The sequence below is a fragment of the Salvelinus namaycush genome, unplaced genomic scaffold, assembly GCF_016432855.1.
Source record: "Salvelinus namaycush isolate Seneca unplaced genomic scaffold, SaNama_1.0 Scaffold949, whole genome shotgun sequence".
In the NCBI taxonomy this organism is placed as follows: domain Eukaryota; kingdom Metazoa; phylum Chordata; class Actinopteri; order Salmoniformes; family Salmonidae; genus Salvelinus; species Salvelinus namaycush.
Genome location: NW_024061696.1, coordinates 1 through 71,139, shown reverse-complemented (window position 1 = coordinate 71,139; position 71,139 = coordinate 1). Strand labels below are relative to the sequence as shown.

Sequence of the window (71,139 nt, the reverse complement as noted above, 5' to 3'; positions counted from 1 at the left end):
ATGTATTTGTCAGAAGTCATTGTATTTGTCCGTTTTTTCCCACAAGGCTGAAATATGTGCCCTCGCTTAGAAATGTTTGCAAGGTTTGTTTGTATTTCATCCAACTATCTGTGCTAAAAAGTGATGGCTACAGTATATGTAATTTCTTCCACTTTTTGAGTGAGCCAAAGTTCAAGCTGCTTATCTAATTGGTGAGAATGCAATGTCTGTTTATCAGACTCACTTTGACTTTATATGGTGTACCAAGAGATGTACCTTCGCTTACGGCCATACCAGCCTGAATATGCCCGATCTCGTCTGATCTCGGAAGCTAAGCAGGGTCGGGCCTGGTTAGTACTTGGATGGGAGACCGCCTGGGAATACCAGGTGCTGTAAGCCTTTTGTCCACTAGGGGGTGTGGCATTATTTCATCAGCAACACTGCCTTGTAGTAAGCATTTGATGCTGAATTGACTAAATGCAGCTTCTATGGGCTAGTCTCCCCTGCCCTTTTAATACGATCAAAGTTCCTTGTGTTGTCAGGGAGCAACTGCCTTTTATGCATAAGACAAATAAGAATATTGTTACTGAATGCAGCTTGTGTGTGCTCTGTGCTCCCTCGCCCTGTTCAAATGATCAAAGGAAATAATGCTGGTGAGGAGTGGAACTGGACTGGTGTCTGATGGCCCTGTGTTTTCCATGTTGGAATTACAACCCTTCTTTTATGGAGTAAATCAAAAGCACAAGAGAATCTGAGATGTTATCGATAATAAATCAATTGGTTTCATGCATTTGTCTGTGTGTGTGTGTGTGTGTCTGAATGTGATTGTATTTCGTCATATCGCAAACATTTGTGATATCAGATAGGTTAAGATATTAAAAAGTAATTGGTGATTTTTTCGACAGTGTTGCATGATGGGAATCTAGTGGTTCACTGATATAATCTAGTAAACAAAATAAACTACTTTTTCACCACTCTGTGTGCAAGTGCATTCCTAAACGGCATTTAACGCAGGTCGATGTGATATGATATTATCACAACAAAAAGTGGTTCCCGTTAGCGGAAAATGTTGGCACTGGAGAGACTTGCCCTCCACTAAGCAGAAGAGATTACTGTGATCAAGAAGTTGGTTGACCCAGTGTGGGGCTCAGCCATTCCACTCTGGCTGGGCTGACCCCTTTTGAATTTTCCAAATGTGGGAATCTCGAATGCAAAATTTATGGTAGTGGTCGTTTGCAAAATTTATGGTAGTGGTCGTTTGCGCTGTACCCTGATATCTTTGTAAGGGAAGTCCCCCCTCAATTGTACAAAATAACATGGCAACTTATTGGCACCGAGCGGACCATATACACGATGGGATTGTGTGGGATTTCACATTACATCCGGCGCTGTTTCGTCCAAAGTTGATGACAAATGCCATATTGTAAATGAGCTGTGTAACACCCCAAAAATCCTATAGTGGGCGAGTGTGTTCCATCTTAATTTTTCATAGGCTTACTGTAACGCAAGTCAAGACCCAAGAGTCATATTTTGAAATTTTGAAATTTTGAAAGTTTTGGCAAAAACTTATCACCCCCTTAAAAAAGTGCTTTCTGGACCGTTTTTCGAAATTCTTTCGATTTTTATGTCAATTACACATGTGTAAGAACTGTATGAAAATACTTTTGTCAAATTTTATTAACATAATTTTTTTTACATTTTTATTTGGACTTAAGGAATATGTTTTGTGCATTTGGAATGTGATTTCTTAGGAAGTCAAAAGTCAAAAGTCAAAAATGTCAAAAATTTGGAAAAAAACGTATCACCCCCTTTAAAAAAGTGCTTTCTGGACCGTTTTTCGAAATTCTTTCGATTTTTATGTCAATTACACATGTGTAAGAACTGTATGAAAATACTTTTGTCAAATTTTATTAACATAATTTTTTGGACATTTTTATTTGGACTTAAGGAATATGTTTTGTGCATTTGGAATGTGATTTCATAGGAAGTCAAAAGTCAAAAGTCAAAAATGTCAAATATTTGGAAAAAATTTATCACCCCCTTTAAAAAAGTGCTTTCTGGATCGTTTTTTGAAATTCTTTCGATTTTTATGTCAATTACACATGTATAAGAACTGTATGAAAATACTTTAGTCACATTTTACTGTCATAATTTTTTATAAATGTTTACTTGTACTTAAGGAATATGTTTTGTGCATTTGCAATCTGATTTAATACGAAGTCAAAAATGTGAATAAATTAGAAAAAAACGTATCACCCCCCAAACCTCCATAAATCACTCAGGCCAGCACCCATTGATTTGGGGCCGTAGTATAGTGCTCCCATGGACGTCTGGATGACACCTAAAAGCATTTAAAACCGTTTTGAAAAATGACGCCTGGTAACCCAAAACATGAAACATAGAATATTTTTTGACTTTGTTTGGAAACCTCCATAAATCACTCAGGCCGTACCCCATTGACTCGAGAAGAAAAAACATAAAATATTTTCCAGAAAAAAAACAGAATATTTTCTGAGTTTTTGTGAAAACCTCCATAAAACACTCAGGCCAGCCCCCATTGATTTTTGGCCGTAGAATAGTGCTCCCAGAGCGGGTATGGAGGTCTGGATGCTCCCTAAACGCAATTTCAACCATCTTGAAACATGGCACCTGGTAACCCCAAAAAAATACCAGGTGCACGAACAGTTTGGACTTGTGTGTGTGTGTGTGAGCTTTTCTTTGACATCTGTTTAGAGAAATGACTGATTTACAGTTCATGAAGGTTGCCTAATCACACACTTAAAGTTTTGGAAAGATCTGACTTTTTAACCCTTTGAAACAGCACCTATGACCCCATTTTAAGGCACTTCCGGTTGGCACAGGAAGCTATAAGTAAATACCTATCCTGATCGGGGTATGCTTTTACAGAATCCTGAGTTTTAAGTCTATACGTTAAGAACTGACTGATTTACAAAGGGTTGAATGCACTATATATCACAAACTGCTGGTTGGGTATGGCAAAACACTTTTAGGGTGATTTTATCACTTCCGGTTGCTCCAGGAAGCTTAGAATCAACACAGGTAGACCTCATAGTGGCTTGATGGATTGTCATTGAAGACAGGTTCATAAGACATTCATAACCCACATAGGGTTTATTTAAAGAATGCACGTTACATTTGCATATGATTCAACAGTGAAAAACATCACATCATATTGCAAACATAACACACTGTTGAATCATATTGCAAACACACACTGTTACATTTGCAATATGATGTGTTGAATCATATTGCAAACATAACACACACTGTTACGTTTGCAATATGATGTGTTGGATCATATTGCAAACATAACACACACTGTTACATTTGCAATATGATGTGTTGAATCATATTGCAAACATAACACACACTGTTACGTTTGCAATATGATGTGTTGAATCATATTGCAAACATAACACACACTGTTACATTTGCAATATGATGTGTTGAATCATATTGCAAATCTAACGTGCATTTGCAATATGATGTGATGTTGAATCATATTGCAAATGTAACGTACATTCTCTTAAATACTTTAGAAATGCAAAAGTCAACGTCCTGATGACCTCAGGATGGCCGGGCAGTGATAGTGGTTCCTCTCCATCGCTCGTTGTGTTAAATTTCATCATGTCGCTTTTTGTGATGGTACCCCCCCGTTGAAACATATTGCAAATGTACAAAAGTCAAGTAGCAAGTCGGTGTCCATCAGTCAATTAGATATATTCAGACACCAAACTGATACCATCTGACACCAAACTCACTTTTACCAACTCCTTTAGAAGCCAACTATCACATATTTCAGAGCAGGCCCAAAATTCACAGCGCCTTCTATTTAAACCATAATAAAACAAATAATACGTAGTTATGTTCTAGCTGCGGGTCCAATATTCACATTATGTTTAGCCCTATGTGAGGCGACCTGGAATCCCAAGTTTCGGCTCGATAGGTCATTCGGTGCCCGAGCAAAACCCTAATTGGTGCTGAAAATCCACTTTTTTCCATGCCTTGCTACGGGGTGCTTGAATGAGCAATCGGACAGAATCGTTGAGGTCCATCTCTATGGGCCGAGCCGGTTTCAATGCACCTAGTCTTGAGACTCTGGGACTTTTCTAAATGTCGCCAGTTTCGTTGAGCTCAAAATGAATTGAAAACATTGCAAATACACGAGGCTGTTTATCGGTCTGAGAACCTTCTAGAGCCACATAACTCACCGTGCACAATCGACCTGAGGTCTAGAACAGGTTTGTAAAGTTTCAGAACTCTAGGTCTGACGGTTCTTTAAAAGTTGGAACAAAACTAACTACTACAGGCACTGTCTGCCTCTTAGCCCCTCAGTGTGTCCCTCCATCATTTCTGTGTGGGTGTGTTTTTTTTTTTTTTTTAATCTGATGGGATGAATGACTGATTTACAGTTCAGGAGGGTTGTCTATTCACATATATGAAGTTTTGGAAAGATTTGACATTTTTATCCCTTTGAAACAGCCCATTTGACACCAATTAAGGCACTTCCGGTTGCACAGGAAGCTAAAAGTAAACACTTATCATTACTGGAGTATGCTTTTACAGAATCCTGAGTTTTATGTCTGTATGTTAAAAATTGACTGATTTGCATAGGGCTGAATGCACTATTTCTCTCAAACTGCAGGTTGGCTATTGGCAAACACTTTTAGGGTGATTTAACCACTTCCGGTTGCTCCAGGAAGCTTAGAATCGACACAGGTAGACTCATGGTGGCCTGATGGACTACATCAAAGACAGGTTCATAAGACATTCATACCCACAGAGGCTTCAGGTTGAATTGAGAGGTGCAGTCAAATGTATTCCTAGGGGCGACATGTCATTGTAAATTGTTTGATGTAAACACCAGCTTTTAACTGTTAAGGGGTTAATGCCACAAGTTCAAGGTTAGGCTTGCACAGATCGGGAGGACCTAAGAAACATTCCTGATGTGAAATTGTGCTTCTAACCTTAACGGTTTTCTCTCTCTGTCTCCCAAAAGCAAATAAAATTGTACATGAGGTCAAAAGGTCATTTGGGTCCATTTCTTGTAACGGTCGCTGCGCTCAGACCGAGCGAGCTACGGTCAAGCGGGGGAATACATCGTGAACTCACGGCAAACACAGGCTGTGTCTTTAAGCACCGTACTTTTTCACCCTCCATCCTTTCCTGTTGTGTTTGTGTGTGTAGCTTTTCTTTGACATCTGTTGGGAAAAATGACTGATTACACTTCATGAGGGTTGTCTAATCACACAAGTGAAGTTTTGAAAAGATCTGACCTTTATTACCCTTCAAACCTGACCCTATGCACCATTTTAAGGTACTTCCAGTTGACATAGGAAGCTGAACGTGAACACATACCCTCCTTGGGGTAGGCTCTTATTTAATATTGAGTTTTAAGTCTTTATGTTAAGAACTGACTTATTAACAGAGGGTTAAATGAGTGTGTGTTACTTCATAAAATCACATAAAATCACAGAATTCTCGCAGAGCTTCGAGACCCACTTTAAAAATGTTCGTGTGAACAAACTGCAACTGGATCTGTGAATTTTTTGAAAAAAAAATTCCTCTTCGTGAACATCACCAAATGGACAATGTACGATTTCTCTTAAATTACGATAGATAAACGGCTGGTTCTTTTTTTCCTGACACCGTATGCTTATGTACTTTGACGTGAAGCGGTCAAATTGCACCCTACTTTGCGTTTTTGACCTTTAATCCCAGAAAAATGGCCATAAACTCAAAAAGCGCAGAGGCCTCGACGCCATCTTGTTCGGGGCCAACTTCCCTTTACTCCAAACCTACGCTCGCCGAGTTTCGTCTTCGAAATATTTTCCGTTTAGGAGAAAAGGCCGCGCTCGTTTGCCCCGTGTTCGTGCGCCTGCAATATGATTTATTTGCCCCCTTGTGGGAATTTTCGAGAATGCGGAGTCCAAGTCAAAAATTTGTTATTTTTTATAAAACGGTGACCGAACGTCCGAGACGATTTCTTCGATGACTTCCTGAAAGAGCTCCCCCCCGCCCTCGGCCCGACGCCGTCCGCGATTTTCTGAGACGAAGTCGGACGTCTAGTAAGGGGACCGTACATTCGCAATGGGAGAATCTTCACCGATCATATGGCTCCCGTCTCACACTTCCCTTAAGGTATGTTAATGATAAACTGTTGCTTGGCGGCAGGCTTAAGGATGACTTGAGTCAACCGACTGTGCTTATGGAGATCTTTGAAGTCAGTTGTGAAAGAGACTTTGTGGACCAATCGAAAGGTGGAAACATTTGTTTGTAGCAAAACATTGTTGGCATTTTGTCTAAACATTATGTTGCGAAATGCAGCATTGTATTTATGCCACGCTGGTACTTCAATCAAGAGATAGTTGAGAAGCCACTCTAACCCCCCCGGTCATGATGTGTCATACGCGCCCCATGCGCTTCCAATATGAAATTGTCCATACATGCGTTCCTCCTTAGCACAGAACAATGCAATAGGTTTTCAACATCCAGAGCTTTTGTGTATTTATTGTGGCTAGTAGGATAGCTGCATGGGAAACTGTTGCTGATGATGTATTTTGTCAGAAGTCATTGTATTTGTCCGTTTTTTCCCACAAGGCTGAAATATGTGCCCTCGCTTAGAAATGTTTGCAAGGTTTGTTTGTATTTCATCCAACTATCTGTGCTAAAAAGTGATGGCTACAGTATATGTAATTTCTTCCACTTTTTGAGTGAGCCAAAGTTCAAGCTGCTTATCTAATTGGTGAGAATGCAATGTCTGTTTATCAGACTCACTTTGACTTTATATGGTGTACCAAGAGATGTACCTTTCGCTTACGGCCATACCAGCCTGAATATGCCCGATCTCGTCTGATCTCGGAAGCTAAGCAGGGTCGGGCCTGGTTAGTACTTGGATGGGAGACCGCCTGGGAATACCAGGTGCTGTAAGCCTTTTGTCCACTAGGGGGTGTGGCATTATTTCATCAGCAACACTGCCTTGTAGTAAGCATTTGATGCTGAATTGACTAAATGCAGCTTCTATGGGCTAGTCTCCCCTGCCCTTTTAATACGATCAAAGTTCCTTGTGTTGTCAGGGAGCAACTGCCTTTTATGCATAAAACAAATAAGAATATTGTTACTGAATGCAGCTTGTGTGTGCTCTGTGCTCCCTCGCCCTGTTCAAATGATCAAAGGAAATAATGCTGGTGAGGAGTGGAACTGGACTGGTGTCTGATGGCCCTGTGTTTTCCATGTTGGAATTACAACCCTTCTTTTATGGAGTAAATCAAAAGCACAAGAGAATCTGAGATGTTATCGATAATAAATCAATTGGTTTCATGCATTTGTCTGTGTGTGTGTGTGTGTGTGTCTGAATGTGATTGTATTTCGTCATATCGCAAACATTTGTGATATCAGATAGGTTAAGATATTAAAAAGTAATTGGTGATTTTTTCGACAGTGTTGCATGATGGGAATCTAGTGGTTCACTGATATAATCTAGTAAACAAAATAAACTACTTTTTCACCACTCTGTGTGCAAGTGCATTCCTAAACGGCATTTAACGCAGGTCGATGTGATATGATATTATCACAACAAAAAGTGGTTCCCGTGAGCGGAAAATGTTGGCACTGGAGAGACTTGCCCTCCACTAAGCAGAAGAGATACTGTGATCAAGAAGTTGGTTGACCCAGTGTGGGGCTCAGCCATTCCACTCTGGCTGGGCTGACCCCTTTTGAATTTTCCAAATGTGGGAATCTCGAATGCAAAATTTATGGTAGTGGTCGTTTGCAAAATTTATGGTAGTGGTCGTTTGCGCTGTACCCTGATATCTTTGTAAGGGAAGTCCCCCCTCAATTGTACAAAATAACATGGCAACTTATTGGCACCGAGCGGACCATATACACGATGGGATTGTGTGGGATTTCACATTACATCCGGCGCTGTTTCGTCCAAAGTTGATGACAAATGCCATATTGTAAATGAGCTGTGTAACACCCCAAAAATCCTATAGTGGGCGAGTGTGTTCCATCTTAATTTTTCATAGGCTTACTGTAACGCAAGTCAAGACCCAAGAGTCATATTTTGAAATTTTGAAATTTTGAAAGTTTTGGCAAAAACTTATCACCCCCCTTAAAAAGTGCTTTCTGGACCGTTTTTCGAAATTCTTTCGATTTTTATGTCAATTACACATGTGTAAGAACTGTATGAAAATACTTTTGTCAAATTTTATTAACATAATTTTTTGGACATTTTTATTTGGACTTAAGGAATATGTTTTGTGCATTTGGAATGTGATTTCATAGGAAGTCAAAAGTCAAAAGTCAAAAATGTCAAATATTTGGAAAAAATTTATCACCCCCTTTAAAAAAGTGCTTTCTGGACCGTTTTTTGAAATTCTTTCGATTTTTATGTCAATTACACATGTATAAGAACTGTATGAAAATACTTTAGTCACATTTTACTGTCATAATTTTTTATAAATGTTTACTTGTACTTAAGGAATATGTTTTGTGCATTTGCAATCTGATTTAATACGAAGTCAAAAATGTGAATAAATTAGAAAAAACGTATCACCCCCCAAACCTCCATAAATCACTCAGGCCAGCACCCATTGATTTGGGGCCGTAGTATAGTGCTCCCATGGACGTCTGGATGACACCTAAAAGCATTTAAAACCGTTTTGAAAAATGACGCCTGGTAACCCAAAACATGAAACATAGAATATTTTTTGACTTTGTTTGGAAACCTCCATAAATCACTCAGGCCGTACCCCATTGACTCGAGAAGAAAAAACATAAAATATTTTCCAGAAAAAAAACAGAATATTTTCTGAGTTTTTGTGAAAACCTCCATAAAACACTCAGGCCAGCCCCCATTGATTTTTGGCCGTAGAATAGTGCTCCCAGAGCGGGTATGGAGGTCTGGATGCTCCCTAAACGCAATTTCAACCATCTTGAAACATGGCACCTGGTAACCCCAAAAAAATACCAGGTGCACGAACAGTTTGGACTTGTGTGTGTGTGTGTGAGCTTTTCTTTGACATCTGTTTAGAGAAATGACTGATTTACAGTTCATGAAGGTTGCCTAATCACACACTTAAAGTTTTGGAAAGATCTGACTTTTTTAACCCTTTGAAACAGCACCTATGACCCCATTTTAAGGCACTTCCGGTTGGCACAGGAAGCTATAAGTAAATACCTATCCTGATCGGGGTATGCTTTTACAGAATCCTGAGTTTTAAGTCTATACGTTAAGAACTGACTGATTTACAAAGGGTTGAATGCACTATATATCACAAACTGCTGGTTGGGTATGGCAAAACACTTTTAGGGTGATTTTATCACTTCCGGTTGCTCCAGGAAGCTTAGAATCAACACAGGTAGACCTCATAGTGGCTTGATGGATTGTCATTGAAGACAGGTTCATAAGACATTCATAACCCACATAGGGTTTATTTAAAGAATGCACGTTACATTTGCATATGATTCAACAGTGAAAAACATCACATCATATTGCAAACATAACACACTGTTGAATCATATTGCAAACACACACTGTTACATTTGCAATATGATGTGTTGAATCATATTGCAAACATAACACACACTGTTACGTTTGCAATATGATGTGTTGGATCATATTGCAAACATAACACACACTGTTACATTTGCAATATGATGTGTTGAATCATATTGCAAACATAACACACACTGTTACGTTTGCAATATGATGTGTTGAATCATATTGCAAACATAACACACACTGTTACATTTGCAATATGATGTGTTGAATCATATTGCAAATCTAACGTGCATTTGCAATATGATGTGATGTTGAATCATATTGCAAATGTAACGTACATTCTCTTAAATACTTTAGAAATGCAAAAGTCAACGTCCTGATGACCTCAGGATGGCCGGGCAGTGATAGTGGTTCCTCTCCATCGCTCGTTGTGTTAAATTTCATCATGTCGCTTTTTGTGATGGTACCCCCCCGTTGAAACATATTGCAAATGTACAAAAGTCAAGTAGCAAGTCGGTGTCCATCAGTCAATTAGATATATTCAGACACCAAACTGATACCATCTGACACCAAACTCACTTTTACCAACTCCTTTAGAAGCCAACTATCACATATTTCAGAGCAGGCCCAAAATTCACAGCGCCTTCTATTTAAACCATAATAAAACAAATAATACGTAGTTATGTTCTAGCTGCGGGTCCAATATTCACATTATGTTTAGCCCTATGTGAGGCGACCTGGAATCCCAAGTTTCGGCTCGATAGGTCATTCGGTGCCCGAGCAAAACCCTAATTGGTGCTGAAAATCCACTTTTTTCCATGCCTTGCTACGGGGTGCTTGAATGAGCAATCGGACAGAATCGTTGAGGTCCATCTCTATGGGCCGAGCCGGTTTCAATGCACCTAGTCTTGAGACTCTGGGACTTTTCTAAATGTCGCCAGTTTCGTTGAGCTCAAAATGAATTGAAAACATTGCAAATACACGAGGCTGTTTATCGGTCTGAGAACCTTCTAGAGCCACATAACTCACCGTGCACAATCGACCTGAGGTCTAGAACAGGTTTGTAAAGTTTCAGAACTCTAGGTCTGACGGTTCTTTAAAAGTTGGAACAAAACTAACTACTACAGGCACTGTCTGCCTCTTAGCCCCTCAGTGTGTCCCTCCATCATTTCTGTGTGGGTGTGTTTTTTTTTTTTTTTTTATCTGATGGGATGAATGACTGATTTACAGTTCAGGAGGGTTGTCTATTCACATATATGAAGTTTTGGAAAGATTTGACATTTTTATCCCTTTGAAACAGCCCATTTGACACCAATTAAGGCACTTCCGGTTTGCACAGGAAGCTAAAAGTAAACACTTATCATTACTGGAGTATGCTTTTACAGAATCCTGAGTTTTATGTCTGTATGTTAAAAATTGACTGATTTACATAGGGCTGAATGCACTATTTCTCTCAAACTGCAGGTTGGCTATGGCAAACACTTTTAGGGTGATTTAACCACTTCCTGTTGCTCCAGGAAGCTTAGAATCGACACAGGTAGACCTCATGGTGGCCTGATGGACTGACATCAAAGACAGGTTCATAAGACATTCATAACCCACATAGGCTTCAGGTTGAATTGAGAGGTGCAGTCAATGTATTCCTATGGAGCGACATGTCATTGTAAATTGTTTGATGTAAACACCAGCTTTTAACTGTTAAGGGTTAATGCCACAAGGTCAAGGTTAGGCTTGCACAGATCGGGAGGACCTTAAGAACATTCCTGAGGTGAAATTGTGCTTCTAACCTTAACGGTTCTCTCTCTGTCTCCCAAAAGCAAATAAAATTGACATGAGGTCAAAAGGTCATTTGGGTCCATTTTCTTGTAACGGTCGCTGCGCTCAGACCGAGCGAGCTACGGTCAAGCGGGGCATCTCGTTGAACTCGGCACGGCCTGGAGATAATAGTCATGCCATTGCAGGCTTTGTGTGTCTTTAAGCACCGTACTTTTTCACTCCATCCTTCCTTTTTGTGTGTGTGTGTGTTTGTGTGAGAGAGCTTTTCTTTGACATCTGTTGGGAAAAATGACTGATTACACTTCATGAGGGTTGTCTAATCACACAAGTGAAGTTTTGAAAAGATCTGACCTTTATTACCCTTCAAACCTGACCCTATGCACCATTTTAAGGTACTTCCAGTTGACATAGGAAGCTGAACGTGAACACATACCCTCCTTGGGGTAGGCTCTTATTTAATATTGAGTTTTAAGTCTTTATGTTAAGAACTGACTTATTAACAGAGGGTTAAATGAGTGTGTGTTACTTCATAAAATCACATAAAATCACAGAATTCTCGCAGAGCTTCGAGACCCACTTTAAAAATGTTCGTGTGAACAAACTGCAACTGGATCTGTGAATTTTTTGAAAAAAAAATTCCTCTTCGTGAACATCACCAAATGGACAATGTACGATTTCTCTTAAATTACGATAGATAAACGGCTGGTTCTTTTTTTCCTGACACCGTATGCTTATGTACTTTGACGTGAAGCGGTCAAATTGCACCCTACTTTGCGTTTTTTGACCTTTAATCCCAGAAAAATGGCCATAACTCAAAAAGCGCAGAGGCCTCGACGCCATCTTGTTCGGGGCCAACTTCCCTTTACTCCAAACCTACGCTCGCCGAGTTTCGTCTTCGAAATATTTTCCGTTTAGGAGAAAAGGCCGCGCTCGTTTGCCCCGTGTTCGTGCGCCTGCAATATGATTTATTTGCCCCCTTGTGGGAATTTTCGAGAATGCGGAGTCCAAGTCAAAAATTTGTTATTTTTATAAAACGGTGACCGAACGTCCGAGACGATTTCTTCGATGACTTCCTGAAAGAGCTCCCCCCCGCCCTCGGCCCGACGCCGTCCGCGATTTTCTGAGACGAAGTCGGACGTCTAGTAAGGGACCGTACATTCGCAATGGGAGAATCTTCACCGATCATATGGCTCCCGTCTCACACTTCCCTTAAGGTATGTTAATGATAAACTGTTGCTTGGCGGCAGGCTTAAGGATGACTTGAGTCAACCGACTGTGCTTATGGAGATCTTTGAAGTCAGTTGTGAAAGAGACTTTGTGGACCAATCGAAAGGTGGAAACATTTGTTTGTAGCAAAACATTGTTGGCATTTTGTCTAAACATTATGTTGCGAAATGCAGCATTGTATTTATGCCACGCTGGTACTTCAATCAAGAGATAGTTGAGAAGCCACTCTAACCCCCCCGGTCATGATGTGTCATACGCGCCCCATGCGCTTCCAATATGAAATTGTCCATACATGCGTTCCTCCTTAGCACAGAACAATGCAATAGGTTTTCAACATCCAGAGCTTTTGTGTATTTATTGTGGCTAGTAGGATAGCTGCATGGGAAACTGTTGCTGATGATGTATTTGTCAGAAGTCATTGTATTTGTCCGTTTTTTCCCACAAGGCTGAAATATGTGCCCTCGCTTAGAAATGTTTGCAAGGTTTGTTTGTATTTCATCCAACTATCTGTGCTAAAAAGTGATGGCTACAGTATATGTAATTTCTTCCACTTTTTGAGTGAGCCAAAGTTCAAGCTGCTTATCTAATTGGTGAGAATGCAATGTCTGTTTATCAGACTCACTTTGACTTTATATGGTGTACCAAGAGATGTACCTTTGCTTACGGCCATACCAGCCTGAATATGCCCGATCTCGTCTGATCTCGGAAGCTAAGCAGGGTCGGGCCTGGTTAGTACTTGGATGGGAGACCGCCTGGGAATACCAGGTGCTGTAAGCCTTTTGTCCACTAGGGGGTGTGGCATTATTTCATCAGCAACACTGCCTTGTAGTAAGCATTTGATGCTGAATTGACTAAATGCAGCTTCTATGGGCTAGTCTCCCCTGCCCTTTTAATACGATCAAAGTTCCTTGTGTTGTCAGGGAGCAACTGCCTTTTATGCATAAGACAAATAAGAATATTGTTACTGAATGCAGCTTGTGTGTGCTCTGTGCTCCCTCGCCCTGTTCAAATGATCAAAGGAAATAATGCTGGTGAGGAGTGGAACTGGACTGGTGTCTGATGGCCCTGTGTTTTCCATGTTGGAATTACAACCCTTCTTTTATGGAGTAAATCAAAAGCACAAGAGAATCTGAGATGTTATCGATAATAAATCAATTGGTTTCATGCATTTGTCTGTGTGTGTGTGTGTGTGTCTGAATGTGATTGTATTTCGTCATATCGCAAACATTTGTGATATCAGATAGGTTAAGATATTAAAAAGTAATTGGTGATTTTTTCGACAGTGTTGCATGATGGGAATCTAGTGGTTCACTGATATAATCTAGTAAACAAAATAAACTACTTTTTCACCACTCTGTGTGCAAGTGCATTCCTAAACGGCATTTAACGCAGGTCGATGTGATATGATATTATCACAACAAAAAGTGGTTCCCGTTAGCGGAAAATGTTGGCACTGGAGAGACTTGCCCTCCACTAAGCAGAAGAGATACTGTGATCAAGAAGTTGGTTGACCCAGTGTGGGGCTCAGCCATTCCACTCTGGCTGGGCTGACCCCTTTTGAATTTTCCAAATGTGGGAATCTCGAATGCAAAATTTATGGTAGTGGTCGTTTGCAAAATTTATGGTAGTGGTCGTTTGCGCTGTACCCTGATATCCTTGTAAGGGAAGTCCCCCCTCAATTGTACAAAATAACATGGCAACTTATTGGCACCGAGCGGACCATATACACGATGGGATTGTGTGGGATTTCACATTACATCCGGCGCTGTTTCGTCCAAAGTTGATGACAAATGCCATATTGTAAATGAGCTGTGTAACACCCCAAAAATCCTATAGTGGGCGAGTGTGTTCCATCTTAATTTTTCATAGGCTTACTGTAACGCAAGTCAAGACCCAAGAGTCATATTTTGAAATTTTGAAATTTTGAAAGTTTTGGCAAAAACTTATCACCCCCTTAAAAAAGTGCTTTCTGGACCGTTTTTCGAAATTCTTTCGATTTTTATGTCAATTACACGTGTAAGAACTGTATGAAAATACTTTTGTCAAATTTTATTAACATAATTTTTTTTACATTTTTATTTGGACTTAAGGAATATGTTTTGTGCATTTGGAATGTGATTTCATAGGAAGTCAAAAGTCAAAAGTCAAAAATGTCAAATATTTGGAAAAAATTTATCACCCCCTTTAAAAAAGTGCTTTCTGGACCGTTTTTTGAAATTCTTTCGATTTTTATGTCAATTACACATGTATAAGAACTGTATGAAAATACTTTAGTCACATTTTACTGTCATAATTTTTTATAAATGTTTACTTGTACTTAAGGAATATGTTTTGTGCATTTGCAATCTGATTTAATACGAAGTCAAAAATGTGAATAAATTAGAAAAAACGTATCACCCCCCAAACCTCCATAAATCACTCAGGCCAGCACCCATTGATTTGGGGCCGTAGTATAGTGCTCCCATGGACGTCTGGATGACACCTAAAAGCATTTAAAACCGTTTTGAAAAATGACGCCTGGTAACCCAAAACATGAAACATAGAATATTTTTTGACTTTGTTTGGAAACCTCCATAAATCACTCAGGCCGTACCCCATTGACTCGAGAAGAAAAAACATAAAATATTTTCCAGAAAAAAAACAGAATATTTTCTGAGTTTTTGTGAAAACCTCCATAAAACACTCAGGCCAGCCCCCATTGATTTTTGGCCGTAGAATAGTGCTCCCAGAGCGGGTATGGAGGTCTGGATGCTCCCTAAACGCAATTTCAACCATCTTGAAACATGGCACCTGGTAACCCCAAAAAAATACCAGGTGCACGAACAGTTTGGACTTGTGTGTGTGTGTGTGAGCTTTTCTTTGACATCTGTTTAGAGAAATGACTGATTTACAGTTCATGAAGGTTGCCTAATCACACACTTAAAGTTTTGGAAAGATCTGACTTTTTTAACCCTTTGAAACAGCACCTATGACCCCATTTTAAGGCACTTCCGGTTGGCACAGGAAGCTATAAGTAAATACCTATCCTGATCGGGGTATGCTTTTACAGAATCCTGAGTTTTAAGTCTATACGTTAAGAACTGACTGATTTACAAAGGGTTGAATGCACTATATATCACAAACTGCTGGTTGGGTATGGCAAAACACTTTTAGGGTGATTTTATCACTTCCGGTTGCTCCAGGAAGCTTAGAATCAACACAGGTAGACCTCATAGTGGCTTGATGGATTGTCATTGAAGACAGGTTCATAAGACATTCATAACCCACATAGGGTTTATTTAAAGAATGCACGTTACATTTGCATATGATTCAACAGTGAAAAACATCACATCATATTGCAAACATAACACACTGTTGAATCATATTGCAAACACACACTGTTACATTTGCAATATGATGTGTTGAATCATATTGCAAACATAACACACACTGTTACGTTTGCAATATGATGTGTTGGATCATATTGCAAACATAACACACACTGTTACATTTGCAATATGATGTGTTGAATCATATTGCAAACATAACACACACTGTTACGTTTGCAATATGATGTGTTGAATCATATTGCAAACATAACACACACTGTTACATTTGCAATATGATGTGTTGAATCATATTGCAAATCTAACGTGCATTTGCAATATGATGTGATGTTGAATCATATTGCAAATGTAACGTACATTCTCTTAAATACTTTAGAAATGCAAAAGTCAACGTCCTGATGACCTCAGGATGGCCGGGCAGTGATAGTGGTTCCTCTCCATCGCTCGTTGTGTTAAATTTCATCATGTCGCTTTTTGTGATGGTACCCCCCCGTTGAAACATATTGCAAATGTACAAAAGTCAAGTAGCAAGTCGGTGTCCATCAGTCAATTAGATATATTCAGACACCAAACTGATACCATCTGACACCAAACTCACTTTTACCAACTCCTTTAGAAGCCAACTATCACATATTTCAGAGCAGGCCCAAAATTCACAGCGCCTTCTATTTAAACCATAATAAAACAAATAATACGTAGTTATGTTCTAGCTGCGGGTCCAATATTCACATTATGTTTAGCCCTATGTGAGGCGACCTGGAATCCCAAGTTTCGGCTCGATAGGTCATTCGGTGCCCGAGCAAAACCCTAATTGGTGCTGAAAATCCACTTTTTTCCATGCCTTGCTACGGGGTGCTTGAATGAGCAATCGGACAGAATCGTTGAGGTCCATCTCTATGGGCCGAGCCGGTTTCAATGCACCTAGTCTTGAGACTCTGGGACTTTTCTAAATGTCGCCAGTTTCGTTGAGCTCAAAATGAATTGAAAACATTGCAAATACACGAGGCTGTTTATCGGTCTGAGAACCTTCTAGAGCCACATAACTCACCGTGCACAATCGACCTGAGGTCTAGAACAGGTTTGTAAAGTTTCAGAACTCTAGGTCTGACGGTTCTTTAAAAGTTGGAACAAAACTAACTACTACAGGCACTGTCTGCCTCTTAGCCCCTCAGTGTGACCCTCCATCATTTCTGTGTGGGTGTGTTTTTTTTTTTTTTTTAATCTGATGGGATGAATGACTGATTTACAGTTCAGGAGGGTTGTCTATTCACATATATGAAGTTTTGGAAAGATTTGACATTTTTATCCCTTTGAAACAGCCCATTTGACACCAATTAAGGCACTTCCGGTTTGCACAGGAAGCTACAAGTAAACACTTATCATTACTGGAGTATGCTTTTACAGAATCCTGAGTTTTATGTCTGTATGTTAAAAATTGACTGATTTACATAGGGCTGAATGCACTATTTCTCTCAAACTGCAGGTTGGCTATGGCAAACACTTTTAGGGTGATTTAACCACTTCCGGTTGCTCCAGGAAGCTTAGAATCGACACAGGTAGACCTCATGGTGGCCTGATGGACTGACATCAAAGACAGGTTCATAAGACATTCATAACCCACATAGGCTTCAGGTTGAATTGAGAGGTGCAGTCAATGTATTCCTATGGAGCGACATGTCATTGTAAATTGTTTGATGTAAACACCAGCTTTTAACTGTTAAGGGTTAATGCCACAAGGTCAAGGTTAGGCTTGCACAGATCGGGAGGACCTTAAGAACATTCCTGAGGTGAAATTGTGCTTCTAACCTTAACGGTTCTCTCTCTGTCTCCCAAAAGCAAATAAAATTGACATGAGGTCAAAAGGTCATTTGGGTCCATTTTCTTGTAACGGTCGCTGCGCTCAGACCGAGCGAGCTACGGTCAAGCGGGGCATCTCGTTGAACTCGGCACGGCCTGGAGATAATAGTCATGCCATTGCAGGCTTTGTGTGTCTTTAAGCACCGTACTTTTTCACTCCATCCTTCCTTTTTGTGTGTGTGTGTGTTTGTGTGAGAGAGCTTTTCTTTGACATCTGTTGGGAAAAATGACTGATTACACTTCATGAGGGTTGTCTAATCACACAAGTGAAGTTTTGAAAAGATCTGACCTTTATTACCCTTCAAACCTGACCCCATGCACCATTTTAAGGTACTTCCAGTTGACATAGGAAGCTGAACGTGAACACATACCCTCCTTGGGGTAGGCTCTTATTTAATATTGAGTTTTAAGTCTTTATGTTAAGAACTGACTTATTAACAGAGGGTTAAATGAGTGTGTGTTACTTCATAAAATCACATAAAATCACAGAATTCTCGCAGAGCTTCGAGACCCACTTTAAAAATGTTCGTGTGAACAAACTGCAACTGGATCTGTGAATTTTTTGAAAAAAAAATTCCTCTTCGTGAACATCACCAAATGGACAATGTACGATTTCTCTTAAATTACGATAGATAAACGGCTGGTTCTTTTTTTCCTGACACCGTATGCTTATGTACTTTGACGTGAAGCGGTCAAATTGCACCCTACTTTGCGTTTTTGACCTTTAATCCCAGAAAAATGGCCATAACTCAAAAAGCGCAGAGGCCTCGACGCCATCTTGTTCGGGGCCAACTTCCCTTTACTCCAAACCTACGCTCGCCGAGTTTCGTCTTCGAAATATTTTCCGTTTAGGAGAAAAGGCCGCGCTCGTTTGCCCCGTGTTCGTGCGCCTGCAATATGATTTATTTGCCCCCTTGTGGGAATTTTCGAGAATGCGGAGTCCAAGTCAAAAATTTGTTATTTTTATAAAACGGTGACCGAACGTCCGAGACGATTTCTTCGATGACTTCCTGAAAGAGCTCCCCCCCGCCCTCGGCCCGACGCCGTCCGCGATTTTCTGAGACGAAGTCGGACGTCTAGTAAGGGACCGTACATTCGCAATGGGAGAATCTTCACCGATCATATGGCTCCCGTCTCACACTTCCCTTAAGGTATGTTAATGATAAACTGTTGCTTGGCGGCAGGCTTAAGGATGACTTGAGTCAACCGACTGTGCTTATGGAGATCTTTGAAGTCAGTTGTGAAAGAGACTTTGTGGACCAATCGAAAGGTGGAAACATTTGTTTGTAGCAAAACATTGTTGGCATTTTGTCTAAACATTATGTTGCGAAATGCAGCATTGTATTTATGCCACGCTGGTACTTCAATCAAGAGATAGTTGAGAAGCCACTCTAACCCCCCCGGTCATGATGTGTCATACGCGCCCCATGCGCTTCCAATATGAAATTGTCCATACATGCGTTCCTCCTTAGCACAGAACAATGCAATAGGTTTTCAACATCCAGAGCTTTTGTGTATTTATTGTGGCTAGTAGGATAGCTGCATGGGAAACTGTTGCTGATGATGTATTTGTCAGAAGTCATTGTATTTGTCCGTTTTTTCCCACAAGGCTGAAATATGTGCCCTCGCTTAGAAATGTTTGCAAGGTTTGTTTGTATTTCATCCAACTATCTGTGCTAAAAAGTGATGGCTACAGTATATGTAATTTCTTCCACTTTTTGAGTGAGCCAAAGTTCAAGCTGCTTATCTAATTGGTGAGAATGCAATGTCTGTTTATCAGACTCACTTTGACTTTATATGGTGTACCAAGAGATGTACCTTTGCTTACGGCCATACCAGCCTGAATATGCCCGATCTCGTCTGATCTCGGAAGCTAAGCAGGGTCGGGCCTGGTTAGTACTTGGATGGGAGACCGCCTGGGAATACCAGGTGCTGTAAGCCTTTTGTCCACTAGGAGGTGTGGCATTATTTCATCAGCAACACTGCCTTGTAGTAAGCATTTGATGCTGAATTGACTAAATGCAGCTTCTATGGGCTAGTCTCCCCTGCCCTTTTAATACGATCAAAGTTCCTTGTGTTGTCAGGGAGCAACTGCCTTTTATGCATAAGACAAATAAGAATATTGTTACTGAATGCAGCTTGTGTGTGCTCTGTGCTCCCTCGCCCTGTTCAAATGATCAAAGGAAATAATGCTGGTGAGGAGTGGAACTGGACTGGTGTCTGATGGCCCTGTGTTTTCCATGTTGGAATTACAACCCTTCTTTTATGGAGTAAATCAAAAGCACAAGAGAATCTGAGATGTTATCGATAATAAATCAATTGGTTTCATGCATTTGTCTGTGTGTGTGTGTGTGTGTCTGAATGTGATTGTATTTCGTCATATCGCAAACATTTGTGATATCAGATAGGTTAAGATATTAAAAAGTAATTGGTGATTTTTTCGACAGTGTTGCATGATGGGAATCTAGTGGTTCACTGATATAATCTAGTAAACAAAATAAACTACTTTTTCACCACTCTGTGTGCAAGTGCATTCCTAAACGGCATTTAACGCAGGTCGATGTGATATGATATTATCACAACAAAAAGTGGTTCCCGTTAGCGGAAAATGTTGGCACTGGAGAGACTTGCCCTCCACTAAGCAGAAGAGATACTGTGATCAAGAAGTTGGTTGACCCAGTGTGGGGCTCAGCCATTCCACTCTGGCTGGGCTGACCCCTTTTGAATTTTCCAAATGTGGGAATCTCGAATGCAAAATTTATGTTATGCAAAATTTATGTTAGTGGTCGTTTGCAAAATTTATGGTAGTGGTCGTTTGCGCTGTACCCTGATATCCTTGTAAGGGAAGTCCCCCCTCAATTGTACAAAATAACATGGCAACTTATTGGCACCGAGCGGACCATATACACGATGGGATTGTGTGGGATTTCACATTACATCCGGCGCTGTTTCGTCCAAAGTTGATGACAAATGCCATATTGTAAATGAGCTGTGTAACACCCCAAAAATACTATAGTGGGCGAGTGTGTTCCATCTTAATTTTTCATAGGCTTACTGTAACGCAAGTCAAGACCCAAGAGTCATATTTTGAAATTTTGAAATTTTGAAAGTTTTGGCAAAAACTTATCACCCCCTTAAAAAAGTGCTTTCTGGACCGTTTTTCGAAATTCTTTCGATTTTTATGTCAATTACACGTGTAAGAACTGTATGAAAATACTTTTGTCAAATTTTATTAACATAATTTTTTTTACATTTTTATTTGGACTTAAGGAATATGTTTTGTGCATTTGGAATGTGATTTCATAGGAAGTCAAAAGTCAAAAGTCAAAAATGTCAAATATTTGGAAAAAATTTATCACCCCCTTTAAAAAAGTGCTTTCTGGACCGTTTTTCGAAATTCTTTCGATTTTTATGTCAATTACACATGTATAAGAACTGTATGAAAATACTTTAGTCACATTTTACTATCATAATTTTTTATAAATGTTTACTTGTACTTAAGGAATATGTTTTGTGCATTTGCAATCTGATTTAATACGAAGTCAAAAATGTGAATAAATTAGAAAAAACGTATCACCCCCCAAACCTCCATAAATCACTCAGGCCAGCACCCATTGATTTGGGGCCGTAGTATAGTGCTCCCATGGACGTCTGGATGACACCTAAAAGCATTTAAAACCGTTTTGAAAAATGACGCCTGGTAACCCAAAACATGAAACATAGAATATTTTTTGACTTTGTTTGGAAACCTCCATAAATCACTCAGGCCGTACCCCATTGACTCGAGAAGAAAAAACATAAAATATTTTCCAGAAAAAAAACAGAATATTTTCTGAGTTTTTGTGAAAACCTCCATAAAACACTCAGGCCAGCCCCCATTGATTTTTGGCCGTAGAATAGTGCTCCCAGAGCGGGTATGGAGGTCTGGATGCTCCCTAAACGCAATTTCAACCATCTTGAAACATGGCACCTGGTAACCCCAAAAAAATACCAGGTGCACGAACAGTTTGGACTTGTGTGTGTGTGTGTGAGCTTTTCTTTGACATCTGTTTAGAGAAATGACTGATTTACAGTTCATGAAGGTTGCCTAATCACACACTTAAAGTTTTGGAAAGATCTGACTTTTTTAACCCTTTGAAACAGCACCTATGACCCCATTTTAAGGCACTTCCGGTTGGCACAGGAAGCTATAAGTAAATACCTATCCTGATCGGGGTATGCTTTTACAGAATCCTGAGTTTTAAGTCTATACGTTAAGAACTGACTGATTTACAAAGGGTTGAATGCACTATATATCACAAACTGCTGGTTGGGTATGGCAAAACACTTTTAGGGTGATTTTATCACTTCCGGTTGCTCCAGGAAGCTTAGAATCAACACAGGTAGACCTCATAGTGGCTTGATGGATTGTCATTGAAGACAGGTTCATAAGACATTCATAACCCACATAGGGTTTATTTAAAGAATGCACGTTACATTTGCATATGATTCAACAGTGAAAAACATCACATCATATTGCAAACATAACACACTGTTGAATCATATTGCAAACACACACTGTTACATTTGCAATATGATGTGTTGAATCATATTGCAAACATAACACACACTGTTACGTTTGCAATATGATGTGTTGGATCATATTGCAAACATAACACACACTGTTACATTTGCAATATGATGTGTTGAATCATATTGCAAACATAACACACACTGTTACGTTTGCAATATGATGTGTTGAATCATATTGCAAACATAACACACACTGTTACATTTGCAATATGATGTGTTGAATCATATTGCAAATCTAACGTGCATTTGCAATATGATGTGATGTTGAATCATATTGCAAATGTAACGTACATTCTCTTAAATACTTTAGAAATGCAAAAGTCAACGTCCTGATGACCTCAGGATTGCCGGGCAGTGATAGTGGTTCCTCTCCATCGCTCGTTGTGTTAAATTTCATCATGTCGCTTTTTGTGATGGTACCCCCCCGTTGAAACATATTGCAAATGTACAAAAGTCAAGTAGCAAGTCGGTGTCCATCAGTCAATTAGATATATTCAGACACCAAACTGATACCATCTGACACCAAACTCACTTTTACCAACTCCTTTAGAAGCCAACTATCACATATTTCAGAGCAGGCCCAAAATTCACAGCGCCTTCTATTTAAACCATAATAAAACAAATAATACGTAGTTATGTTCTAGCTGCGGGTCCAATATTCACATTATGTTTAGCCCTATGTGAGGCGACCTGGAATCCCAAGTTTCGGCTCGATAGGTCATTCGGTGCCCGAGCAAAACCCTAATTGGTGCTGAAAATCCACTTTTTTCCATGCCTTGCTACGGGGTGCTTGAATGAGCAATCGGACAGAATCGTTGAGGTCCATCTCTATGGGCCGAGCCGGTTTCAATGCACCTAGTCTTGAGACTCTGGGACTTTTCTAAATGTCGCCAGTTTCGTTGAGCTCAAAATGAATTGAAAACATTGCAAATACACGAGGCTGTTTATCGGTCTGAGAACCTTCTAGAGCCACATAACTCACCGTGCACAATCGACCTGAGGTCTAGAACAGGTTTGTAAAGTTTCAGAACTCTAGGTCTGACGGTTCTTTAAAAGTTGGAACAAAACTAACTACTACAGGCACTGTCTGCCTCTTAGCCCCTCAGTGTGTCCCTCCATCATTTCTGTGTGGGTGTGTTTTTTTTTTTTTTTTAATCTGATGGGATGAATGACTGATTTACAGTTCAGGAGGGTTGTCTATTCACATATATGAAGTTTTGGAAAGATTTGACATTTTTATCCCTTTGAAACAGCCCATTTGACACCAATTAAGGCACTTCCGGTTTGCACAGGAAGCTAAAAGTAAACACTTATCATTACTGGAGTATGCTTTTACAGAATCCTGAGTTTTATGTCTGTATGTTAAAAATTGACTGATTTGCATAGGGCTGAATGCACTATTTCTCTCAAACTGCAGGTTGGCTATGGCAAACACTTTTAGGGTGATTTAACCACTTCCGGTTGCTCCAGGAAGCTTAGAATCGACACAGGTAGACCTCATGGTGGCCTGATGGACTGACATCAAAGACAGGTTCATAAGACATTCATAACCCACATAGGCTTCAGGTTGAATTGAGAGGTGCAGTCAATGTATTCCTATGGGGCGACATGTCATTGTAAATTGTTTGATGTAAACACCAGCTTTTAACTGTTAAGGGTTAATGCCACAAGGTCAAGGTTAGGCTTGCACAGATCGGGAGGACCTTAAGAACATTCCTGAGGTGAAATTGTGCTTCTAACCTTAACGGTTCTCTCTCTGTCTCCCAAAAGCAAATAAAATTGACATGAGGTCAAAAGGTCATTTGGGTCCATTTTCTTGTAACGGTCGCTGCGCTCAGACCGAGCGAGCTACGGTCAAGCGGGGCATCTCGTTGAACTCGGCACGGCCTGGAGATAATAGTCATGCCATTGCAGGCTTTGTGTGTCTTTAAGCACCGTACTTTTTCACTCCATCCTTCCTTTTTGTGTGTGTGTGTGTTTGTGTGAGAGAGCTTTTCTTTGACATCTGTTGGGAAAAATGACTGATTACACTTCATGAGGGTTGTCTAATCACACAAGTGAAGTTTTGAAAAGATCTGACCTTTATTACCCTTCAAACCTGACCCTATGCACCATTTTAAGGTACTTCCAGTTGACATAGGAAGCTGAACGTGAACACATACCCTCCTTGGGGTAGGCTCTTATTTAATATTGAGTTTTAAGTCTTTATGTTAAGAACTGACTTATTAACAGAGGGTTAAATGAGTGTGTGTTACTTCATAAAATCACATAAAATCACAGAATTCTCGCAGAGCTTCGAGACCCACTTTAAAAATGTTCGTGTGAACAAACTGCAACTGGATCTGTGAATTTTTTGAAAAAAAAATTCCTCTTCGTGAACATCACCAAATGGACAATGTACGATTTCTCTTAAATTACGATAGATAAACGGCTGGTTCTTTTTTTCCTGACACCGTATGCTTATGTACTTTGACGTGAAGCGGTCAAATTGCACCCTACTTTGCGTTTTTGACCTTTAATCCCAGAAAAATGGCCATAACTCAAAAAGCGCAGAGGCCTCGACGCCATCTTGTTCGGGGCCAACTTCCCTTTACTCCAAACCTACGCTCGCCGAGTTTCGTCTTCGAAATATTTTCCGTTTAGGAGAAAAGGCCGCGCTCGTTTGCCCCGTGTTCGTGCGCCTGCAATATGATTTATTTGCCCCCTTGTGGGAATTTTCGAGAATGCGGAGTCCAAGTCAAAAATTTGTTATTTTTATAAAACGGTGACCGAACGTCCGAGACGATTTCTTCGATGACTTCCTGAAAGAGCTCCCCCCCGCCCTCGGCCCGACGCCGTCCGCGATTTTCTGAGACGAAGTCGGACGTCTAGTAAGGGACCGTACATTCGCAATGGGAGAATCTTCACCGATCATATGGCTCCCGTCTCACACTTCCCTTAAGGTATGTTAATGATAAACTGTTGCTTGGCGGCAGGCTTAAGGATGACTTGAGTCAACCGACTGTGCTTATGGAGATCTTTGAAGTCAGTTGTGAAAGAGACTTTGTGGACCAATCGAAAGGTGGAAACATTTGTTTGTAGCAAAACATTGTTGGCATTTTGTCTAAACATTATGTTGCGAAATGCAGCATTGTATTTATGCCACGCTGGTACTTCAATCAAGAGATAGTTGAGAAGCCACTCTAACCCCCCCGGTCATGATGTGTCATACGCGCCCCATGCGCTTCCAATATGAAATTGTCCATACATGCGTTCCTCCTTAGCACAGAACAATGCAATAGGTTTTCAACATCCAGAGCTTTTGTGTATTTATTGTGGCTAGTAGGATAGCTGCATGGGAAACTGTTGCTGATGATGTATTTGTCAGAAGTCATTGTATTTGTCCGTTTTTTCCCACAAGGCTGAAATATGTGCCCTCGCTTAGAAATGTTTGCAAGGTTTGTTTGTATTTCATCCAACTATCTGTGCTAAAAAGTGATGGCTACAGTATATGTAATTTCTTCCACTTTTTGAGTGAGCCAAAGTTCAAGCTGCTTATCTAATTGGTGAGAATGCAATGTCTGTTTATCAGACTCACTTTGACTTTATATGGTGTACCAAGAGATGTACCTTCGCTTACGGCCATACCAGCCTGAATATGCCCGATCTCGTCTGATCTCGGAAGCTAAGCAGGGTCGGGCCTGGTTAGTACTTGGATGGGAGACCGCCTGGGAATACCAGGTGCTGTAAGCCTTTTGTCCACTAGGGGGTGTGGCATTATTTCATCAGCAACACTGCCTTGTAGTAAGCATTTGATGCTGAATTGACTAAATGCAGCTTCTATGGGCTAGTCTCCCCTGCCCTTTTAATACGATCAAAGTTCCTTGTGTTGTCAGGGAGCAACTGCCTTTTATGCATAAGACAAATAAGAATATTGTTACTGAATGCAGCTTGTGTGTGCTCTGTGCTCCCTCGCCCTGTTCAAATGATCAAAGGAAATAATGCTGGTGAGGAGTGGAACTGGACTGGTGTCTGATGGCCCTGTGTTTTCCATGTTGGAATTACAACCCTTCTTTTATGGAGTAAATCAAAAGCACAAGAGAATCTGAGATGTTATCGATAATAAATCAATTGGTTTCATGCATTTGTCTGTGTGTGTGTGTGTGTGTGTCTGAATGTGATTGTATTTCGTCATATCGCAAACATTTGTGATATCAGATAGGTTAAGATATTAAAAAGTAATTGGTGATTTTTTCGACAGTGTTGCATGATGGGAATCTAGTGGTTCACTGATATAATCTAGTAAACAAAATAAACTACTTTTTCACCACTCTGTGTGCAAGTGCATTCCTAAACGGCATTTAACGCAGGTCGATGTGATATGATATTATCACAACAAAAAGTGGTTCCCGTTAGCGGAAAATGTTGGCACTGGAGAGACTTGCCCTCCACTAAGCAGAAGAGATTCTGTGATCAAGAAGTTGGTTGACCCAGTGTGGGGCTCAGCCATTCCACTCTGGCTGGGCTGACCCCTTTTGAATTTTCCAAATGTGGGAATCTCGAATGCAAAATTTATGGTAGTGGTCGTTTGCAAAATTTATGGTAGTGGTCGTTTGCGCTGTACCCTGATATCTTTGTAAGGGAAGTCCCCCCTCAATTGTACAAAATAACATGGCAACTTATTGGCACCGAGCGGACCATATACACGATGGGATTGTGTGGGATTTCACATTACATCCGGCGCTGTTTCGTCCAAAGTTGATGACAAATGCCATATTGTAAATGAGCTGTGTAACACCCCAAAAATCCTATAGTGGGCGAGTGTGTTCCATCTTAATTTTTCATAGGCTTACTGTAACGCAAGTCAAGACCCAAGAGTCATATTTTGAAATTTTGAAATTTTGAAAGTTTTGGCAAAAACTTATCACCCCCTTAAAAAAGTGCTTTCTGGACCGTTTTTCGAAATTCTTTCGATTTTTATGTCAATTACACATGTGTAAGAACTGTATGAAAATACTTTTGTCAAATTTTATTAACATAATTTTTTTTACATTTTTATTTGGACTTAAGGAATATGTTTTGTGCATTTGGAATGTGATTTCTTAGGAAGTCAAAAGTCAAAAGTCAAAAATGTCAAAAATTTGGAAAAAACGTATCACCCCCTTTAAAAAAGTGCTTTCTGGACCGTTTTTCGAAATTCTTTCGATTTTTATGTCAATTACACATGTGTAAGAACTGTATGAAAATACTTTTGTCAAATTTTATTAACATAATTTTTTGGACATTTTTATTTGGACTTAAGGAATATGTTTTGTGCATTTGGAATGTGATTTCATAGGAAGTCAAAAGTCAAAAGTCAAAAATGTCAAATATTTGGAAAAAATTTATCACCCCCTTTAAAAAAGTGCTTTCTGGATCGTTTTTTGAAATTCTTTCGATTTTTATGTCAATTACACATGTATAAGAACTGTATGAAAATACTTTAGTCACATTTTACTGTCATAATTTTTTATAAATGTTTACTTGTACTTAAGGAATATGTTTTGTGCATTTGCAATCTGATTTAATACGAAGTCAAAAATGTGAATAAATTAGAAAAAACGTATCACCCCCCAAACCTCCATAAATCACTCAGGCCAGCACCCATTGATTTGGGGCCGTAGTATAGTGCTCCCATGGACGTCTGGATGACACCTAAAAGCATTTAAAACCGTTTTGAAAAATGACGCCTGGTAACCCAAAACATGAAACATAGAATATTTTTTGACTTTGTTTGGAAACCTCCATAAATCACTCAGGCCGTACCCCATTGACTCGAGAAGAAAAAACATAAAATATTTTCCAGAAAAAAAACAGAATATTTTCTGAGTTTTTGTGAAAACCTCCATAAAACACTCAGGCCAGCCCCCATTGATTTTTGGCCGTAGAATAGTGCTCCCAGAGCGGGTATGGAGGTCTGGATGCTCCCTAAACGCAATTTCAACCATCTTGAAACATGGCACCTGGTAACCCCAAAAAAATACCAGGTGCACGAACAGTTTGGACTTGTGTGTGTGTGTGTGAGCTTTTCTTTGACATCTGTTTAGAGAAATGACTGATTTACAGTTCATGAAGGTTGCCTAATCACACACTTAAAGTTTTGGAAAGATCTGACTTTTTTAACCCTTTGAAACAGCACCTATGACCCCATTTTAAGGCACTTCCGGTTGGCACAGGAAGCTATAAGTAAATACCTATCCTGATCGGGGTATGCTTTTACAGAATCCTGAGTTTTAAGTCTATACGTTAAGAACTGACTGATTTACAAAGGGTTGAATGCACTATATATCACAAACTGCTGGTTGGGTATGGCAAAACACTTTTAGGGTGATTTTATCACTTCCGGTTGCTCCAGGAAGCTTAGAATCAACACAGGTAGACCTCATAGTGGCTTGATGGATTGTCATTGAAGACAGGTTCATAAGACATTCATAACCCACATAGGGTTTATTTAAAGAATGCACGTTACATTTGCATATGATTCAACAGTGAAAAACATCACATCATATTGCAAACATAACACACTGTTGAATCATATTGCAAACACACACTGTTACATTTGCAATATGATGTGTTGAATCATATTGCAAACATAACACACACTGTTACGTTTGCAATATGATGTGTTGGATCATATTGCAAACATAACACACACTGTTACATTTGCAATATGATGTGTTGAATCATATTGCAAACATAACACACACTGTTACGTTTGCAATATGATGTGTTGAATCATATTGCAAACATAACACACACTGTTACATTTGCAATATGATGTGTTGAATCATATTGCAAATCTAACGTGCATTTGCAATATGATGTGATGTTGAATCATATTGCAAATGTAACGTACATTCTCTTAAATACTTTAGAAATGCAAAAGTCAACGTCCTGATGACCTCAGGATTGCCGGGCAGTGATAGTGGTTCCTCTCCATCGCTCGTTGTGTTAAATTTCATCATGTCGCTTTTTGTGATGGTACCCCCCCGTTGAAACATATTGCAAATGTACAAAAGTCAAGTAGCAAGTCGGTGTCCATCAGTCAATTAGATATATTCAGACACCAAACTGATACCATCTGACACCAAACTCACTTTTACCAACTCCTTTAGAAGCCAACTATCACATATTTCAGAGCAGGCCCAAAATTCACAGCGCCTTCTATTTAAACCATAATAAAACAAATAATACGTAGTTATGTTCTAGCTGCGGGTCCAATATTCACATTATGTTTAGCCCTATGTGAGGCGACCTGGAATCCCAAGTTTCGGCTCGATAGGTCATTCGGTGCCCGAGCAAAACCCTAATTGGTGCTGAAAATCCACTTTTTTCCATGCCTTGCTACGGGGTGCTTGAATGAGCAATCGGACAGAATCGTTGAGGTCCATCTCTATGGGCCGAGCCGGTTTCAATGCACCTAGTCTTGAGACTCTGGGACTTTTCTAAATGTCGCCAGTTTCGTTGAGCTCAAAATGAATTGAAAACATTGCAAATACACGAGGCTGTTTATCGGTCTGAGAACCTTCTAGAGCCACATAACTCACCGTGCACAATCGACCTGAGGTCTAGAACAGGTTTGTAAAGTTTCAGAACTCTAGGTCTGACGGTTCTTTAAAAGTTGGAACAAAACTAACTACTACAGGCACTGTCTGCCTCTTAGCCCCTCAGTGTGTCCCTCCATCATTTCTGTGTGGGTGTGTATTTTTTTTTTTTTTAATCTGATGGGATGAATGACTGATTTACAGTTCAGGAGGGTTGTCTATTCACATATATGAAGTTTTGGAAAGATTTGACATTTTTATCCCTTTGAAACAGCCCATTTGACACCAATTAAGGCACTTCCGGTTTGCACAGGAAGCTAAAAGTAAACACTTATCATTACTGGAGTATGCTTTTACAGAATCCTGAGTTTTATGTCTGTATGTTAAAAATTGACTGATTTACATAGGGCTGAATGCACTATTTCTCTCAAACTGCAGGTTGGCTATGGCAAACACTTTTAGGGTGATTTAACCACTTCCGGTTGCTCCAGGAAGCTTAGAATCGACACAGGTAGACCTCATGGTGGCCTGATGGACTGACATCAAAGACAGGTTCATAAGACATTCATAACCCACATAGGCTTCAGGTTGAATTGAGAGGTGCAGTCAATGTATTCCTATGGGGCGACATGTCATTGTAAATTGTTTGATGTAAACACCAGCTTTTAACTGTTAAGGGTTAATGCCACAAGGTCAAGGTTAGGCTTGCACAGATCGGGAGGACCTTAAGAACATTCCTGAGGTGAAATTGTGCTTCTAACCTTAACGGTTCTCTCTCTGTCTCCCAAAAGCAAATAAAATTGACATGAGGTCAAAAGGTCATTTGGGTCCATTTTCTTGTAACGGTCGCTGCGCTCAGACCGAGCGAGCTACGGTCAAGCGGGGCATCTCGTTGAACTCGGCACGGCCTGGAGATAATAGTCATGCCATTGCAGGCTTTGTGTGTCTTTAAGCACCGTACTTTTTCACTCCATCCTTCCTTTTTGTGTGTGTGTGTGTTTGTGTGAGAGAGCTTTTCTTTGACATCTGTTGGGAAAAATGACTGATTACACTTCATGAGGGTTGTCTAATCACACAAGTGAAGTTTTGAAAAGATCTGACCTTTATTACCCTTCAAACCTGACCCTATGCACCATTTTAAGGTACTTCCAGTTGACATAGGAAGCTGAACGTGAACACATACCCTCCTTGGGGTAGGCTCTTATTTAATATTGAGTTTTAAGTCTTTATGTTAAGAACTGACTTATTAACAGAGGGTTAAATGAGTGTGTGTTACTTCATAAAATCACATAAAATCACAGAATTCTCGCAGAGCTTCGAGACCCACTTTAAAAATGTTCGTGTGAACAAACTGCAACTGGATCTGTGAATTTTTTGAAAAAAAAATTCCTCTTCGTGAACATCACCAAATGGACAATGTACGATTTCTCTTAAATTACGATAGATAAACGGCTGGTTCTTTTTTTCCTGACACCGTATGCTTATGTACTTTGACGTGAAGCGGTCAAATTGCACCCTACTTTGCGTTTTTGACCTTTAATCCCAGAAAAATGGCCATAACTCAAAAAGCGCAGAGGCCTCGACGCCATCTTGTTCGGGGCCAACTTCCCTTTACTCCAAACCTACGCTCGCCGAGTTTCGTCTTCGAAATATTTTCCGTTTAGGAGAAAAGGCCGCGCTCGTTTGCCCCGTGTTCGTGCGCCTGCAATATGATTTATTTGCCCCCTTGTGGGAATTTTCGAGAATGCGGAGTCCAAGTCAAAAATTTGTTATTTTTATAAAACGGTGACCGAACGTCCGAGACGATTTCTTCGATGACTTCCTGAAAGAGCTCCCCCCCGCCCTCGGCCCGACGCCGTCCGCGATTTTCTGAGACGAAGTCGGACGTCTAGTAAGGGACCGTACATTCGCAATGGGAGAATCTTCACCGATCATATGGCTCCCGTCTCACACTTCCCTTAAGGTATGGTAGTGGGGGACTGCGTTCGCGCTCTCCCCTGATGTCTTGTTTGATGATAAACCTTGAGGTTGACTTTAGTCATCTGACTGTGCTTATGGAGATCTTTGAAGTCAGTTTTCAAAGAGATTTTGTGGACCAATCGAAAGGTGGACTAATCAAAAGGTGGAAACATTTGTTTGTAGCCAAACATTGTTGGCATTTTGTGGAAACATCATGTTGCGAAATGCAGCATGGTATTTATGCCACGCTGGTACTTCAATCAAGAGATAGTTGAGAAGCCACTCTAACCCCCCCCGGTCATGATGTGTCATACGCGCCCCATGCGCTTCCAATATGAAATTGTCCATACATGCGTTCCTCCTTAGCACAGAACAATGCAATAGGTTTTCAACATCCAGAGCTTTTGTGTATTTATTGTGGCTAGTAGGATAGCTGCATGGGAAACTGTTGCTGATGATGTATTTGTCAGAAGTCATTGTATTTGTCCGTTTTTTCCCACAAGGCTGAAATATGTGCCCTCGCTTAGAAATGTTTGCAAGGTTTGTTTGTATTTCATCCAACTATCTGTGCTAAAAAGTGATGGCTACAGTATATGTAATTTCTTCCACTTTTTGAGTGAGCCAAAGTTCAAGCTGCTTATCTAATTGGTGAGAATGCAATGTCTGTTTATCAGACTCACTTTGACTTTATATGGTGTACCAAGAGATGTACCTTCGCTTACGGCCATACCAGCCTGAATGCGCATTTCCTGATTGGAGAAGTGACGACAGGTGCGAGTGTCTGAGCTGTGAGTGAGTGTTTGCTGGAGAGTGTTTGCTCGAGAGCTATTTTTGTTAATTAATTGGTTTTTGCAATATAATTTATTATTTTCTTCAGTTGAATAGTTTAAAGTTTGGTTAGTCTTCCCCCTTGCAGGTTTTCTGCTTGGGGGAGAGCCTTTTTTGGACCCATTTTTTGATATATTATGACGGACAACATGGCAACGACAAACGGAATGGAAAAGGACAACGAAAATGCGCAACGGAAGAAAAATGAAGATAAAGAAGGAATGAAATATGGAAAAGAATACACGGTGGCAATTGAGTTGGAAGGAGAAGACAAAGTGACGACAATGGAACTACTAAGAGCAATTAAGGAGGTGTGTGGAGAGGTGGTGGGATGCCGAATGAAAGGAGAAAAGAAGTATGAAGTTACGATGAGGAATGAAAAAGGAAAAGAACGGCTAATGGATGGAATACGAATAAAGGACACCAAGATACTGGCGAGAGATATTAATGTGAAGGAAGTGGTGGTGTCGTTCATGAATCTGCCTGTATACATGGAAGACAGTGCTATATTGGGCAAGCTATGTAGCTGGGGTGTATCAGCAGTCTCTGAAATCAGGAGGAGAGTTTGGCCAGGCACGGATATAGCAGATGGCACGAGATACTGCAAAGTCAAATTCACTGATACTGTGAAATCACTGCCGTACTCTACAAAGTTTGATACGCTTGAAGGTGGAGAGTACTTTAGAGTCATGCATGATAAGCAGGTCAGAGTTTGTAGGCTTTGTATTCAGCCTGGGCATATTGTGAAGGACTGCCCTGAATTTAAATGTTATAAGTGCGGGAAGCAAGGGCATTATGCAAGAGAATGTGTAGGTGGAAAGGAAAGGGCATTTTGCGAAGGATGTCGCATGAGAGCTGACGAGTGCAAATGTGGAGAGGTTGTGAATGAGGAGGGGAGCCAGGATCTTTTTGTGGAGGCTGATGTATCACCCCGAGTAGAAGAAGACGATGGAGGAGAAGACGTGGTGGAGGGAGGAGAGACGGAGAAAAGAAGAGGGGAAAAGATGGAACAGAAGACGGAGGAAATAGGAGGCAGTATGGATTCAGAGATAAGAAGAGGGAGTTTTCAGGAGGAGGACGGGAGTGGGATGGGTGGAGGCACTGGGGACTCACAGTTTTTGGGGGGGGCCTCGGGCTATGTGGGTGCTTCGGAAGGAGGTGAAGTGGAGGGGAGTGGGATGCTGACAACTATACAGGAGACGCAAATGGATACAAGCAGCACAACAGGCACAGGAAAGAAGAATTCGAGTTGGTTGGAAGAGATGGATTTAGAGGCAATTTCAGATTCAGAAGACATGGAAAAGATTGATAGAGCAAGGGTAAGCTACAGGAAGAGGAAAGTGGCGTTGGAGGTGAAAAAGGACGAAAAAGGAAGAAAACATGACAAAAGGTAGAGGAAAATGAGAAAATATATTTTCTTATTATTATTTATTGGAATGGTTAATTGTATGTCAATCAATGCGAATGGTTTAAGAACAATGGAAAAATTTCAAAGAATAGTTAAAATGAAGAATTCGGATATTTTATGCCTGCAAGAAACACATTGGGACAATGTATGTATTTTAGAAGTAAAAAAAATATGGAGAGATTTTATTTTTGTTAACAATGGCAGGGGGAATTCAAGTGGGGTTGCTATTTTATTGAGGAAGGATGTGGTGGATAATGTGAAACAGATATATAATGATAATAATGGGAGGATTTTAATTGTAGATTTTGAATATATGAGTAGGGTTTTTAGAATTATAAATATTTATGCGCCTAATACTGAAATAGAGCGCAAAGATTTATTTTTAGAAATAGGAAAATGGTGTGAGGGAAACTGTATTGTAGTTGGGGATTTTAATGTTAAAATGGATAGACTGGATATGACAAGAGGAGCTATTTTTAGAAGTGATGTATCTAGGGGGGTTTTAAAGAAGATGATGATAGAAAAAGGAATGATTGATATATGGAGGGATGAGAATCCGTACAAGAGAGAATTTTCTAGAAGGCAGGTGGTTTTAGGGGAGTTGAAACAGACACGGATAGATCTGGTTTTAGTAAATGAAGGGTTAAGGAATTTTATGAAGGATATTAAGTATATTTTTACAACTTTTAGTGATCATGCTGGGTTAACATTTTCGGTGGGGTTAGATAGGGAGGGGAAAGGGGGGGGAGTGTGGTGTATGAATGCAAGGTATCTAGGTGATGAGGAATATGGAATACAACTTAAATCTTTGATAGAACATGAAATGGAGGATAAGCAAAAAGGGAATGATAAGTGCCAGTGGTGGGAAAATGTTAAGAAAAAAATAAAAGATTTTAGTATTAGATATGCAAGGAAGAAAAGGAGTAGGATGACAAGAGAAGAAAATTATTTAAGAGCAAAATTGAATGAAGAAATGAGGAAATGTGATATTGATCCTATTTATAATATTGAAAGGTTTTTAGATTTAAAGGCACAATTGAGCAAATGTGAAATAGATAAATGTAAGGGGGCATCTATTAGAAGTAGGGCAAAGTATGTTTTAGAAGGGGAGAAATGTACGTCTTTTTTTCTTGGTTTAGAGAAAACTAAACAGACGAAATCATATATTAGTGAGATAGAAAATGTAAAGGGTGAAGTGGTAAATGATTATGTTGAGATATTAGAAACTGTACAGAATTTTTATAAGGATTTATTTAAGAAAGGGGAGGTGGATGAAGAGTGTGTAAAGGAGATTTTAGGTAGTGTGGATGTGCAAATTGGTGTTGAGCAAAAGCAAATATGTGATAGGAAGATAACAGTGGATGAAGTGAAAGATGCAATTAAGGGATTACAAATAAATAAAAGTCCTGGAGTAGATGGACTAATTGCAGAGTTTTACAAAATGTATGAAAGTTTTTTAGCACCGATTTTAATGGAAGTGTATCAATATATGGAAGATAATAATACTGTTTCAGACTCCATGGTGACAGGACTGATATCGGTTTTATATAAAAATAAGGGGAGCAAAATGAAATTAGAAAATTATAGGCCAATTAGTTTATTAAATTCAGATTATAAGATTTTAGCTAAGATATTGGCGAATAGGATGAAGATGGTTTTAAATGATATTATAGCACCTACACAAAATTATAGTGTGCCTGGAAGAGACATAGCTGATACCATCATTACACTTAGAGATGTGATAAATAAAATGAATAGCGATAAGAGAGGGGGAATTGTTCTAAGTATAGATTTTAATAAAGCTTTTGACAGGGTGGAACATGATTTTATGTTTAAGGGTACTGGAAAAATATGGGTTTGGAAATAGAATAATAGGATGGATAAAATTATTATATAGAAAGGCAAAAAGTAGGGTAAAATGTAATGGGGTTTTAACAGATTCTTTTATTCTTGAGAGATCAGTGAGACAGGGGTGCCCTTTATCAGCATTACTGTATGTTTTATCGGTAGAACCCTTAGCGGCATACCTTAAAAAAAGATCATTTTATAAATTGTGTAGAGACTCCGCAAGGAGGTTTTAGTTTAATTCATCAATATGCAGACGATACCACAATAACAGTTAGAGATGAGGAAAGTGTTAAAAGGGTGATGGAGTGTTTTAAAGTATATGAGAAAGCCTCAGGAGCAAAAGTGAATATGGAGAAGTCAGTAATAATGTATGTTGGGAAGATTAATGAGGAGATTTTTCCTTTTAAAATGGTAAATGATTATTTTAAGGTGTTAGGTGTGTTTTTAGGGGTGAAGGAACAGGAAGCTAGGGATATGACATGGAGTGGGGTTATAAACAAAGTTAGGAAGGTGGTAAATATGTGGAGGGGGAGGTCTTTGAAATTAAAAGGGAAAGTAATTGTCATAAATTCATTGTTGATGTCAATTTTTATTTATGTAATGAATGTTTTGGATATGCCAGAATGGGTTTTATCTGAAATGAATAAAATTGTAGTTGATTTTTTATGGGAAGGGAAGGGGGTGAAAATAGCTTTTAAAACTTTGATTGCAGGTTATGAGGAGGGGGGCTTGAAGTTGGTGGATTTAAATGTGAGGAAAACAGCAATTAGAGTCAAAATGGTACGTAAATATTTATATGGGGAATTAGATTATGGATGGAAAAGATTTTTTAAGGAGTATTTGCAGGAGGTTGGGAGGATGGGGGACAATGGTTTATTGATGTGTATGAAAAAGGAAATGTTAGGTAATATACCTTTGTTTTATAGAGAAGTGTTTGAGGCTTGGGGGGAGTTTTTACCAAATATTTATTATGAGTGTACCATTTTAGACAATATTTTAAATCAGCCAATTTTTTTAAATCCCAAGATACAGTATAATAATAAGATGTTGTTTTGTAAATATTTTATGAGGGCTGGGATGAGACAGATTGGGGACATCTTATATGAGGTAATTCCGGGGTTCCTTCCAAGTCAGGCAATATTTGATAATGTGGTTGAAGAAAATGATGAAATAAGTAGAACTACTGTGGAGAACATGTATAAGAGAATATTAGGATGTCTTCCTGGGGAGTGGGGTGTTTTAATAAATAAAGAGGTGGCAACAAGAGCTAGGGGTTTACCGGTTTTATATTATGAAGGTAATGGGAAGAAGCATGATTTGTCAGGTTTGAAAGTTAAAAAAGTTTATGAAAAATGTATTTTAAGAGAGATAAAAACTCCTGCTTCGGAAAAAGTGTGGTCTAGGGTGTTTGCAAATATAGATGTAAAATCAATATGGAAGAATGTAAATGTAAAATATAATTCTATAGAATGTGAAGACAATGATTTTAAAATGAAACATAATAGAATTTTTACGAACGTGGTTTTACATCAAATAAATAGAGATATTAAAAGAGAATGTGATATTTGTGGTACGGGGGTGGAAAATTTTATGCACTTTTTTGTTGAATGTAGTAGATTAGATGAGTTTCATTAGTTTTTAAAGGGGATTTTAGTACAACAGTGGGGAGAAGAGATTGTTGCTGGGGTTGAGTGGAGGAGGTTGTTTCTTTTTGGTTTAACTGGGAAAAGCAAAGTTATTAATTTTAATTTGATGAATTTTGTTCTTAGTCATGCCAGATACGCTGTAAGACTAAGAAGGAATTTGGGACATTATGAAGGGAAAATTGTGAGTGTAGAGGTTTTATTTAGAAGTATGTTAGAGAAAGATATAGAAGTAATATATAAATATGGTGGATGTAATTTTGAAAAATTGTTTGTGTGGGGGAGCAATTTTATTGAAATTGGGTCGAATGGAAAACTTGTTTTTAATTATTAATTGGTTTTGGTGGATGATTGTGTTTCTAATAGGTTTTATTTTCTTTTCTTTTTTTGATTTTGTAAAAGGATGAATTGTTCAACCTTTTGATTGTTGATTGAATGTTGTAAATGTTATGTGTTTCTTCATAATAACAGAAAAAAAAAAAAAAAATATGCCCGATCTTGTCTGATCTCGGAAGCTAAGCAGGGTCGGGCCTGGTTAGTACTTGGATGGGAGACCGCCTGGGAATACCAGGTGCTGTAAGCCTTTTGTCCACTAGGGGGTGTGGCATTATTTCATCAGCAACACTGCCTTGTAGTAAGCATTTGATGCTGAATTGACTAAATGCAGCTTCTATGGGCTAGTCTCCCCTGCCCTTTTAATACGATCAAAGTTCCTTGTGTTGTCAGGGAGCAACTGCCTTTTATGCATAAGACAAATAAGAATATTGTTACTGAATGCAGCTTGTGTGTGCTCTGTGCTCCCTCGCCCTGTTCAAATGATCAAAGGAAATAATGCTGGTGAGGAGTGGAACTGGACTGGTGTCTGATGGCCCTGTGTTTTCCATGTTGGAATTACAACCCTTCTTTTATGGAGTAAATCAAAAGCACAAGAGAATCTGAGATGTTATCGATAATAAATCAATTGGTTTCATGCATTTGTCTGTGTGTGTGTGTGTGTGTCTGAATGTGATTGTATTTCGTCATATCGCAAACATTTGTGATATCAGATAGGTTAAGATATTAAAAAGTAATTGGTGATTTTTTCGACAGTGTTGCATGATGGGAATCTAGTGGTTCACTGATATAATCTAGTAAACAAAATAAACTACTTTTTCACCACTCTGTGTGCAAGTGCATTCCTAAACGGCATTTAACGCAGGTCGATGTGATATGATATTATCACAACAAAAAGTGGTTCCCGTTAGCGGAAAATGTTGGCACTGGAGAGACTTGCCCTCCACTAAGCAGAAGAGATACTGTGATCAAGAAGGTGGTTGACCCAGTGTGGGCTCAGCCATTCCACTCTGGCTGGCCTGACCCCTTTTGAATTTTCCAAATGTGGGAATCTCGAATGCTAAATTTATGGTAGTGGTCGTTTGCAAAATTTATGGTAGTGGTCGTTTGCGCTGTACCCTGATATCTTTGTAAGGGAAGTCCCCCCTCAATTATACAAAATAACATGGCAACTTATTGGCACCGAGCGGACCATATACACGATGGGATTGTGTGGGATTTCACATTACATCCTGCGCTGTTTCGTCCAAAGTTGATGACAAATGCCATATTGTAAATGAGCTGTGTAACACCCCAAAAATCCTATAGTGGGCGAGTGTGTTCCATCTTAATTTTTCATAGGCTTACTGTAACGCAAGTCAAGACCCAAGAGTCATATTTTGAAATTTTGAAATTTTGAAAGTTTTGGCAAAAACTTATCACCCCCTTAAAAAAGTGCTTTCTGGACCGTTTTTCGAAATTCTTTCGATTTTTATGTCAATTACACATGTGTAAGAACTGTATGAAAATACTTTTGTCAAATTTTATTAACATAATTTTTTTTACATTTTTATTTGGACTTAAGGAATATGTTTTGTGCATTTGGAATGTGATTTCTTAGGAAGTCAAAAGTCAAAAGTCAAAAATGTCAAAAATTTGGAAAAAAACGTATCACCCCCTTTAAAAAAGTGCTTTCTGGACCGTTTTTCGAAATTCTTTCGATTTTTATGTCAATTACACATGTGTAAGAACTGTATGAAAATACTTTTGTCAAATTTTATTAACATAATTTTTTGGACATTTTTATTTGGACTTAAGGAATATGTTTTGTGCATTTGGAATGTGATTTCATAGGAAGTCAAAAGTCAAAAGTCAAAAATGTCAAATATTTGGAAAAAATTTATCACCCCCTTTAAAAAAGTGCTTTCTGGATCGTTTTTTGAAATTCTTTCGATTTTTATGTCAATTACACATGTATAAGAACTGTATGAAAATACTTTAGTCACATTTTACTGTCATAATTTTTTATAAATGTTTACTTGTACTTAAGGAATATGTTTTGTGCATTTGCAATCTGATTTAATACGAAGTCAAAAATGTGAATAAATTAGAAAAAACGTATCACCCCCCAAACCTCCATAAATCACTCAGGCCAGCACCCATTGATTTGGGGCCGTAGTATAGTGCTCCCATGGACGTCTGGATGACACCTAAAAGCATTTAAAACCGTTTTGAAAAATGACGCCTGGTAACCCAAAACATGAAACATAGAATATTTTTTGACTTTGTTTGGAAACCTCCATAAATCACTCAGGCCGTACCCCATTGACTCGAGAAGAAAAAACATAAAATATTTTCCAGAAAAAAAACAGAATATTTTCTGAGTTTTTGTGAAAACCTCCATAAAACACTCAGGCCAGCCCCCATTGATTTTTGGCCGTAGAATAGTGCTCCCAGAGCGGGTATGGAGGTCTGGATGCTCCCTAAACGCAATTTCAACCATCTTGAAACATGGCACCTGGTAACCCCAAAAAAATACCAGGTGCACGAACAGTTTGGACTTGTGTGTGTGTGTGTGAGCTTTTCTTTGACATCTGTTTAGAGAAATGACTGATTTACAGTTCATGAAGGTTGCCTAATCACACACTTAAAGTTTTGGAAAGATCTGACTTTTTTAACCCTTTGAAACAGCACCTATGACCCCATTTTAAGGCACTTCCGGTTGGCACAGGAAGCTATAAGTAAATACCTATCCTGATCGGGGTATGCTTTTACAGAATCCTGAGTTTTAAGTCTATACGTTAAGAACTGACTGATTTACAAAGGGTTGAATGCACTATATATCACAAACTGCTGGTTGGGTATGGCAAAACACTTTTAGGGTGATTTTATCACTTCCGGTTGCTCCAGGAAGCTTAGAATCAACACAGGTAGACCTCATAGTGGCTTGATGGATTGTCATTGAAGACAGGTTCATAAGACATTCATAACCCACATAGGGTTTATTTAAAGAATGCACGTTGCATTTGCATATGATTCAACAGTGAAAAACATCACATCATATTGCAAACATAACACACTGTTGAATCATATTGCAAACACACACTGTTACATTTGCAATATGATGTGTTGAATCATATTGCAAACATAACACACACTGTTACGTTTGCAATATGATGTGTTGGATCATATTGCAAACATAACACACACTGTTACATTTGCAATATGATGTGTTGAATCATATTGCAAACATAACACACACTGTTACGTTCGCAATATGATGTGTTGAATCATATTGCAAACATAACACACACTGTTACATTTGCAATATGATGTGTTGAATCATATTGCAAATCTAACGTGCATTTGCAATATGATGTGATGTTGAATCATATTGCAAATGTAACGTACATTCTCTTAAATACTTTAGAAATGCAAAAGTCAACGTCCTGATGACCTCAGGATGGCCGGGCAGTGATAGTGGTTCCTCTCCATCGCTCGTTGTGTTAAATTTCATCATGTCGCTTTTTGTGATGGTACCCCCCCGTTGAAACATATTGCAAATGTACAAAAGTCAAGTAGCAAGTCGGTGTCCATCAGTCAATTAGATATATTCAGACACCAAACTGATACCATCTGACACCAAACTCACTTTTACCAACTCCTTTAGAAGCCAACTATCACATATTTCAGAGCAGGCCCAAAATTCACAGCGCCTTCTATTTAAACCATAATAAAACAAATAATACGTAGTTATGTTCTAGCTGCGGGTCCAATATTCACATTATGTTTAGCCCTATGTGAGGCGACCTGGAATCCCAAGTTTCGGCTCGATAGGTCATTCGGTGCCCGAGCAAAACCCTAATTGGTGCTGAAAATCCACTTTTTTCCATGCCTTGCTACGGGGTGCTTGAATGAGCAATCGGACAGAATCGTTGAGGTCCATCTCTATGGGCCGAGCCGGTTTCAATGCACCTAGTCTTGAGACTCTGGGACTTTTCTAAATGTCGCCAGTTTCGTTGAGCTCAAAATGAATTGAAAACATTGCAAATACACGAGGCTGTTTATCGGTCTGAGAACCTTCTAGAGCCACATAACTCACCGTGCACAATCGACCTGAGGTCTAGAACAGGTTTGTAAAGTTTCAGAACTCTAGGTCTGACGGTTCTTTAAAAGTTGGAACAAAACTAACTACTACAGGCACTGTCTGCCTCTTAGCCCCTCAGTGTGTCCCTCCATCATTTCTGTGTGGGTGTGTTTTTTTTTTTTTTTTAATCTGATGGGATGAATGACTGATTTACAGTTCAGGAGGGTTGTCTATTCACATATATGAAGTTTTGGAAAGATTTGACATTTTTATCCCTTTGAAACAGCCCATTTGACACCAATTAAGGCACTTCCGGTTTGCACAGGAAGCTAAAAGTAAACACTTATCATTACTGGAGTATGCTTTTACAGAATCCTGAGTTTTATGTCTGTATGTTAAAAATTGACTGATTTACATAGGGCTGAATGCACTATTTCTCTCAAACTGCAGGTTGGCTATGGCAAACACTTTTAGGGTGATTTAACCACTTCCGGTTGCTCCAGGAAGCTTAGAATCGACACAGGTAGACCTCATGGTGGCCTGATGGACTGACATCAAAGACAGGTTCATAAGACATTCATAACCCACATAGGCTTCAGGTTGAATTGAGAGGTGCAGTCAATGTATTCCTATGGGGCGACATGTCATTGTAAATTGTTTGATGTAAACACCAGCTTTTAACTGTTAAGGGTTAATGCCACAAGGTCAAGGTTAGGCTTGCACAGATCGGGAGGACCTTAAGAACATTCCTGAGGTGAAATTGTGCTTCTAACCTTAACGGTTCTCTCTCTGTCTCCCAAAAGCAAATAAAATTGACATGAGGTCAAAAGGTCATTTGGGTCCATTTTCTTGTAACGGTCGCTGCGCTCAGACCGAGCGAGCTACGGTCAAGCGGGGCATCTCGTTGAACTCGGCACGGCCTGGAGATAATAGTCATGCCATTGCAGGCTTTGTGTGTCTTTAAGCACCGTACTTTTTCACTCCATCCTTCCTTTTTGTGTGTGTGTGTGTTTGTGTGAGAGAGCTTTTCTTTGACATCTGTTGGGAAAAATGACTGATTACACTTCATGAGGGTTGTCTAATCACACAAGTGAAGTTTTGAAAAGATCTGACCTTTATTACCCTTCAAACCTGACCCTATGCACCATTTTAAGGTACTTCCAGTTGACATAGGAAGCTGAACGTGAACACATACCCTCCTTGGGGTAGGCTCTTATTTAATATTGAGTTTTAAGTCTTTATGTTAAGAACTGACTTATTAACAGAGGGTTAAATGAGTGTGTGTTACTTCATAAAATCACATAAAATCACAGAATTCTCGCAGAGCTTCGAGACCCACTTTAAAAATGTTCGTGTGAACAAACTGCAACTGGATCTGTGAATTTTTTGAAAAAAAAATTCCTCTTCGTGAACATCACCAAATGGACAATGTACGATTTCTCTTAAATTACGATAGATAAACGGCTGGTTCTTTTTTTCCTGACACCGTATGCTTATGTACTTTGACGTGAAGCGGTCAAATTGCACCCTACTTTGCGTTTTTGACCTTTAATCCCAGAAAAATGGCCATAACTCAAAAAGCGCAGAGGCCTCGACGCCATCTTGTTCGGGGCCAACTTCCCTTTACTCCAAACCTACGCTCGCCGAGTTTCGTCTTCGAAATATTTTCCGTTTAGGAGAAAAGGCCGCGCTCGTTTGCCCCGTGTTCGTGCGCCTGCAATATGATTTATTTGCCCCCTTGTGGGAATTTTCGAGAATGCGGAGTCCAAGTCAAAAATTTGTTATTTTTATAAAACGGTGACCGAACGTCCGAGACGATTTCTTCGATGACTTCCTGAAAGAGCTCCCCCCCGCCCTCGGCCCGACGCCGTCCGCGATTTTCTGAGACGAAGTCGGACGTCTAGTAAGGGACCGTACATTCGCAATGGGAGAATCTTCACCGATCATATGGCTCCCGTCTCACACTTCCCTTAAGGTATGTTAATGATAAACTGTTGCTTGGCGGCAGGCTTAAGGATGACTTGAGTCAACCGACTGTGCTTATGGAGATCTTTGAAGTCAGTTGTGAAAGAGACTTTGTGGACCAATCGAAAGGTGGAAACATTTGTTTGTAGCAAAACATTGTTGGCATTTTGTCTAAACATTATGTTGCGAAATGCAGCATTGTATTTATGCCACGCTGGTACTTCAATCAAGAGATAGTTGAGAAGCCACTCTAACCCCCCCGGTCATGATGTGTCATACGCGCCCCATGCGCTTCCAATATGAAATTGTCCATACATGCGTTCCTCCTTAGCACAGAACAATGCAATAGGTTTTCAACATCCAGAGCTTTTGTGTATTTATTGTGGCTAGTAGGATAGCTGCATGGGAAACTGTTGCTGATGATGTATTTGTCAGAAGTCATTGTATTTGTCCGTTTTTTCCCACAAGGCTGAAATATGTGCCCTCGCTTAGAAATGTTTGCAAGGTTTGTTTGTATTTCATCCAACTATCTGTGCTAAAAAGTGATGGCTACAGTATATGTAATTTCTTCCACTTTTTGAGTGAGCCAAAGTTCAAGCTGCTTATCTAATTGGTGAGAATGCAATGTCTGTTTATCAGACTCACTTTGACTTTATATGGTGTACCAAGAGATGTACCTTCGCTTACGGCCATACCAGCCTGAATATGCCCGATCTCGTCTGATCTCGGAAGCTAAGTAGGGTCGGGCCTGGTTAGTACTTGGATGGGAGACCGCCTGGGAATACCAGGTGCTGTAAGCCTTTTGTCCACTAGGGGGTGTGGCATTATTTCATCAGCAACACTGCCTTGTAGTAAGCATTTGATGCTGAATTGACTAAATGCAGCTTCTATGGGCTAGTCTCCCCTGCCCTTTTAATACGATCAAAGTTCCTTGTGTTGTCAGGGAGCAACTGCCTTTTATGCATAAGACAAATAAGAATATTGTTACTGAATGCAGCTTGTGTGTGCTCTGTGCTCCCTCGCCCTGTTCAAATGATCAAAGGAAATAATGCTGGTGAGGAGTGGAACTGGACTGGTGTCTGATGGCCCTGTGTTTTCCATGTTGGAATTACAACCCTTCTTTTATGGAGTAAATCAAAAGCACAAGAGAATCTGAGATGTTATCGATAATAAATCAATTGGTTTCATGCATTTGTCTGTGTGTGTGTGTGTGTGTCTGAATGTGATTGTATTTCGTCATATCGCAAACATTTGTGATATCAGATAGGTTAAGATATTAAAAAGTAATTGGTGATTTTTTCGACAGTGTTGCATGATGGGAATCTAGTGGTTCACTGATATAATCTAGTAAACAAAATAAACTACTTTTTCACCACTCTGTGTGCAAGTGCATTCCTAAACGGCATTTAACGCAGGTCGATGTGATATGATATTATCACAACAAAAAGTGGTTCCCGTTAGCGGAAAATGTTGGCACTGGAGAGACTTGCCCTCCACTAAGCAGAAGAGATACTGTGATCAAGAAGTTGGTTGACCCAGTGTGGGGCTCAGCCATTCCACTCTGGCTGGGCTGACCCCTTTTGAATTTTCCAAATGTGGGAATCTCGAATGCAAAATTTATGGTAGTGGTCGTTTGCAAAATTTATGGTAGTGGTCGTTTGCGCTGTACCCTGATATCTTTGTTAATGATAAACTGTTGCTTGGCGGCAGGCTTAAGGATGACTTGAGTCAACCGACTGTGCTTATGGAGATCTTTGAAGTCAGTTGTGAAAGAGACTTTGTGGACCAATCGAAAGGTGGAAACATTTGTTTGTAGCAAAACATTGTTGGCATTTTGTCTAAACATTATGTTGCGAAATGCAGCATTGTATTTATGCCACGCTGGTACTTCAATCAAGAGATAGTTGAGAAGCCACTCTAACCCCCCCCGGTCATGATGTGTCATACGCGCCCCATGCGCTTCCAATATGAAATTGTCCATACATGCGTTCCTCCTTAGCACAGAACAATGCAATAGGTTTTCAACATCCAGAGCTTTTGTGTATTTATTGTGGCTAGTAGGATAGCTGCATGGGAAACTGTTGCTGATGATGTATTTGTCAGAAGTCATTGTATTTGTCCGTTTTTTCCCACAAGGCTGAAATATGTGCCCTCGCTTAGAAATGTTTGCAAGGTTTGTTTGTATTTCATCCAACTATCTGTGCTAAAAAGTGATGGCTACAGTATATGTAATTTCTTCCACTTTTTGAGTGAGCCAAAGTTCAAGCTGCTTATCTAATTGGTGAGAATGCAATGTCTGTTTATCAGACTCACTTTGACTTTATATGGTGTACCAAGAGATGTACCTTCGCTTACGGCCATACCAGCCTGAATATGCCCGATCTCGTCTGATCTCGGAAGCTAAGCAGGGTCGGGCCTGGTTAGTACTTGGATGGGAGACCGCCTGGGAATACCAGGTGCTGTAAGCCTTTTGTCCACTAGGGGGTGTGGCATTATTTCATCAGCAACACTGCCTTGTAGTAAGCATTTGATGCTGAATTGACTAAATGCAGCTTCTATGGGCTAGTCTCCCCTGCCCTTTTAATACGATCAAAGTTCCTTGTGTTGTCAGGGAGCAACTGCCTTTTATGCATAAGACAAATAAGAATATTGTTACTGAATGCAGCTTGTGTGTGCTCTGTGCTCCCTCGCCCTGTTCAAATGATCAAAGGAAATAATGCTGGTGAGGAGTGGAACTGGACTGGTGTCTGATGGCCCTGTGTTTTCCATGTTGGAATTACAACCCTTCTTTTATGGAGTAAATCAAAAGCACAAGAGAATCTGAGATGTTATCGATAATAAATCAATTGGTTTCATGCATTTGTCTGTGTGTGTGTGTGTGTCTGAATGTGATTGTATTTCGTCATATCGCAAACATTTGTGATATCAGATAGGTTAAGATATTAAAAAGTAATTGGTGATTTTTTCGACAGTGTTGCATGATGGGAATCTAGTGGTTCACTGATATAATCTAGTAAACAAAATAAACTACTTTTTCACCACTCTGTGTGCAAGTGCATTCCTAAACGGCATTTAACGCAGGTCGATGTGATATGATATTATCAGAACACAAAGTGGTTACCGTTAGCGGAAAATGTTGGCACTGGAGAGACTTGCCCTCCACTAAGCAGAAGAGATACCTGTGATCAAGAAGGTGGTTCACCCAGTGTGGGGCTCAGCCATTGCACTCTGGCTGTGCTGACCCCTTGCGAATTTTCCAAATGTGGGAATCCGATTGCAAAATTTATGGTAGTGCTCGTTTGAGCTTTACCCTGATGTCTTTGTTAATGATAAACTGTTGCTTGGCGGCAGGCTTAAGGATGACTTGAGTCAACTGACTGTGCTTATGGAGATCTTTGAAGTCAGTTGTGAAGGAGACTTTGTGGACCAATCGAAAGGTGGAAACATTTGTTTGTAGCAAAATATTGTTGGCATTTTGTCGAAACATTATGTTGCGAAATGCAGCATTGTATTTATGCCACGCTGGTACTTCAATCAGGAGATAGTTGAGAAGCCACTCTAACCCCCCCCCGGTCATGATGTGTCATACGCGCCCCATGCGCTTCCAATATGAAATTGTCCATACATGCGTTCCTCCTTAGCACAGAACAATGCAATAGGTTTTCAACATCCAGAGCTTTTGTGTATTTATTGTGGCTAGTAGGATAGCTGCATGGGAAACTGTTGCTGATGATGTATTTGTCAGAAGTCATTGTATTTGTCCGTTTTTTCCCACAAGGCTGAAATATGTGCCCTCGCTTAGAAATGTTTGCAAGGTTTGTTTGTATTTCATCCAACTATCTGTGCTAAAAAGTGATGGCTACAGTATATGTAATTTCTTCCACTTTTTGAGTGAGCCAAAGTTCAAGCTGCTTATCTAATTGGTGAGAATGCAATGTCTGTTTATCAGACTCACTTTGACTTTATATGGTGTACCAAGAGATGTACCTTCGCTTACGGCCATACCAGCCTGAATATGCCCGATCTCGTCTGATCTCGGAAGCTAAGCAGGGTCGGGCCTGGTTAGTACTTGGATGGGAGACCGCCTGGGAATACCAGGTGCTGTAAGCCTTTTGTCCACTAGGGGGTGTGGCATTATTTCATCAGCAACACTGCCTTGTAGTAAGCATTTGATGCTGAATTGACTAAATGCAGCTTCTATGGGCTAGTCTCCCCTGCCCTTTTAATACGATCAAAGTTCCTTGTGTTGTCAGGGAGCAACTGCCTTTTATGCATAAGACAAATAAGAATATTGTTACTGAATGCAGCTTGTGTGTGCTCTGTGCTCCCTCGCCCTGTTCAAATGATCAAAGGAAATAATGCTGGTGAGGAGTGGAACTGGACTGGTGTCTGATGGCCCTGTGTTTTCCATGTTGGAATTACAACCCTTCTTTTATGGAGTAAATCAAAAGCACAAGAGAATCTGAGATGTTATCGATAATAAATCAATTGGTTTCATGCATTTGTCTGTGTGTGTGTGTGTGTGTCTGAATGTGATTGTATTTCGTCATATCGCAAACATTTGTGATATCAGATAGGTTAAGATATTAAAAAGTAATTGGTGATTTTTTCGACAGTGTTGCATGATGGGAATCTAGTGGTTCACTGATATAATCTAGTAAACAAAATAAACTACTTTTTCACTACTCTGTGTGCAAGTGCATTCCTAAACGGCATTTAACGCAGGTCGATGTGATATGATATTATCAGAACACAAAGTGGTTACCGTTAGCGGAAAATGTTGGCACTGGAGAGACTTGCCCTCCACTAAGCAGAAGAGATACCGTGATCAAGAAGGTGGTTGACCCAGTGTGGGGCTCAGCCATTCCACTCTGGCTGGGCTGACCCCTTGTGAATTTTCCAAATGTGGGAATCTCGATTGCAAAATTTATGGTAGTGCTCGTTTGCGCTTTACCCTGATTTCTTTGTTAATGATAAACCGTTGCTTGGCGGCAGGCTTAAGGATGACTTGAGTCAACCGACTGTGCTTATGGAGATCTTTGAAGTCAGTTGTGAAGAGACTTTGTGGACCAATCGAAAGGTGGAAACATTTGTTTGTAGCAAAACATTGTTGGCATTTTGTCGAAACATTATGTTGCGAAATGCAGCATTGTATTTATGCCACGCTGGTACTTCAATCAAGAGATAGTTGAGAAGCCACTCTAACCCCCCCCCCGGTCATGATGTGTCATACGCGCCCCATGCGCTTCCAATATGAAATTGTCCATACATGCGTTCCTCCTTAGCACAGAACAATGCAATAGGTTTTCAACATCCAGAGCTTTTGTGTATTTATTGTGGCTAGTAGGATAGCTGCATGGGAAACTGTTGCTGATGATGTATTTGTCAGAAGTCATTGTATTTGTCCGTTTTTTCCCACAAGGCTGAAATATGTGCCCTCGCTTAGAAATGTTTGCAAGGTTTGTTTGTATTTCATCCAACTATCTGTGCTAAAAAGTGATGGCTACAGTATATGTAATTTCTTCCACTTTTTGAGTGAGCCAAAGTTCAAGCTGCTTATCTAATTGGTGAGAATGCAATGTCTGTTTATCAGACTCACTTTGACTTTATATGGTGTACCAAGAGATGTACCTTCGCTTACGGCCATACCAGCCTGAATATGCCCGATCTCGTCTGATCTCGGAAGCTAAGCAGGGTCGGGCCTGGTTAGTACTTGGATGGGAGACCGCCTGGGAATACCAGGTGCTGTAAGCCTTTTGTCCACTAGGGGGTGTGGCATTATTTCATCAGCAACACTGCCTTGTAGTAAGCATTTGATGCTGAATTGACTAAATGCAGCTTCTATGGGCTAGTCTCCCCTGCCCTTTTAATACGATCAAAGTTCCTTGTGTTGTCAGGGAGCAACTGCCTTTTATGCATAAGACAAATAAGAATATTGTTACTGAATGCAGCTTGTGTGTGCTCTGTGCTCCCTCGCCCTGTTCAAATGATCAAAGGAAATAATGCTGGTGAGGAGTGGAACTGGACTGGTGTCTGATGGCCCTGTGTTTTCCATGTTGGAATTACAACCCTTCTTTTATGGAGTAAATCAAAAGCACAAGAGAATCTGAGATGTTATCGATAATAAATCAATTGGTTTCATGCATTTGTCTGTGTGTGTGTGTGTGTGTCTGAATGTGATTGTATTTCGTCATATCGCAAACATTTGTGATATCAGATAGGGTTAAGATATTAAAAAGTAATTGGTGATTTTTTCGACAGTGTTGCATGATGGGAATCTAGTGGTTCACTGATATAATCTAGTAAACAAAATAAACTACTTTTTCACTACTCTGTGTGCAAGTGCATTCCTAAACGGCATTTAACGCAGGTCGATGTGATATGATATTATCAGAACACAAAGTGGTTACCGTTAGCGGAAAATGTTGGCACTGGAGACACTTTTCCTCCACTAAGCAGAAGAGATACCGTGATCAAGAAGGTGGTTCACCCGGTGTGGGGCTCAGCCATTGCACTCTGGCTGTGCTGACCCCTTGCGAATTTTCCAAATGTGGGAATCTCGATTGCAAAATTTATGGTAGTGCTCGTTTGAGCTTTACCCTGATGTCTTTGTTAATGATAAACTGTTGCTTGGCGGCAGGCTTAAGGATGACTTGAGTCAACTGACTGTGCTTATGGAGATCTTTGAAGTCAGTTGTGAAGGAGACTTTGTGGACCAATCGAAAGGTGGAAACATTTGTTTGTAGCAAAATATTGTTGGCATTTTGTCGAAACATTATGTTGCGAAATGCAGCATTGTATTTATGCCACGCTGGTACTTCAATCAGGAGATAGTTGAGAAGCCACTCTAACCCCCCCCCGGTCATGATGTGTCATACGCGCCCCATGCGCTTCCAATATGAAATTGTCCATACATGCGTTCCTCCTTAGCACAGAACAATGCAATAGGTTTTCAACATCCAGAGCTTTTGTGTATTTATTGTGGCTAGTAGGATAGCTGCATGGGAAACTGTTGCTGATGATGTATTTGTCAGAAGTCATTGTATTTGTCCGTTTTTTCCCACAAGGCTGAAATATGTGCCCTCGCTTAGAAATGTTTGCAAGGTTTGTTTGTATTTCATCCAACTATCTGTGCTAAAAAGTGATGGCTACAGTATATGTAATTTCTTCCACTTTTTGAGTGAGCCAAAGTTCAAGCTGCTTATCTAATTGGTGAGAATGCAATGTCTGTTTATCAGACTCACTTTGACTTTATATGGTGTACCAAGAGATGTACCTTCGCTTACGGCCATACCAGCCTGAATATGCCCGATCTCGTCTGATCTCGGAAGCTAAGCAGGGTCGGGCCTGGTTAGTACTTGGATGGGAGACCGCCTGGGAATACCAGGTGCTGTAAGCCTTTTGTCCACTAGGGGGTGTGGCATTATTTCATCAGCAACACTGCCTTGTAGTAAGCATTTGATGCTGAATTGACTAAATGCAGCTTCTATGGGCTAGTCTCCCCTGCCCTTTTAATACGATCAAAGTTCCTTGTGTTGTCAGGGAGCAACTGCCTTTTATGCATAAGACAAATAAGAATATTGTTACTGAATGCAGCTTGTGTGTGCTCTGTGCTCCCTCGCCCTGTTCAAATGATCAAAGGAAATAATGCTGGTGAGGAGTGGAACTGGACTGGTGTCTGATGGCCCTGTGTTTTCCATGTTGGAATTACAACCCTTCTTTTATGGAGTAAATCAAAAGCACAAGAGAATCTGAGATGTTATCGATAATAAATCAATTGGTTTCATGCATTTGTCTGTGTGTGTGTGTGTGTCTGAATGTGATTGTATTTCGTCATATCGCAAACATTTGTGATATCAGATGGGTTAAGATATTAAAAAGTAATTGGTGATTTTTTCGACAGTGTTGCATGATGGGAATCTAGTGGTTCACTGATATAATCTAGTAAACAAAATAAACTACTTTTTCACTACTCTGTGTGCAAGTGCATTCCTAAACGGCATTTAACGCAGGTCGATGTGATATGATATTATCAGAACACAAAGTGGTTACCGTTAGCGGAAAATGTTGGCACTGGAGACACTTTCCTCCACTAAGCAGAAGAGATACCGTGATCAAGAAGGTGGTTCACCCGGTGTGGGGCTCAGCCATTGCACTCTGGCTGTGCTGACCCCTTGCGAATTTTCCAAATGTGGGAATCTCGATTGCAAAATTTATGGTAGTGCTCGTTTGAGCTTTACCCTGATGTCTTTGTTAATGATAAACTGTTGCTTGGCGGCAGGCTTAAGGATGACTTGAGTCAACTGACTGTGCTTATGGAGATCTTTGAAGTCAGTTGTGAAGGAGACTTTGTGGACCAATCGAAAGGTGGAAACATTTGTTTGTAGCAAAATATTGTTGGCATTTTGTCGAAACATTATGTTGCGAAATGCAGCATTGTATTTATGCCACGCTGGTACTTCAATCAGGAGATAGTTGAGAAGCCACTCTAACCCCCCCCCGGTCATGATGTGTCATACGCGCCCCATGCGCTTCCAATATGAAATTGTCCATACATGCGTTCCTCCTTAGCACAGAACAATGCAATAGGTTTTCAACATCCAGAGCTTTTGTGTATTTATTGTGGCTAGTAGGATAGCTGCATGGGAAACTGTTGCTGATGATGTATTTGTCAGAAGTCATTGTATTTGTCCGTTTTTTCCCACAAGGCTGAAATATGTGCCCTCGCTTAGAAATGTTTGCAAGGTTTGTTTGTATTTCATCCAACTATCTGTGCTAAAAAGTGATGGCTACAGTATATGTAATTTCTTCCACTTTTTGAGTGAGCCAAAGTTCAAGCTGCTTATCTAATTGGTGAGAATGCAATGTCTGTTTATCAGACTCACTTTGACTTTATATGGTGTACCAAGAGATGTACCTTCGCTTACGGCCATACCAGCCTGAATACGCACCTGTTGTTGGGTAATTGACACAGGTGTGAGTGATTGCGCTGAGTCTGAGTGTTTGCTCCAGAGAGTTTGTGTTTGAGTTTTTGGGCTTTTTGAAGTACAATCTCCTTTTTGTGAATTGATTAAGTTTGAGTTATAGTTTGGGGTTGTTCCCCGACAGCATATTGCTGTTTGGGGGACTTTCCTCCTGTCGTTTTTGAGGATGGATACAATGGCTTGGACCCACGCTGGTAAAAAGATGACGAACAAAGGAAACATGGAAAATGGCGCTACAACAAGACACAAGCAAAAGTATGAAAAGAATTTAACAGTGGCTGTGGAAATTATGGGAGAGGAGAAAATTACAATGATGGAGCTATTGAGAGGGATTAAAGAAGTTTGTGGACTGGTCTGCGGATGTCGGGTCAAAGATGAAAAACGATATGAAGTGACGCTATCAAGTGCGAGAGGGAAGGAAAAACTGATGGATGGATTTAAAATCCGGAGCTGTCGAATCATGGGAAAGGATCTTTCGCTGGATGAGATGGTTGTATCCTTCTTAAACCTCCCAGTATATATTACAGACGAGGACATCACAGAACGGCTAAGAGCATGGGGTGTGTCTGCTGTATCACCGGTGAAAAGGCGCTACTGGCCAGGGACGGAAGTTGCCGATGGGACGCGCTTCTGCAAAGTAAAGTTCACAGACACTGTGCGCTCGCTGCCATATTCGGCCAAATTTGAAACGATGGAAGGGGCTGAGTATTTTAGAGTAATACACGATCGTCAGGTGAAGGTCTGTAGGCTGTGTATCCAGCCAGGGCACGTGCTACGTGAGTGCCCTGATTTCGCATGTCATAAGTGTGGTGAGCAGGGGCATTACGCACGAGAGTGCAATGGGAGAAGAGAGCGCGGTTGTGTTGGATGCGGGAGGAGTGTTGCGCAGTGCTCATGTTCCCATGGTGAAGATGCTCATGACTTGGCATCACAGGTCTTCAGCGGAAATAGTGTCATGGAGGAGAGCGAGATGGAAGGAACGGGGGATGAGATCGGCATGAGCGAGCAGTCCCAGGGAGAGAGGGAGGGCGAAGAAGACCAGAGGCAGTCGGAGGATGAAGCAGAGACGGGGCCTTGTCCTGTAGGAAAGGAGGCATTAAAGGATGGAGGGATAAGTTCAAGCCTGGATGATGTGGAGTTGGAGGGCGTTCCTCGTGGAGAGGGGGGGGTAGAGTGGTTTGAAAAAGAAGCACATGGAGAGGCATTGGCTTCGGGTTCTGCAGGTGAAGTGGAGATCCCGACTGGGTCTGAAGTCCAGGGAGGCTACTCTAGGGAGGTGGATCCTGCAAGGGATGACTCTTATAAACGAAAAGGGTCGGAAGAAGAGCTGACGGAGGAAGAGAAGGAGCACATACAATCTCTGCGGAGGGAGAGTAAAAGGAACATGATTACCAGGAAAAAAAAAAGGTAAAAGATCAATCAGGAAGGACTGGATTCATCCCCTCCTCTTTATATTCATAATGGTGAGAGTTGTATCTATCAACACTAATGGACTTCGTAGCAAAGAAAAGCTAGAGCTAGTGTTGGAAGCCTTTTCTGCGGACATACTATGTCTTCAGGAGACTCATTGGACTGAGCCGTATATGGACAATGTAAGGCAGAGATGGAATGGACAAATATACGTAAGTAATGGTACTGTGCGGGCATGTGGGGTAGCTATTTTGGTAAAACACAATGTTGTGTCTAATATAAATTTGTTATGTGCTGACACTGTGGGTCGAATGGTGGGAGTGGGTTTCACTTATCAAGATGTAGAGTACTCGTTATACAATGTGTATGCTCCTAATAAAGAAATTGATAGGAGGGTTATGTTTATGTCAATGGGGGGATTATGTGGGAAGAACTGTCTGCTTGTGGGAGATTTTAATGTATGGATGGATAGGCTAGATGCCTCAAGTAGCGCACATTTTGGCTCTGACTCATCTAGGGGAGCGCTAGTAAGGCTAATGCGGGATGAGGATTGGGTGGATATATGGAGGGAGAGGAATCCAGATAAGCGGGTGTTCTCTCGAAGACAAGTGGTGAGGGGTGAGCTCAAGCAGTCACGTATAGATTTGTGTCTCGCTCATAGAGAGGTTGCGCACTTGGTTGCGGGGGTAGAGTATTCTCAGACATTTTTTAGTGACCATGATGCTCTGCTTTTCCGGCTGGGTGCATCAGGGGAGGGGAGGGGGGGGGGGTTTGTGGTGTCTTAATGCCAGTCTGCTGAAGGATGAGGGGTTTAAGGCAGCAGTGAAAGAGTGTGTGAAAGACGCCGTGTCAGATCCTCTATTTGAGTCTGATGTGAGTGTGTGGTGGGAAGGATTAAAAGGGGAGTTCAAGAGGCTGGCAATATCTAGTGCAAGACAGGCAAATGTGTTAAGGAGGAGGGAGGAGAGGATTCTTAAATCCCGCCTGTTATTGGAATTAGAAAAGGTAGAAAACTGTCCAGGCTATGATGTTACAGAGTACCTGAGGGTGAGGGAGGAGTTGAGGGTAGTAGAGAGGCACAGGTGTATGGGGGCAGTGGTGAGGAGTAGAGCACAGTATGTGGTGGATGGGGAGAAGAATACTGCTTTTTTCCTGGGGTTAGAAAGGAGGATGCAGGAAAGGAGTTTTCTAACGGAGCTGTTAAATGAGAGAGGGGAGAGGGTGACAGATCTGGAAGGAATTTTAAATACAGTGCATTCCTTTTATAAGGGCTTATTTACGTCGGGCGGGGTAGATGAAGTGAGTATGAGAAGAGTGCTAGAAGCAGTGGAGGCTAGGGTGTCGACTGAGGATGCAGAGATGTGTGATGCTGATTTTACATTGGCAGAGATTAAAGCTGCTATCTTGGGCCTGAACTTAAATAAGAGCCCGGGTTCAGATGGTCTGACTGCAGAATTTTACCGAGAGTTTAGGGACATACTGGCCCCACTGATGCTGCGTGTGTATGTGTGTATGGAGGAGAAGAGGGTAGTCCCTGAATCTTTAGCTATGGGTGTGTTGACTATGTTATATAAAGGGAAGGGGAGCAGACTGAAATTAGAGAACTACAGACCAATAACCCTTTTGAACTCAGACAATAAGGTGCTAGCTAAGATAATGGCAAATAGGTTGAATAAGGTGATGGGAAGCATCATAGCACCTACTCAGGCCTATGGAGTTCCAGGGCGGGATGTAGTGGACACCCTCTGCACTATCCGAGATGTAGTGAAGCAGATGCAGGAAGTGGGAGGGGCGGTGCTCTGTCTAGATCTGAATAAAGCTTTTGATCGGGTGGAGCATCGGTTCCTATTAGAGGCTTTGGCAAGATTTGGGTTCGGGCCTCGTCTTAAAGAATGGGTGAAGCTTTTGTATGGGTCAGCTTGCAGTGTCGTTAAATGTAATGGTGTGCTAACTGATTCCTTTCCCCTGGGCAGGTCTGTTAGGCAGGGTTGTCCATTGTCTGCATTGCTATACAGCATCTCAGTAGAGCCTTTAGCGGCGTTTGTAAAGCGTGATGGAGGAGTGCATGGAGTGGACCTCCCGGGGGGAGGCGTCAGTGTAATGCATCATTATGCTGATGATACCACATGTACTGTGCGGGATGGAGAGAGTGTGAATTGTCTGATGAAGTGTTTTGATGTGTATGGGAGAGCTTCTGGGGCTAAGGTGAATGTAGAAAAGTCACAAATGTTATGTGCTGATGATAATGTTATAAGTACATGTAACATTCCTTTTAAGACTGTTAAGGGGCATGTGAGAATTTTAGGTGTGAATATTGGGGTAGATGAGCGGGAGGCGAGGGACTTAACTTGGACAGGGGTGATTAATAAAATAAAGACGACTTTAAATTGTTGGAAACAAAGGAAATTAAAATTGAGGGGGAAAGTGGTGGTGGTGAATGCATTGTTGATGTCCAAATGTGTGTATACCTTAGGGGTTATGGACATGCCGGAATGGGTTCTGAAGGGAATTAATAATTTAGTGTCTGATTTCCTGTGGGGTGGGAAGGGGGTGAAGATTGCTCACGATGTGATGATAGCAAATTATGATAGGGGTGGGTTGAGATTAATAGATCTGGAAGTGAAGTTAAAAGCCATGAGGGTTAAGAGAGTGCAACGGTTTTTGTATGGGGAGGAGGGTCAGGGGTGGAAGGAGTTTTTCAGACATTGGTTGCATAGGAGTGGAGGTTGTGGGGATTACGGGTTGTTAATGTGTTTTAAGCCTAGCATGTATGCAGAGGTGCCTGAGTTTTACCAGGAGGTGTTCAGGGCCTGGGCAGAGTTCTTACCGCAGGTAAGTTATGAGTGTGACTCTATAGGGGTGATTTTGAATATACCAGTTTTTCTGAACCCAATGCTGAAATCAGAGGGAAAGATGATGGAGAGTAAGGTAATAATGAAGGCAGGCATGATAAGAGTGAGGGACTTTAGGTATGAGGTGGTGCCGGGGTTCCTGCCTGATCAGGCGATCGTAGATACTGTCTGGGGTATAGATGAAGATGTCAGAAAAGGGACGGTGTTGCGAATGTATGAGAGGATAAAGGAGTGTGTTCCAGGGGAGTGGGTGAGGCTGCTGGACAATCATTCGAGTAATGGAGTCTTAGAGACCTTGCCTGAGATGAAGGTGAAATGTGGAGAAACCATGCAAGCCTTATCCTCTACTCAGGTGAGGGCCTTATACTGGGCGATTATTACCAGGAAGGTCAGAGCGCCGGCATCGGAGAAAGTGTGGAGGCAAGTTTTTCCAGGGATGGAAGTTGAGACGTTGTGGGAAAACATGGTAGTGAGGCTCAACAGTCTAGAATGTACCCATTTTGACTTTATGTTGAGGCACAACCGTGTTTTTACTAAGGTGGTGTTACATCAGGTAGACAGGTCAGTGTCTCGTGTGTGTGATGTATGTAGAGATGAGGATGAAAATCTGATGCACATGATGTTTGAATGTGTTGATGTGGCGGGGTTTTATGTGAGGTTGAGGGAAATGTTAGAAAGGTACTGGGGAGAAGAGATAATAGGTGGGGTTGATTGGAGGTGGTTGGTATTGTTTGGAGTGGGTCAGCATGTGAGGGGGGTGAATATTGTATTGTTGAATTTTATGCTATCACATGCAAGGTATGCGGTATATTCTAGGAGGAACTTGGCAAGGTTTGAGGGAAAGAGGGTGACAGTGTGGAAGGTATTTGAAGGATTGATAAGGAAGGATGTAGATTTGATGTATAGGTCTAAGCAGGAGGATTTTGAGAGGGTGTTTATGAAGGATTGTGGATTTATTACTGTGGGGGAGGATGGTGGTTTGGTGTATGGGTTTTGATGTGTAAAGTGTTGGAGATATTATTTTTTATTTATTTATTTATTTATTTATTTTTTTTTTTTTTTTGTGGAATTTGTCTTAATAAAGTCTTGTATGCATTGGTTGTATAATTCTGGTATTTTAATTTCTTTGGGTTCTTTGATTTGATAGGGGGTGAATTGTTTGCCTGCCTATGTTTAGAAATGTATTGATTGAAATGGTTTTTGCATATTGAATTTGTAAATATTGTAAAACAAGAATTTTTTATAATAAAAAAAAAAAAAATAAAATAAAATATGCCCGATCTCGTCTGATCTCGGAAGCTAAGCAGGGTCGGGCCTGGTTAGTACTTGGATGGGAGACCGCCTGGGAATACCAGGTGCTGTAAGCCTTTTGTCCACTAGGGGGTGTGGCATTATTTCATCAGCAACACTGCCTTGTAGTAAGCATTTGATGCTGAATTGACTAAATGCAGCTTCTATGGGCTAGTCTCCCCTGCCCTTTTAATACGATCAAAGTTCCTTGTGTTGTCAGGGAGCAACTGCCTTTTATGCATAAGACAAATAAGAATATTGTTACTGAATGCAGCTTGTGTGTGCTCTGTGCTCCCTCGCCCTGTTCAAATGATCAAAGGAAATAATGCTGGTGAGGAGTGGAACTGGACTGGTGTCTGATGGCCCTGTGTTTTCCATGTTGGAATTACAACCCTTCTTTTATGGAGTAAATCAAAAGCACAAGAGAATCTGAGATGTTATCGATAATAAATCAATTGGTTTCATGCATTTGTCTGTGTGTGTGTGTGTGTGTGTCTGAATGTGATTGTATTTCGTCATATCGCAAACATTTGTGATATCAGATAGGGTTAAGATATTAAAAAGTAATTGGTGATTTTTTCGACAGTGTTGCATGATGGGAATCTAGTGGTTCACTGATATAATCTAGTAAACAAAATAAACTACTTTTTCACTACTCTGTGTGCAAGTGCATTCCTAAACGGCATTTAACGCAGGTCGATGTGATATGATATTATCACAACAAAAAGTGGTTCCCGTTAGCGGAAAATGTTGGCACTGGAGAGACTTGCCCTCCACTAAGCAGAAGAGATACTGTGATCAAGAAGGTGGTTGACCCAGTGTGGGGCTCAGCCATTCCACTCTGGCTGGGCTGACCCCTTTTGAATTTTCCAAATGTGGGAATCTCGAATGCAAAATTTATGGTAGTGGTCGTTTGCAAAATTTATGGTAGTGGTCGTTTGCGCTGTACCCTGATATCTTTGTTAATGATAAACTGTTGCTTGGCGGCAGGCTTAAGGATGACTTGAGTCAACCGACTGTGCTTATGGAGATCTTTGAAGTCAGTTGTGAAAGAGACTTTGTGGACCAATCGAAAGGTGGAAACATTTGTTTGTAGCAAAACATTGTTGGCATTTTGTCTAAACATTATGTTGCGAAATGCAGCATTGTATTTATGCCACGCTGGTACTTCAATCAAGAGATAGTTGAGAAGCCACTCTAACCCCCCCCCGGTCATGATGTGTCATACGCGCCCCATGCGCTTCCAATATGAAATTGTCCATACATGCGTTCCTCCTTAGCACAGAACAATGCAATAGGTTTTCAACATCCAGAGCTTTTGTGTATTTATTGTGGCTAGTAGGATAGCTGCATGGGAAACTGTTGCTGATGATGTATTTGTCAGAAGTCATTGTATTTGTCCGTTTTTTCCCACAAGGCTGAAATATGTGCCCTCGCTTAGAAATGTTTGCAAGGTTTGTTTGTATTTCATCCAACTATCTGTGCTAAAAAGTGATGGCTACAGTATATGTAATTTCTTCCACTTTTTGAGTGAGCCAAAGTTCAAGCTGCTTATCTAATTGGTGAGAATGCAATGTCTGTTTATCAGACTCACTTTGACTTTATATGGTGTACCAAGAGATGTACCTTCGCTTACGGCCATACCAGCCTGAATACGCCCCTTTTTGGAAGTTTCAGGAAGTGAGTGAGCAGCAGGTGTTGGATTGTTTGTGAATTGTTTGTAGAGAGAAAATCGTTTTTGGTTTTGCTGGTTTATATACTTTAAGTTTGGAATTTTGTGTGGGGAGTGTAGCTTATTTTCTTTGTAAATATTTGCGTTTTTATCCCCCAACGGCGTGAGCTGTTTGGGGGATTCTAAGTAAAATAATTGGACGGATACAATGGCTTCGACATCAAGAATAACAACAACAATGAGAATGGACAACGGAGAAAAAAGAGCGTCGAATGAAGAGTTGAGGAGAAGAAAATATGAGAAAGAATTGACGGTGAACGTGGAAGTTATTGGAGAAGAAAAAATAACAACGATGGAATTGCTGAGAGGAATAAAAGAAGTATGTGGAATGATATTGGGATGTAGAATGAAGGACAGAAATAAGTACGAAATAACCATGTCACACGCGAAAGGAAAAGAAAGACTACTAGACGGGCTAAAAATAAAGAGCTGCCAAATAATGGCGAAAGAACTGGGAAATGATGAACTTGTGGTGTCCTTTTTGAACATGCCGGCATATATTACGGATGAGGAAATACATGACAAATTACAAGGATGGAATGTGAACGCAACAACACCAATCAAGAGGAGGATGTGGCCAGGAACGGACATTGTGGACGGGACGAGATTTTGTAAGGTGAAGTTTACGGACAGTGTGCAATCATTACCTTACTCAACCAAATTCAACACTGTAGAAGGATTTGAATATTTCCGAGTGATCCACGATAACCAAGTGAAGGTATGTAGACTATGTATTCAACCGGGACACATACTCAAAGAATGTCCAGAATTTGTATGTCATAAATGTGGTGAACAAGGACATTATGCCAGAGAATGTTCGAACATCGGTGATATGTGTAGAAGGTGTGACAGACCTAAGGACAGATGTAAATGTAAGAAGGAAAAGGATGTCTTATTTCTGCAAACACTGGACCTCATTACTGAAGAAGAGGTTGAGAGGAGTGAGACTATGGAGGGGGAGGAAGAGAGTGATATGGAAAGTGTGTCGCAGGTGATTCCAGAGACAGCTATAGATATGCTTGGAGAGTATGTAATGCCTTCTGGCAGTACTCGAGACGCAGTCTTGGTCTCTGCTGCTGACAAGGTGGAGCAGCAGCACATGATTGGTGAATTGGATACACAGGTAGAGATGGTGCAGGGTGCTTCTCAGGTGCCTGAACCAGCTTTAAACCTGTGTGAAAATGAAACCAAGGAGAGGGCTGGGTCCACTGGAGTTGATGGCACTGTTAAAGAATGTTTTACAAAAGGCTTGGATGTTGCTCCCCTTACAAGTACAAGTCAGGAGTCAGACGAAGAAATAGATATTGAGGATTTTCAGCGGTTTGCTAGAAATAAGAGAGCATTAGTGAAAGCTAAGGAGGTGACGGGATCTGGAAAAAAGAAAAAGTCTATTTTGAAATGACATGTTTGTTTTTGGCTATATTTCTGCATATATTAACAATGATTAGAGTTGCATCACTAAATGGCAACAGTTTAAGAAATATGAACAAATTGGAGCAGGTTTTGGTGTCTGTTGAAACGGACATGTGGTGTTTTCAAGAGACTAATTGGACGGACGCCAAAATGCTGGAAATTAAGAGCAAATGGTCTGAGCTCATTTTTTGTAGTCACGGAAGTGATAAAACATGTGGAGTGGCTATTTTGGTAAAAAATGATGTGGTTAAAAATGTCAAGCAGGTATATGCAGATAATCAGGGAAGAATTATTGTTATTGAGTTTGAAGTGCAAAATGTCATTTTTCGTCTAATTAATGTTTATGCTTCGAATATTGAAGCGGAAAGGAGAGATATGTTTAATAACCTAAGAACACTGTGTTCAGAGAACTGTATACTAGTAGGAGATTTTAACGTGAAGTGTACTAGAATGGATGTCTCGAGATGTGATAGTTTCAGACATGATTCGTCTAGAAATGCTTTACGGGAATTAATGAATAAGGAAAATCTTGTAGATATATGGAGGGCTGAAAATGTAAATAGAAGAGAGTTTTCGAGAAGGCAGGTGGTGTTAAATGAACTAAAACAAAGTAGAATTGATTTATGTTTAGCAAAGGTAGATGTGGTACAGCAGGTTCAGAAGATGACATATAATTTTACAGCATACAGTGATCATGCAGTAATGTCATTTCAGATAGGTTTTGCTGTGGAGATGAGGGGGGGAGGTGTCTGGTGTTTAAATGCCAGTCTGTTAAAGGAAGAAAGTTATATAAAGGAAATTGTTGAATGTATCGAGGATGAAATGTCTAATGTACTGTTAAAAGAGAATGTGTGTTTATGGTGGGAGGAAGTGAAAGTTAAAGTAAAAAACAGGAGTATTAGGTACTCTAAAAATCGTAACCGTTTAGATAAGCAGAAAGAAAAAATGCTTAGAAATAGGATGTTACATGAACTTGAAAAGGCTGATGCTGATCCAGACTATGATGTTGTGAACTATTTGAAAATCCATGCAGAGCTAGGGTTTTATGAAAAAAAGAAATGTTTAGGGGCTATTGTTAGGAGTAAGGCACAGTACGCCTTGGAGGGAGAGAAATGTACTTCCTTTTTTCTGGGGCTTGAAAAACGAAAGAAATTTAAGAGTTATATTGTAGAATTAGAAAATGAAAAAGGTGTAAAGGTAAATGATTTTGTTGACATCTTAGATTCAGTTGAATCCTTTTACAGAAATCTTTATAAAAAGAATGATGTGGACAAAGTGTGTGTTGCAAAAGTGTTGGAGAAAATCAGTGCCAAAGTATCTCAGGCAGATAGAATGATGTGTGATGAAGATATTTCAATTGTGGAAATCAAGAAAGCAATTGAGAACACTCAAGGAAATAAAAGTCCAGGTTTGGATGGTTTAACAAATGAATTCTATAAAGCTTTTGTGGATATTTTGGCACCCATTTTATTGAAGGTTTTTCAGTATATGGAAGAGAATAAGGAAATCCCTGAGTCTATGTCAATTGGTATGTTAACCATCTTGTTTAAAAATAGAGGCAGTAGGTTAAAGTTAGAAAATTATAGGCCTATTAGTCTTCTGAATTCAGATTATAAAATACTGACTAAAGTTTTGGCTAATAGGATGAAAATGGTGATTGGAAGTATTATTACATCAACACAAGCCTACGGAATACCCGGAAGAGATGTTGCCGATGTAATTTGTACAATTAGAGATGTTGTTAATCAAATGAAAAATGAAGGTGGTATAGTTTTAAGTTTAGATTTTAAGAAAGCTTTTGATAAAGTGGAACATAGTTTTCTACTACAGACTTTGGAGAGGTTTGGTTTTGGGCCAAAATTTGTATCTTGGATTAACTTGTTGTATAGTGGAGCAAAAAGTTGTGTTAAATGTAACGGAGTGTTAACAGATACTTTCCCTATAGAGAGGTCAGTAAGGCAGGGTTGTCCTTTGTCAGCTCTGTTGTACAGTGTTTCTACGGAACCTTTAGCTGTTTTAATACTTGGAGACAAAGAGGTGAGGGGTGTTGGAATCCCAGGTGGTGGTGTCAGTGTTATACATCAGTACGCTGATGACACTACTTTTACTGTGAAGGATGTAGGTAGCATTGAAAGCATTATGAAAATCATAGATATCTATTGTAAGGCATCGGGGGCTGAAGTTAATATAGAGAAGACGGAAATTATGTTCTTTGGGGATATCAATGCAAATAAGTGTGAGATTCCATTTAAGGTAGCTAAGGATTTTATGAAGGTGCTGGGAGTACATATTGGTGTAGAGGAGAAAGAGGCAAGGGATATAACTTGGACAGGGATCCTCAATAAAATCAAGCAAACTTTGAATTTCTGGAAAAATAGAAAATTAAAGTTAAAAGGTAAAATAATTGTAGTAAATGCTTTGGTATCATCTAAACTTGTGTATGTTTTGGGAGTTCTAGACATGCCAGAGTGGGTTCTAAATGAATTGAATAATGTGGTGTCTAATTTTATATGGGATGGTAAAGGTGTTAGAATTGCGCAGAAAACATTGATAGCAGACTATGATGATGGAGGTTTAAAACTTGTAGATTTGGATGTTAAAAGAAAAGCTATTAGGATAAAAATAGTAAAGAAATATTTGTATGACAGCTTAGATTATGGCTGGAAACATTTTTTCAAAGTCTATTTAGATGAGAGTGGTGGATGTGAAGATAATGGTTTGTTGATGGGTCTTAAAAGGAAAATGTGTGAAAAGGTACCAGATTTTTATAAAGAAGTGTTAAATGCATGGGCAGAGTTGTTGCCTAATGTGTATTATGAGTGTGGGCATATTGACCTAATTATGAATCATCCTGTTTTTCTGAATGAGAAACTTAAGTACAAAGAAAAGGTGTTATATAGTGAAGTATTCATGAGTGCAGGTCTTAGACAAATAAAAGATTACACATATGAGGTAATTCCAGGTTTTTTTCCTGAGGAAGCTATTTTTGATACCATCCATGAATGGGATGTAGAGGTGGGTAGGGGAACAGTGAGAAATATGTATGAGAAGATAAAAGAAAGTATACCAAGTAAATGGGTGGATTTAATAAATAGTGAAGTTGTTAGGGAAGATTTATTTGTCTTTCCAAATTTGTTTATTGGTAACAGTAAGGAGAAGGCTCATTTATCTAGTATCCCAGTGAAAAGATTCTATAAAATAATGGTAGAGAAAAATGTGAAAAGGCCAGCTGCGGAGAAAGTTTGGAAAGGAATTTTTCCGACTTTGGACGTAAAAAAGATATGGAAAACTTTAAATGTAAAATATAATAGTATGGAATGTGAAAGTAACGATTTTAAAATAAGGCATAATCGTATATATACAAAAGTGGTTTTACATCAAATCAATAGGGAAATAAATAGAGAATGTGACTTATGTGGTGAGTCACCGGAAAATTTAATGCATTTGTTTGTGGAATGTAAGGAGTTAAAAGATTTATTTTGTAAAGTAAAGGGAATGATTCATAGAAACTGGGGGGGTGATATTTTGAAAAAATATGTGTGGGATGAATTGGTGTTATTTGGCGTGTCTGGTAAATGTGAGGGTGTTAATGTGGGTTTGTTGAATGTTGTTTTGAGTTTCTTGAGGTATGCTATTTTTTGTAGGAGGAATTATGCTTTTTTTGAGGGGAAGAAGGTAAGGGTGTGGGATATTTTTGTAGTATTGTTAAAGAAGCATATAGATATGTTTTATTGTTATGGAAAGGAATGTTTTGATGAAGCTTTTGTGGAGGGGAGTGGGTTGATTTCAAACGTGGATGGTGGAAGAATCACTTATAATTTTTGAAAGTATTGGTATGTTTATTAATTTATTGGTTTTCATAGTTGTTCGGAAGAGTTGATTTCAACATGCCTGTTTTGTGAGATTGGAATTTATGTTAGGCTTTTATTAGTTTTTGTTGTATTTTATTTATTTGAGTTCTTTGATTTGATAGGGGGTGAATTGTTCACCTGCCTATGTTAGTCTCGGTTTTTGTGTATTGTACATTTGATAAAATATTGTAATTGAAACTTTTTTATAATAAAAAAAAAAAAAAAAAAAAATATGCCCGATCTCGTCTGATCTCGGAAGCTAAGCAGGGTCGGGCCTGGTTAGTACTTGGATGGGAGACCGCCTGGGAATACCAGGTGCTGTAAGCCTTTTGTCCACTAGGGGGTGTGGCATTATTTCATCAGCAACACTGCCTTGTAGTAAGCATTTGATGCTGAATTGACTAAATGCAGCTTCTATGGGCTAGTCTCCCCTGCCCTTTTAATACGATCAAAGTTCCTTGTGTTGTCAGGGAGCAACTGCCTTTTATGCATAAGACAAATAAGAATATTGTTACTGAATGCAGCTTGTGTGTGCTCTGTGCTCCCTCGCCCTGTTCAAATGATCAAAGGAAATAATGCTGGTGAGGAGTGGAACTGGACTGGTGTCTGATGGCCCTGTGTTTTCCATGTTGGAATTACAACCCTTCTTTTATGGAGTAAATCAAAAGCACAAGAGAATCTGAGATGTTATCGATAATAAATCAATTGGTTTCATGCATTTGTCTGTGTGTGTGTGTGTGTCTGAATGTGATTGTATTTCGTCATATCGCAAACATTTGTGATATCAGATGGGTTAAGATATTAAAAAGTAATTGGTGATTTTTTCGACAGTGTTGCATGATGGGAATCTAGTGGTTCACTGATATAATCTAGTAAACAAAATAAACTACTTTTTCACTACTCTGTGTGCAAGTGCATTCCTAAACGGCATTTAACGCAGGTCGATGTGATATGATATTATCAGAACACAAAGTGGTTACCGTTAGCGGAAAATGTTGGCACTGGAGACACTTTTCCTCCACTAAGCAGAAGAGATACCGTGATCAAGAAGGTGGTTCACCCGGTGTGGGGCTCAGCCATTGCACTCTGGCTGTGCTGACCCCTTGCGAATTTTCCAAATGTGGGAATCCGATTGCAAAATTTATGGTAGTGCTCGTTTGAGCTTTACCCTGATGTCTTTGTTAATGATAAACTGTTGCTTGGCGGCAGGCTTAAGGATGACTTGAGTCAACTGACTGTGCTTATGGAGATCTTTGAAGTCAGTTGTGAAGGAGACTTTGTGGACCAATCGAAAGGTGGAAACATTTGTTTGTAGCAAAATATTGTTGGCATTTTGTCGAAACATTATGTTGCGAAATGCAGCATTGTATTTATGCCACGCTGGTACTTCAATCAGGAGATAGTTGAGAAGCCACTCTAACCCCCCCCCCCGGTCATGATGTGTCATGCGCTTCCAATATGAAATTGTCCATACATGCGTTCCTCCTTAGCACAGAACAATGCAATAGGTTTTCAACATCCAGAGCTTTTGTGTATTTATTGTGGCTAGTAGGATAGCTGCATGGGAAACTGTTGCTGATGATGTATTTGTCAGAAGTCATTGTATTTGTCCGTTTTTTCCCACAAGGCTGAAATATGTGCCCTCGCTTAGAAATGTTTGCAAGGTTTGTTTGTATTTCATCCAACTATCTGTGCTAAAAAGTGATGGCTACAGTATATGTAATTTCTTCCACTTTTTGAGTGAGCCAAAGTTCAAGCTGCTTATCTAATTGGTGAGAATGCAATGTCTGTTTATCAGACTCACTTTGACTTTATATGGTGTACCAAGAGATGTACCTTCGCTTACGGCCATACCAGCCTGAATATGCCCGATCTCGTCTGATCTCGGAAGCTAAGCAGGGTCGGGCCTGGTTAGTACTTGGATGGGAGACCGCCTGGGAATACCAGGTGCTGTAAGCCTTTTGTCCACTAGGGGGTGTGGCATTATTTCATCAGCAACACTGCCTTGTAGTAAGCATTTGATGCTGAATTGACTAAATGCAGCTTCTATGGGCTAGTCTCCCCTGCCCTTTTAATACGATCAAAGTTCCTTGTGTTGTCAGGGAGCAACTGCCTTTTATGCATAAGACAAATAAGAATATTGTTACTGAATGCAGCTTGTGTGTGCTCTGTGCTCCCTCGCCCTGTTCAAATGATCAAAGGAAATAATGCTGGTGAGGAGTGGAACTGGACTGGTGTCTGATGGCCCTGTGTTTTCCATGTTGGAATTACAACCCTTCTTTTATGGAGTAAATCAAAAGCACAAGAGAATCTGAGATGTTATCGATAATAAATCAATTGGTTTCATGCATTTGTCTGTGTGTGTGTGTGTGTCTGAATGTGATTGTATTTCGTCATATCGCAAACATTTGTGATATCAGATGGGTTAAGATATTAAAAAGTAATTGGTGATTTTTTCGACAGTGTTGCATGATGGGAATCTAGTGGTTCACTGATATAATCTAGTAAACAAAATAAACTACTTTTTCACTACTCTGTGTGCAAGTGCATTCCTAAACGGCATTTAACGCAGGTCGATGTGATATGATATTATCAGAACACAAAGTGGTTACCGTTAGCGGAAAATGTTGGCACTGGAGACACTTTTCCTCCACTAAGCAGAAGAGATACCGTGATCAAGAAGGTGGTTCACCCGGTGTGGGGCTCAGCCATTGCACTCTGGCTGTGCTGACCCCTTGCGAATTTTCCAAATGTGGGAATCCGATTGCAAAATTTATGGTAGTGCTCGTTTGAGCTTTACCCTGATGTCTTTGTTAATGATAAACTGTTGCTTGGCGGCAGGCTTAAGGATGACTTGAGTCAACTGACTGTGCTTATGGAGATCTTTGAAGTCAGTTGTGAAGGAGACTTTGTGGACCAATCGAAAGGTGGAAACATTTGTTTGTAGCAAAATATTGTTGGCATTTTGTCGAAACATTATGTTGCGAAATGCAGCATTGTATTTATGCCACGCTGGTACTTCAATCAGGAGATAGTTGAGAAGCCACTCTAACCCCCCCCCCGGTCATGATGTGTCATACGCGCCCCATGCGCTTCCAATATGAAATTGTCCATACATGCGTTCCTCCTTAGCACAGAACAATGCAATAGGTTTTCAACATCCAGAGCTTTTGTGTATTTATTGTGGCTAGTAGGATAGCTGCATGGGAAACTGTTGCTGATGATGTATTTGTCAGAAGTCATTGTATTTGTCCGTTTTTTCCCACAAGGCTGAAATATGTGCCCTCGCTTAGAAATGTTTGCAAGGTTTGTTTGTATTTCATCCAACTATCTGTGCTAAAAAGTGATGGCTACAGTATATGTAATTTCTTCCACTTTTTGAGTGAGCCAAAGTTCAAGCTGCTTATCTAATTGGTGAGAATGCAATGTCTGTTTATCAGACTCACTTTGACTTTATATGGTGTGCCAAGAGATGTACCTTCGCTTACGGCCATACCAGCCTGAATATGCCCGATCTCGTCTGATCTCGGAAGCTAAGCAGGGTCGGGCCTGGTTAGTACTTGGATGGGAGACCGCCTGGGAATACCAGGTGCTGTAAGCCTTTTGTCCACTAGGGGGTGTGGCATTATTTCATCAGCAACACTGCCTTGTAGTAAGCATTTGATGCTGAATTGACTAAATGCAGCTTCTATGGGCTAGTCTCCCCTGCCCTTTTAATACGATCAAAGTTCCTTGTGTTGTCAGGGAGCAACTGCCTTTTATGCATAAGACAAATAAGAATATTGTTACTGAATGCAGCTTGTGTGTGCTCTGTGCTCCCTCGCCCTGTTCAAATGATCAAAGGAAATAATGCTGGTGAGGAGTGGAACTGGACTGGTGTCTGATGGCCCTGTGTTTTCCATGTTGGAATTACAACCCTTCTTTTATGGAGTAAATCAAAAGCACAAGAGAATCTGAGATGTTATCGATAATAAATCAATTGGTTTCATGCATTTGTCTGTGTGTGTGTGTGTGTCTGAATGTGATTGTATTTCGTCATATCGCAAACATTTGTGATATCAGATGGGTTAAGATATTAAAAAGTAATTGGTGATTTTTTCGACAGTGTTGCATGATGGGAATCTAGTGGTTCACTGATATAATCTAGTAAACAAAATAAACTACTTTTTCACTACTCTGTGTGCAAGTGCATTCCTAAACGGCATTTAACGCAGGTCGATGTGATATGATATTATCAGAACACAAAGTGGTTACCGTTAGCGGAAAATGTTGGCACTGGAGACACTTTTCCTCCACTAAGCAGAAGAGATACCGTGATCAAGAAGGTGGTTCACCCGGTGTGGGGCTCAGCCATTGCACTCTGGCTGTGCTGACCCCTTGCGAATTTTCCAAATGTGGGAATCCGATTGCAAAATTTATGGTAGTGCTCGTTTGAGCTTTACCCTGATGTCTTTGTTAATGATAAACTGTTGCTTGGCGGCAGGCTTAAGGATGACTTGAGTCAACTGACTGTGCTTATGGAGATCTTTGAAGTCAGTTGTGAAGGAGACTTTGTGGACCAATCGAAAGGTGGAAACATTTGTTTGTAGCAAAATATTGTTGGCATTTTGTCGAAACATTATGTTGCGAAATGCAGCATTGTATTTATGCCACGCTGGTACTTCAATCAGGAGATAGTTGAGAAGCCACTCTAACCCCCCCCCCGGTCATGATGTGTCATACGCGCCCCATGCGCTTCCAATATGAAATTGTCCATACATGCGTTCCTCCTTAGCACAGAACAATGCAATAGGTTTTCAACATCCAGAGCTTTTGTGTATTTATTGTGGCTAGTAGGATAGCTGCATGGGAAACTGTTGCTGATGATGTATTTGTCAGAAGTCATTGTATTTGTCCGTTTTTTCCCACAAGGCTGAAATATGTGCCCTCGCTTAGAAATGTTTGCAAGGTTTGTTTGTATTTCATCCAACTATCTGTGCTAAAAAGTGATGGCTACAGTATATGTAATTTCTTCCACTTTTTGAGTGAGCCAAAGTTCAAGCTGCTTATCTAATTGGTGAGAATGCAATGTCTGTTTATCAGACTCACTTTGACTTTATATGGTGTGCCAAGAGATGTACCTTCGCTTACGGCCATACCAGCCTGAATACGCACCTGTTGTTGGGTAATTGACACAGGTGTGAGTGATTGCGCTGAGTCTGAGTGTTTGCTCCAGAGAGTTTGTGTTTGAGTTTTTGGGCTTTTTGAAGTACAATCTCCTTTTTGTGAATTGATTAAGTTTGAGTTATAGTTTGGGGTTGTTCCCCGACAGCATATTGCTGTTTGGGGGACTTTCCTCCTGTCGTTTTTGAGGATGGATACAATGGCTTGGACCCACGCTGGTAAAAAGATGACGAACAAAGGAAACATGGAAAATGGCGCTACAACAAGACACAAGCAAAAGTATGAAAAGAATTTAACAGTGGCTGTGGAAATTATGGGAGAGGAGAAAATTACAATGATGGAGCTATTGAGAGGGATTAAAGAAGTTTGTGGACTGGTCTGCGGATGTCGGGTCAAAGATGAAAAACGATATGAAGTGACGCTATCAAGTGCGAGAGGGAAGGAAAAACTGATGGATGGATTTAAAATCCGGAGCTGTCGAATCATGGGAAAGGATCTTTCGCTGGATGAGATGGTTGTATCCTTCTTAAACCTCCAGTATATATTAGACGAGGACATCACAGAACGGC

General features: G+C 40.2%; 13 non-coding genes and 14 pseudogenes across 13 annotated transcripts; all 27 read left to right on the top strand.

Moving 5' to 3' along the window:
* Positions 1 to 259: 259 nt before the first annotated feature.
* On the top strand, positions 260 to 378 carry LOC120043513. Its single transcript, XR_005476470.1, has one exon. It is a non-coding gene; the product is annotated as a 5S ribosomal RNA (ribosomal RNA).
* A 693-nt stretch (positions 379 to 1,071) lies between these two features.
* On the top strand, positions 1,072 to 1,222 carry LOC120043537 (annotated as a pseudogene).
* A 5,592-nt stretch (positions 1,223 to 6,814) lies between these two features.
* LOC120043512 lies at positions 6,815 to 6,933 on the top strand. The gene has a single exon (XR_005476469.1). It is a non-coding gene; the product is annotated as a 5S ribosomal RNA (ribosomal RNA).
* Positions 6,934 to 7,628: 695 nt separating this feature from the next.
* Positions 7,629 to 7,778, top strand: LOC120043530 (annotated as a pseudogene).
* A 5,388-nt stretch (positions 7,779 to 13,166) lies between these two features.
* On the top strand, positions 13,167 to 13,285 carry LOC120043511. Its single transcript, XR_005476468.1, has one exon. It is a non-coding gene; the product is annotated as a 5S ribosomal RNA (ribosomal RNA).
* A 693-nt stretch (positions 13,286 to 13,978) lies between these two features.
* On the top strand, positions 13,979 to 14,128 carry LOC120043529 (annotated as a pseudogene).
* A 5,385-nt stretch (positions 14,129 to 19,513) lies between these two features.
* Positions 19,514 to 19,632, top strand: LOC120043510. The gene has a single exon (XR_005476467.1). It is a non-coding gene; the product is annotated as a 5S ribosomal RNA (ribosomal RNA).
* Positions 19,633 to 20,325: 693 nt separating this feature from the next.
* On the top strand, positions 20,326 to 20,486 carry LOC120043527. Its single transcript, XR_005476475.1, has one exon. It is a non-coding gene; the product is annotated as a U1 spliceosomal RNA (small nuclear RNA).
* Positions 20,487 to 25,876: 5,390 nt separating this feature from the next.
* Positions 25,877 to 25,995, top strand: LOC120043509. The gene has a single exon (XR_005476466.1). It is a non-coding gene; the product is annotated as a 5S ribosomal RNA (ribosomal RNA).
* A 695-nt stretch (positions 25,996 to 26,690) lies between these two features.
* LOC120043536 lies at positions 26,691 to 26,840 on the top strand (annotated as a pseudogene).
* Positions 26,841 to 38,787: 11,947 nt separating this feature from the next.
* LOC120043539 lies at positions 38,788 to 38,936 on the top strand (annotated as a pseudogene).
* A 5,620-nt stretch (positions 38,937 to 44,556) lies between these two features.
* LOC120043516 lies at positions 44,557 to 44,675 on the top strand. Its single transcript, XR_005476473.1, has one exon. It is a non-coding gene; the product is annotated as a 5S ribosomal RNA (ribosomal RNA).
* A 693-nt stretch (positions 44,676 to 45,368) lies between these two features.
* On the top strand, positions 45,369 to 45,518 carry LOC120043528 (annotated as a pseudogene).
* Positions 45,519 to 46,224: 706 nt separating this feature from the next.
* LOC120043508 lies at positions 46,225 to 46,343 on the top strand. The gene has a single exon (XR_005476465.1). It is a non-coding gene; the product is annotated as a 5S ribosomal RNA (ribosomal RNA).
* Positions 46,344 to 47,034: 691 nt separating this feature from the next.
* LOC120043525 lies at positions 47,035 to 47,182 on the top strand (annotated as a pseudogene).
* A 684-nt stretch (positions 47,183 to 47,866) lies between these two features.
* On the top strand, positions 47,867 to 47,985 carry LOC120043507. Its single transcript, XR_005476464.1, has one exon. It is a non-coding gene; the product is annotated as a 5S ribosomal RNA (ribosomal RNA).
* Positions 47,986 to 48,678: 693 nt separating this feature from the next.
* Positions 48,679 to 48,828, top strand: LOC120043523 (annotated as a pseudogene).
* A 682-nt stretch (positions 48,829 to 49,510) lies between these two features.
* Positions 49,511 to 49,629, top strand: LOC120043505. The gene has a single exon (XR_005476463.1). It is a non-coding gene; the product is annotated as a 5S ribosomal RNA (ribosomal RNA).
* A 694-nt stretch (positions 49,630 to 50,323) lies between these two features.
* Positions 50,324 to 50,471, top strand: LOC120043518 (annotated as a pseudogene).
* A 684-nt stretch (positions 50,472 to 51,155) lies between these two features.
* LOC120043504 lies at positions 51,156 to 51,274 on the top strand. Its single transcript, XR_005476462.1, has one exon. It is a non-coding gene; the product is annotated as a 5S ribosomal RNA (ribosomal RNA).
* A 690-nt stretch (positions 51,275 to 51,964) lies between these two features.
* On the top strand, positions 51,965 to 52,112 carry LOC120043517 (annotated as a pseudogene).
* A 7,072-nt stretch (positions 52,113 to 59,184) lies between these two features.
* On the top strand, positions 59,185 to 59,334 carry LOC120043526 (annotated as a pseudogene).
* Positions 59,335 to 66,425: 7,091 nt separating this feature from the next.
* On the top strand, positions 66,426 to 66,572 carry LOC120043521 (annotated as a pseudogene).
* A 675-nt stretch (positions 66,573 to 67,247) lies between these two features.
* On the top strand, positions 67,248 to 67,366 carry LOC120043540. The gene has a single exon (XR_005476477.1). It is a non-coding gene; the product is annotated as a 5S ribosomal RNA (ribosomal RNA).
* Positions 67,367 to 68,057: 691 nt separating this feature from the next.
* On the top strand, positions 68,058 to 68,204 carry LOC120043520 (annotated as a pseudogene).
* A 685-nt stretch (positions 68,205 to 68,889) lies between these two features.
* Positions 68,890 to 69,008, top strand: LOC120043535. Its single transcript, XR_005476476.1, has one exon. It is a non-coding gene; the product is annotated as a 5S ribosomal RNA (ribosomal RNA).
* Positions 69,009 to 69,699: 691 nt separating this feature from the next.
* Positions 69,700 to 69,846, top strand: LOC120043519 (annotated as a pseudogene).
* Positions 69,847 to 71,139: the final 1,293 nt, after the last annotated feature.